General features: G+C 36.3%; 2 protein-coding genes and 2 pseudogenes across 2 annotated transcripts; 1 reads left to right on the top strand and 3 right to left on the bottom strand.

Moving 5' to 3' along the window:
• Window positions 1–26929: 26929 nt before the first annotated feature.
• On the bottom strand, window positions 26930–28209 carry LOC142636542 (VQ motif-containing protein 4). Its single transcript, XM_075810797.1, has one exon. The coding sequence runs from the start codon at window positions 27863–27865 to the stop codon at window positions 27083–27085; it is 783 nt and encodes a 260-aa protein (XP_075666912.1). The 5' UTR covers window positions 27866–28209; the 3' UTR covers window positions 26930–27082.
• Window positions 28210–36979: 8770 nt separating this feature from the next.
• LOC142635180 (DNA (cytosine-5)-methyltransferase DRM2-like) lies at window positions 36980–39329 on the bottom strand (annotated as a pseudogene).
• Window positions 39330–41777: 2448 nt separating this feature from the next.
• LOC142635179 (uncharacterized) lies at window positions 41778–43199 on the top strand. Its single transcript, XM_075809382.1, has 2 exons — window positions 41778–42147; window positions 42307–43199. Exons 1-2 carry the CDS (start codon window positions 41778–41780, stop codon window positions 43197–43199), a joined length of 1263 nt encoding a protein of 420 aa, XP_075665497.1.
• Window positions 43200–47746: 4547 nt separating this feature from the next.
• Window positions 47747–49502, bottom strand: LOC142635178 (DNA (cytosine-5)-methyltransferase DRM2-like; annotated as a pseudogene).
• Between the last annotated feature and the right edge of the window lie 22587 nt (window positions 49503–72089).

Below are 72089 nucleotides of genomic sequence, written 5' to 3'. Positions count from 1 at the left end.
CTTGTTTTATGTTACGTCCCTAATTTTTTATTTTATCAATTAAAGTCTCAACCTTATGAAACCATTTTAGATTGAAACCTCTATCCCTCTCCATAGTTCATTTATGTTATATTGGGCAGTCCTGGAATACCCAGGGAAAAGAAAAAAACCTTTGATATAAACTTCTGTTCACATAAGCAACCAGATTTTTGATTTTTTGGCAACTACTTCCTCAATCTATGTTAAACATTCCTCTATAAATGAAGATTTTTCTCTCTACCCTCTATGTTCAACTATGGTGTAAGCACGTGCATATACACTAATATATTTAAAAGCAATCACAATAAATATATATATATATATATATATATATATATATATATATATATATATATATATATGATTTAAAATCTACTTGGATCTGAATTCTTTGGTTTTTAAACTCAATAATTTACTTGCCATAAAAATTAAAAATTTAGATGGGTCATATGGTGCAAATTTGAATTCCAATTAAAATTCAATTTAGAATCTACTTGAATTTGGACTCTTTGATTTTGCACTTAATAATTCACATGACACACAAATTTAAAAATTACATGAGATACATGGTGCAAAATTAGATTCTAATTTAGAATTTAATTAGATTTTTATTTATTTTTTTAGTTTTGACTATATATATATATATATATATAGATGACTAGTAAATTGATTTATGAACAAACCTTAGGTTTAAAAAATAATTTTCTACTTCTTCTTTTTTCTCCATTATTGCTTAGAATAATGAAAATTGATAACATAAATGGGCAAAGCCTTCAAATTGGGCCAAAATGGGCAAATGCCCTTTTTCGCGAAAAAAAAAAAAAAAAAAAAAAGCATTATGCCCCATTTCCCAAACTAATTAGGGAAATACTCCTCTTTTGAAACTCGATTTTCTCAAAATCGGGTTAAGCCCTATAGCAATGTTTTAAAGAGCCTATAGCGACGTTTTAAAGAGCCTATAGCGACGTTTTAAAAAGCCTATAGCGGCATTTTGGAACTTGAGCTTCATAAAATCTAGTTATAGGTAAAAAAAGAAAAACTTGCATGGAACTCGAGTTACAAAATGCCGTTATAGGTCCTTAAAATGTCGCTATAGAGCTTCGAAATTTTTTTTTTTTTAAACTCGATTTTGAGAAAATCAAAATTTAAAAGAATGGCATTTTCTTAATTAGTTTGGAAAATGGGATATTTGCTCATTTTTTTTGCCCGAAATGGGCATTTGCCCATTTTCACCCTTCAAATTGTATTGATTTAATATATTTAGTACTTTAATTAACAAAATAAAAAACGCAGGACCTAATTTGAAATCGGGTACAAACCTTAGACCTTTTTATATAATTTCCGTTATAAAAAAAAGGGGGGCCTATGTGATTGCAATTAAACGATCTAGATAAGTAGTTCTTGCCAAGCAATAAACTTACAATTGAATTAATCGTAAAAAACGTTATGATATGTTGGCTGTTTATTTTCCCCCGCTCTCGAGTCTCGACGTACGTAATTAGCATCCTTTTGTAGCTAACATGCACTCAGCTCCTCTTCTGTGGTAGAATAGTTCGCTGCTGTTCGTGCTAACTTCTCCACCCTTGTATCATTTTTATCCTTCCTCTTCTCCTACTCTTTATCTTTTCAATTCCTCCCTTTCCCCTTGTGCTTTGTGACCTTGCTCTTTCCTCTCTTTACGTACCAATTATCCTTACCACTATTGACCATTACCTATTTGATGTTTTTGTCTAAGTGAAACCTAACATATATAACTGTAAAGCTTGTCTTTCTTTCTAGTCGAGTGTTATGGTTTTTTAACCTATGGCCGTGTCATGCGTGTCTCCTCATGATTATCCTGGCTTGGAAGCTTTAAGAGCTAGCATAGGCGAGGAATAGCAATCTTGAGGTGCTATGTTGTTAGAACTTAAAACTAATCAAGAGTTTATGTATCCTAATTAAACTCCAAGCTATTTAATTTCATAATATAGTCTACTGGGATAATTTAGACCTTAGGTTAAGTATAATAATTACTCCAACTATACTTATGATTGTGGTCAATACAATCACACAGAATATTGCGTAAAATAAAAAAATGTAGATACAAAAGAACATGCAATATGGTGACATAGGGAAAACCAATTAAACAACTATTCCAAAGTAAAAATCACCATGAGGGCTTGGCCACCAGCCCCAAGGAAAATATATCTACCTTATGGAATCAAAGTTTACAAATAGAATAACCATATTTTAATTTGTTCCCTCTTGTCAAACTTATTAACATGAATCCACACAATGCTAAGACCATGGACTCTTCTGTAAGTAAACTCCGTTGGACATGAACCCCCGCTCATGACTTTAAGTATCCATTTGAAGATTCACTCCAGAAACTTGTTCGTATTCTATAAGAGTTTTGATGAATGAATAATTGCATTAACCTTTTGATTGTACAAGCTAATCTATATATACAAAGGAATAAGCTACTAACTGCCTAACTAACTTTGCTATCTATCTGGAACTTCCTCCGAAATTGGTTATGAACAATACACCAACCAACAAACTACATGTGTCCATAATTAATATAAAGCTAACTACAACACATCCTAAACTACAAGGTGCACAACAAGCAATAAGTCTAAAAACTACAGCCATTTATGCAAATGCTAATAGCAGTCTTCCTTTCAATGCTTTGTTTCTGCAGCTTCAATCGAGGTTTGATCTTAGATTCCATACTAACTTGACTTCAATCGCTCAAACTTACTTTCATCAACCTGACCCTTCTAATACTCCCCCTCAAGAGGAAAAGGGGAATACAGGTGTGCGTAGTTCGGTCGATGCGGTTTTTTCATAACCAGAACTGATGCACATTGCCAAGGATCGGTTTTCGACCTACATTAGTGCAGTTTTTTGCGGTCGGTTTCATTAGTTTTATCAGTTTGAAAAAAAAATGTTAGTCATTACTCAGTTACAATCAGGTTTAACAATACAAATAACATACTAATTTTTTTGACCAAATAAATGCTTTACAATGAATGAATCTTATATTTTATATTATCAATATTTTAATTTAAATTAGTATCAATGCTTTAGCAGGAAAAAAAAAAATACCAATGCAAGCCAGCTGTAAATTGCAATCCATGTAAACCACACATGCTTAGATATTTTCGTCAACTTCAATGTAATATACTCAGTAAACAGAGTACTCTTTGCTAAAAAATAAAAGAGTAAACAGAGTACTCAAAATCACAAGATAGTATTATGTAGACAAAAAAAAAAAAAAAACGTGGAGATAACTATACAGTCATAGAGAGAGTGAGAGATCTAGGTACTACACCACTTGGAGCTACGCAAACATCAAGAGCAAGAGGCGGATTTGCACAAAATTAGGGCAGATTTGAGCAAACAACTAGAGGCTCAGGCAAAAAAATAGATATGGTTGCAGCATAGTTTCGATGGAATAAGGAGGATTTCTTTACTAAGAAAGTTTCTCTTTTTTTCCTTATTTTTATCTCTATATATATGAATCGGTCGGTAGAGTTTGTGGGTTGGTTTTAAAAATTAACTCCGACTATGTCACCACACCGGCTTCGTAAGTGTCACCAGGTTTCGTTTGCCAACATCAGCTCCTTTGGTCGACCCAAATTTCCTTGCGGTTTGGTCAGTAAGGCTCGGTTTTGTTGGTGAGGTTCGGTCACTGCTCACCCGTATAGGGGAATGTGTATCCACCATGTTCATCTCGCCCAGCAGAGAAGAAAATTGTTGTGACCCTAATGCCTTTGTTAAAAGATCTCCCACTTGAGACTTGGTTCTAACATGCAATAACCTTATCACTTTGGCTTGTACTTTATCCCTGACAATATGACAATCTACCTTAATGTGTTTTCTCCTCTCGTGGAAAACAGGATTGGCCCTAATATGAAATGCTGCTTGACTGTCACTGAAGAGCAAAGCTGCTTTAGGATGAGGCACTTCAATATCTCTGAGAAAACTTAACAACCATACAATCTCACACACTACCATAGCCATTGCCCTGTATTATGATTCTGTAGAAGACCTGGACACAGTCTGTTGGATCTTGGATTTCTAGGAAACTAAAAAATTCCCAAGAAAAACACAATATCTTGTGGTTGATCTTCGAGTATCAGGGCATGCAACCTAGTCTGCATTAGCAAAGACTTTAATGTGGAGCTCTGACTGACTTGAGAACAATAAACCTTGACCAAGAGCGCCTTTGATGTACTGCAAGATTCTATTTGTCCCTTCCTTAGACCTTGCCACTTCCAGGCCTAGAAAGAACTTCAAATCCCCTAAATCCTTAAGTTTGAATTGCCTATCTAGCAACATTTTGAGATCTGCCACAGCTTGCACATTGTCACTAGCTAGAAGGACATCATCCACATAAACAAGTAATGCCAAAAACGCTTTAGAATTATTCCTTACAAACAGTGAATAATTTGCCTTGGACTGATGAAAAACCAATTGAATCAAAGCTTGAGAAAACTTTGAAAACCACTGTCTTGAAGCTTATTTCAGACCATACAATGACTTGTTAAGTTTGCAAACAACCTGCCCCATGCTGTGAAAGCCTGGTGGCAGAACTATGTAAACCTCTTCCTTAAAATCCCCATACAAAAAAGCATTGTTCACATCAAGTTAAGATAAGTGCCACCCTTTCATAGTAGCCACTGCAAGCAGAGTTTTAACAGAAACCATCTTGGCAACTGGTGAAAAGGTTCTGTATAGTCCAACCCCTCTCTTTGGGTGAAACCCTTAGCAACCAACCTGACCTTATACCTTTCTATAGAGCCATCATCCCTACATTTAATTTTATAGACCCACTTGCAGCCTATTGGCTTCTTGTGAGCAGGTAAGGAAGTATGGGACTAGGTATTGTTTGCTTCCAAAGCAGCAACTTTAGCTGCCATATCATCTCTCCACTTAAGGTCTTTAACAACTTGGGCATAGGAAGTAGGTTCCATAACAGAAGAAACAAAATTGCAAAAGTGTTTATGATGTGGGAAAGGTGACAGTAAGACAGAAAATCATGGAGAAGATGAGCAATACCTTTCTTAGGAATTGATGGAATAACATGTACAGATGAACCAGTGACTTGATTGCAATGATAATACTACAGGTAAGAAGGTTTGTGTGAAACCCCAGTAGACCTTCTAAGGACCTAAGGGGGTGCATCAGGCTGAGCAACAGCCTATAGAACATAATGCACATCTGAGGGAACAACCCGAGTGACAGATTGAACATCAGGTGAAGCACTAGATGTATTGATAGAAGGAATGGCTTGGGAATCAACATGAGATGCAGGAATAAAAGCAGTCTCAGTTTTCCCATAAGTGGATTGGTCTAAGTCACTAGAGTGAATTTCTTGAGGTAAAGTAGATTCAGGTGAACTATCAGCATCATCATCAGAATCTGAGTCTACATCAGGAGCAAAATGTTGAACATGAAAGAAATTTTTGTGCTAACTGGAGAGTTAAGGAATGGAGAAATAAGAGTGGTAGTAAGATCAGGATTAGATTGAAAAGAATCTGAAGAGACAGATGGACATACATGATCAGAAAAAATGAAGGGAAAAATATGTTCATGGAAAACAACATCCCTAGAAATAATGACTTTTCTAGACGTGGGATTAAGGAGTTTGTACCCTTTAGTGGCAGGAGGGTAACCAAGTAGAACACAAGCTTGAGCTCTTGGTTGAAATTTATCTCTATGAATAGATATGGTTGATGTATAACACAAGCATCCAAACACTCTTAAATGACTATAGGAAGGCTTAGAATGGAAAAGTTCAAAAGCGGTTTTATTTTACAAATACTGGAGAAGGAAATCTATTGATGAATGAATAATTGCATTAACCTTTTGATTGTACAAGCTAATCTATATATACAAAGGAATAAGCTATTAACTGCCTAACTAACTTTCCTATCTATCTGGATCTTCCCTCCAAAATTGGTTATGAACAATACACCAATCACCAAACTACACGTGTCCATAATTAATATAAAGCTAACTACTACACATCCTAAACTACAAGTAGCATAGCAAGCAGTAAGTCTAAAAACTACATTCGTTTATGCAGAAGCTAATATCAGTCTTCCTTCCAATGCTCTGTTTCTGTAGCTTCAGTCCATGTTTGATCTCAGATTCCTTACTAACTTGACTTCAACTACTCAGACTTACTTTCATCAACCTGCCCCTTTTGATATATTCTTAGAAGTAGCAACTTCACTTTGATCACCTAGAACTTTAGAAGCCTTAAATTTGAACTCCTGTTGATGTGTGGAGAAAACTTGGAAATCTTTAATACTTATGTACAATGCACAGCTCTCCAAAAGTATTAAATGACTGCCCTAGATCTCCTTTTATATCTTAGCTTGAAAACCACAAAACCCTAGTTGTATTGATTGAATAGATTAAAGCTGGGCTTTTTCAACACGATTCTTGATACGTCGAGTTTAATAAATCTTGATTAGTTGAGATTGGTGTTAGGCATGTATTGAGATTCTAGAATCAGTAGTTCTTCTTGAGAAGCTTGGTCTTGGCTCTGGACTTGAAATGGACTTCAAATACACTCAAAATACTCGAAGACACTCAAGATATATTTGTTCACAATTTACCAACCTTGTACTACAGACTTAATATAGTCTTTTTAGGCCCCAATGGGAAAAGAGGTGGCATGTGTTTGGGGGTGTAAAAATGGTGTTACTATAGAGGTGACCTCCAAAATGAATGGATGATTAATGTGCTTGTGCTCTCAGATCCTCCCTATGAGCCTCGACAAATTAATCAGGTCTTTTGGGAAAAAATGAGTTGAGTAGGGGACTCTTTTTGCAGGAGGTTGGTTGTGCTTGGGTGAGTTTTAGACCTAAATTCACTGAAGCTGTTAGCTTAAGAAGAATAGAGGATTTTAAAATGCTTATAATGGAAAAAATTGGCATGGGAAATAATGATTGATGTTGAAAGCTTGGGTCCGTGTCTTTAAATCTAGGTTCTTTTGTGGTAAATCTTTCCTTTAAACAAATGTCCCTCACTAAGCACTCTGTAGGATTTACAAAAGTATCTTTATATTTTGAAACTTGGTGATGGTAAACGGATTGCAATATTGCTAGATCTGTGAATTCCAAAGGTTGTAGATTTCAAACCCCAAGTAAGGGGTAACCCAGTAGGCAATTATATAATGGTGGTTGAGCTCATCAATCTTGAAACGAGGCAATGAAATAGAAATACATTATGAGACGTGTTTGGTTCCCGTACAATCCAGCATGTCCTCAACATTTACTTATCAACTTAACCAAGTGTTGACCAAGAATGTTGGGCCTCTAGTTTCAATATTGAATTTTCAGGCAAAGCCTCCCATCACTTTTTTTTTTTTACCAAACACACTCACAAGGGAGAGAGAAAAGCTTCTAACACAAAAACACACTACAACTTCACTCAAAAGCTATGATAAGCCTCCCATCACTTAGGTAAAGTATATCATTTCTCCAATTATAAGGAGCTACTCATGAGGGGACTAATTGAGTTTATGGAAGTCCAAAGAGATCATTGGAATTTCTTTAATGGAAAATTTGCATTTCGGATTGCCTCGGTGGAGGACTGTTAATTGTGTTTTGTGTCGAAGTTTTGGCTTCTTTGGATTTCAGCTGCCTAACGGGTCAACTTGGAAGTGGGGCAAGCCAATGACTAACCCTTTTTGCTGCTATCGTGTTTTTCCATATTTGGTTCACTAGTGTTAGGGTATATGCCCTAAAATCTAATATTTTATCATATTTTAAGTAATTGAAGTATTTAATTATATGAGACTATTTGTACATGAACCAATTGGATATCATCATATAGTTGTTGAGATGCATTGTATGTAATTTAGTTGCAGAAAATATAAACCACAAGTTCCTTGTAAACTAAAAAATGTAGTTCATAGCAGGTGATGAAATTGAGCGTTTTATCTATGAAGATTATAACATGTCAACTAAGATGATTTGTCTTGATCATGGAAGTGGAGACTTTTAGTTGACGTGTTGGTGTGTCTTAAGTGTATAAGATGCATTGAACTTTACTATTGCGAGATTAATTATTCAATTAACAACTATCACCTGGATAATAATTCTCATGACTTCTATTTTCATAAACACTTAATCCTTAGAGGATTGTGAACCCAATCATGAATTGTAAGTTACTTTGATATATCAAGAGTGAGATCTAATCTGATGGTCAAAATCTCAATATGTTGGGTAATCACACTTAGTGTTAAGGGAACACATATTTTCAAGATGAAATCCATAATCTCTTTTAGAAACATGAAATATCCCATTGAGATAAGTTTAATGGTGCTAGACCTAACTTCTTTAGTATAGAGTTACTAAAAGTTATATTTAATGAAATTGGATTTCAAAAATATATGTGAATAACTGAAAGGTTAAGCTTGAGACTTAAGGAATAAAATAGTTATTTACAAAGTGATAGTTTTTTATAACTTTGTCCATTATAGATGTTTCATGGAGGGGTTAAATGATATTATATTAAAGTATTGAAATATAATTTATTAATAAGACCTAGAATGCAATTATATTTTCATAGTGGTACTTGCTATATATTTAATGGTAATTTTGGCTTTGTCAAGAGTTGATAGAAAACCTAAAGCCCATTGAAACTATAGCCTTATTTGTCCATTTGGTCCCATCTTATTTGTCACTAAAGCCCAATTGGGTTAGGCCGAAAGGTAAGCCCAATTTATTTATTAGAGTACTAGTATTAGCTGTGCTATACCAAATGATATTTTGACACACTAAATCCTACTTTATCTATTTTAAAACACCACTTTACAATATGAACTACATCACATCTTCTATTTTAACCTTCAACAAATTAAAATAATATATCCAACCAATTAAAAAATCATTTTACGGTGTCTCTCTTCTTTCTTCGTTTGAATCCACAACCCATAAACCCAATAAAAAATATTTCACAACCCAAATCCACCCATAACCTTTGGCCAAAATCTACCTATAACCACCAGCCACCAAGACTACAACCCAAATACACCAAAATCTAGATAAATGTTTTGCAACAAAATCATCTCAAAAACCATACGAAATCAAATTAACAAATAGTCAAAATTCACAAAGACCCACAACTAACACCACCACTACCACAACCAACAATCACCACTGCAAGACCCAATTCAAAAAACCAACCCCATCCAAGCAACCAAAAACCAAATTAGAAAAACCAGCCTCCCTCCTTTGTGCCATCACCATCCACACTAAGCTAAGTCAGACTCAAACCCAACTGACCTATGAAGTCAGCCCCCCAAAGCCACCACTTGAGAGAGAGAGAGAGAGAGAGAGAGAGAGAGAGAACTAATAAAATATACTTTCTATTTTTGGCATTTAGGCCTGTATCGTTTTACTAGTAGAATGGTACAATCATAAATACTAAAACATTTTAGCATTTCAGACATCTCGAGTGGTTTGGTGAGCTAAATGCTAAAAATTTAGCATTTAGCACATTTGATGCTAGTGCTCTAATTAATCAATTGATATATGTATGTATAAACAAAAAAAAAGGCAAATCCCATACATTTACAAGCACCCAAACACCCAAAGTGTTCATAAGGAGAAAAAAACTAAACCGGGCAATTTACTCTCTAGGGCCTATAACACCACCTAAACCGAACAATTCACTAGTAAGAAGCTAAGAATAATTGTAATACATCATACTTACAAACCCTCCAAGCTATGTAAATGAAAATATATATGAGCTCTTTGCCCTTGCTCACATTCGATTGCATCAATCTTTTCTCTTTACTAGCTACTGGTTTCGTAAGTTGAGCTGTCAATTGCAAGACCAAGTCTCGTTGGCCACTCCAAGGCCTATTGCAAATTTTGGGATTGCTTCAATGATTTCCAACACCAAACTACAAGAAATATAACTCAATGTATCTAAGTGTGTAAGGCTTAGATCTCCTCTCTAAGGATTTGGAAACTTGAGAGGATGGTGGTAGAGACTACAATGGATTTTTATCATAAGGAAAATGGATCACTCTTCAGTCTGAGAATTGGGTGTTTAATTTCATTGGTTTTGTGAGATATATGAGAGGATTAATTGGATATATACATCAAAGAAAGTGTGTAACTAAATTCTATTGGGTTATGATAAACTCGTTCAATCGCGGGTCAATTGAGTGTTGAGCAAGACTCTACCAACTGTTTTTCAAATAACACAACTCACTTGACATCTCCAACGAACTCGACCAAGAATGTTGATGCTACAACTCCACTTTCACAACTTGACTTCTCATCTTATTTGCAACAATGCCCACAAATTTACAATAACATGAAAATTTGATTAACGAAATTTGTTAATACAAAAAACCAAACACAGTGATTGAATGAGAGTATGAGTTGATTCAAGGACAAATGCTCAACCCAAAAAAAAAAGAGGGGGGAGGGGGTGGGGGGTGGGGGGATGGATTGAGCCACGTAAGTGAATTCCTACTCTTTTAAAATAATAATAATAATAATATCATGCAACATTTATCCAACGTTGTTGTCTAATAGTGTATTTCTCTAGTCGTATTGAGCTAGTTTTTTTTTTTTTTTTTTTAAAGAAAAAGAGGGTTGGAGGGGGAGTAGATTGAGTCACATAAGCCAATTCCTACTCTTTAAAATAATACTAATATATTAGGCTGCCTTTTTTTCAAAGTTGTTGTATAATAATATATTTCTCTAGTCATAATGAACTAGTTTGTTTTTTTGTTTGTTTGTTTGTTTGTTTTTTTTTTTTTTTTTTTTGAGGAAAATAATGAACTAGTTTAATGTTGATAACTTGATAGACATATATTAGAGCAGTAGTCACAGATTTTTTTTTTTTATTCCTCTAAATGCATATATTTAATATTGGATATTTCAATTTTTATTATTTTTGTTTTCTTTAGGGTGTTGTGATTGGGACACATGAAACGAAATTGCTGCCATATTAAAGGGCGTTCCAACTTTGCTCATAGGCAACTGATGATGCCGAAAAAATCACTAGTAAGCTACAAGCACTCCCCAAACCAAAGCAACACCTGCAAAAAGAAAATAGATGACCTAAAAGAGAGCACCGGTGTGGTGCCAGCCAAAAACCCTCCGAATGTCAAGTTAGTGTCTTTTTCTTAACCCTAGAGTGCCAGAGTCAAGTTAATTATGCGTACCTTGATGCGAGGGTTTCTGAGGTATTTATGGTGGTGTAGGGTTATCACTCCTGCCTTAGCCAAGAAACCCTTTCCCTTTCGGATAATACTTCTTTCGATCCTACATTCTTTATAGAGTTCTTTTTCATATAGGACTCTTTTATTATGGTCAAACATGTAACGCAAGAACTCCCTATGTTCACGATTGTGTGGAGATAAAGCAAAGCTAAGTCAAAGATATCAGTGCTTGACGGATACCTAATGTTGACACCATCCAATACGTATCCTTATGGTATCGATCCGTCAACCTACCTAATGTCGACACCACTCCGTCGTGCTTTATGAAGAAAGATCCGTCTCATATTTTTATCCTCCTCAGTTGCCCCCTCACTCCTTGAATTCGTTGCTACAAATTAGACGGATTCATGGAGTGCCAGTCATCATTACAGAAACCTATTGAGACTTGACGAGCCAAGCTTATTTATGACGAAGGACACGTGGCCTTCATTGATTAGCTGCTCCCCTGAAACGGGGAGTCCCTTTGTATTCTGTGCCCATCGTTCTATAAAAACCTGTCTTTTCTTCCTTCATTTTCATCTTCCTATATAAAAAATTTGCAATCAGAGCGCCACTGTCATTTATATTGCGCGTTCGTATCATCTTGCTAGTATATCCGTCATTTCGTATTGTTCGACTTGATCCGGTATGTGCTCTGAACCATCTTCTTTTTTTTTTTTTATGCACTTTCTGTAGATCCGTTAGTGTCTTAGGTTTTACCGTCATATATGTAGGTAATGTCTAGTGCGTCGAGTAACCAATCGTTTGTCCGCGACGGGGCGAGCTACGATGAGGGATTCCCGTCAGGTCAAAGAGATCCTAACACTTCAAGTGAAGAAAGGAATCCGTCCGCTACCTCTCCTTCCCTAGATGACGAAGGTTTGGAGACGGATAGTTCAGAGTCGTCAAGCGATAACTTAGATGGTGTCGATCCCCCCGTTCAATCTGTGGTCGGTCCGGACGGTCTTAGGGAATTCGTCATGCTACTCCTATGGACGGTCAATGATTTTAGGTCCACAATCACCGAATCCCATTTCAAAACACTTAGGGCCAAGTATCAAATTCCTGACAACATCCGTCTCCGTCTCCCCCACAAGTCTGATAAATGTTACTACAGGGGAGTCAACGGTGTTGGGATCTATGAGCAAGCACTGAAGGCAGGGCTCAGATTCCTTTTAAGTTCTCTTTACTGTCGACTGCTTCAATATCTTGGCCTATCCGTCACACAGATCTCCCCAAACGCCTGGAGGGTTTTCATAGGCGTGGAGGTCTTGTACGGGGCCATGTCCAACGGTGCACGAAGGTTGACGGTGGAAGAATTTTTCCACTGTTACCGTCCCTCAGAGATTATAAAGTCAAAAGGAATGTACAGCTTTGTAGCTAGAAGCCCGTTGTTGAGGCTTGTCTGTGATACACCCGACTCCAATAGGGACAGGAAGAGTAGGTATTTTTTCTTGGAAGGGGATGAATGGATGTGTCGTCCAGGGGATGACACGTATATGCCTGTTGACACCACATGGGGCATAATGCCTCCGTCGGGTATGCAATTGCTTTTAGCTCCCATCTACTTAAACATTTTATTTTGTTTGTAAGTTAGTCTAACCGTCTTTTTTATAGCTCGGGACCATCCACAAGTTACTTTAGAGAAGTGGAGCTTCCTTGAAAGGATTTTCAACAAGACGAAGCTTGAAGAGAGGACGTGGGCACAACTAGTCACCCTCGACACACTCCATTGGTATTGTGACGGCCCCGAACCCACTTCTGCCACCCGTCGTTATGACAGCAGAGTGCGCAAACGTAAGCCCGTCATAAACACTTTCCGTCTTTTTTTTTCTCATGCTTTTCTAACACTGCACATCCGTCTTTGATTTGCAGAAATGGACGCTGCGAAGAGAAGAGCCTTTATCAAGCAACAAGTAGCGAAGAAGAAACAAGAGGTCGGTCAAGCTAAGGGGACGATTCCATCCGTTCCATCAAAACGGAATTAACCAGAGAAGATAGACCGTCTGCTGAAGAAGCAGAAGACCACCCCAGAGCCCGTCGTAGCGCTAGAGGCTGAGACCGAGAAGACGGTCACTCCCGTCAGGCATGGAAAGGGTAAAGGTTTAATGAAGGGTCCAGTTCATACTGGTGAGAAACCACCCGTTCTCCTTCGAGAAGACTCAGGATATGCCCTAGAAAAACTCTCGTCCATCATGACAGCTGATGATTATGAGGACCTTGGCAACCACGCTACGGAGGCGATGGGAGAGACGGGCCTCTTCACTATTGCACAGGTACTTTTTAACCCGTCCTCAAGCTTGAAATCGTCATTTATCATCCGTCGTTCACATAGTTGTATTTTGCTTTCAGGCCATGCTAATGATGAAGGGGCTGATGGGCCGTTGTCTTAATCATGAGACAACTATAGACCGTCTTAGAAGGAAGAATAAGATGATGGAGGACGAGCTCCATGATCTAAAGACCTGGAAGATCAACATGGAGAGGAAGCTCAAATGCTCAGAGCAGGTTAGAGGTGAGCTGGAGAAGCATAATGAGCAGTTGACTTAAATTCTAAAAGACAAGGAAAAGGAGGTGATGGACGCCAAGACTCAACTCCGTGATGCAAAAGAAGTGGCGATCCAGGAGTATCGCGACTCTGACCTTCTTTTGGTAGAGCTCAAGAGCTCCTTTGCTGACGGATTCGACGACGCCCTCCGTCAGGTCAAGGCTTCATATCCCGATCTGGATGTGTCCCATGTCTCCATCGACGCTCAAGGGCAAACACTAGCTCAATCCGTCCATTTAGAGAATACAGACGATATGTTTGCCGTCACTGCTCCTACTGACGAAGGCCAGACTTTCCCTCCAGATCAACCAGATGACAACCAAAAAATTGAAAGTACTTCCCCCAAGCATCAGTAGCAATTTTTTTTTTTGGAAATATCATGGTCAAAACTTTAACCGTTGTAATTTCTTTTGTTGAACCGTCGTATTTTGATTGTAAACATTTCCTCTTATGAGATTTTACTAGCTTATTCGCTTGCTTTTTATCCGTCGTGTATTTTTAATTTATTGCTTCATATAATAGTCTAATCATGTCGCAGGGGTCCGTCCAATTGTGAGTTGTATGCGATGAAGACATCTTTCATTTATGATGTCATTCCGTCCCACAATTTGACTTGTATGTTTCTCCCTTTAGAGGTTGTTCCGTCCATTTTATGAATCGTATACTATGTGGAATAATATATTAATCCTTGTAGTATGATCCGTCCACTGTATGGACAATTCTCATCCATTTTTGGATGATCCGTCCACTATGTGGATTTTAGAAGAGATTCGTCCACTTTGTGGACTTAGTATGGATCTGTCCATTATGTGGACGATTTATTTTTATCCATTTTGGATGATCCGTCCACTATGTGGACTTAGTAGAGATCCGTCCACTTTGTGGACTTCGTATGGATCCGTCCATTATGTGGACTCAATTTTTATCCATTTTGGATAATCCGTCCACTATGTGGACTTAGTAGAGATCCGTCCACTTTGTGGACTTAGTATGGATCCGTCCATTATGTGGACGATTTATTTTTATCCATTTTGGATGATCCGTCCACTATGTGGACTTAGTAGAGATCCGTCCACTTTGTGGACTTAGTATGGATCCGTCCATTATGTGGACTCAATTTTTATCCATTTTGGATGATCCATCCAATATGTGGACTTAGTAAAGATCCGTCCACTTTGTGGACTTAGTATGGATCGTCCATTATGTGGACTCGATTTTTATCCATTTTGGATGATCCGTCCACTATGTGGACTTAGTAGATTTTGAGCACAGTACATTTCATACATTTTAAATAAAAACTCTTCTCATTATAACATACTGGTAGACTATATTGTTTATGGAAAATAAAAAACTTTGGCTTTAATAAGTAAAAACTATGACTGTTTAAAAATAAACTGGAAACAAGGAGGTATATGTTGTCTATGCCCTTCGACTACTGGTAGTATTTTTTCAGGTGCTCTGTGTTCCATGGATGACTCAGTTTTCTTCCGTCTAACGTCTCTAAGTAGTACGTTCCTTTCCTATGCCATGAAATGATTCTGTATAGTCCTTCCTAGTTAGGACCCAGTTTTCCTTGGGAGGCATCCTTTGTAGCGCCGAGTACTTTTCGTAGGACCAGATCTCCTACTTGGAAATCTCTGTGCCTAACCTTGGAGTTGTAATGTTTTGCCATCATGTCTTGGTATAGCGCTAGCCTTTGTGCAGCTGCTGCCATGACTTCGTCTATAAGGTCGAGTGTTAAACGCAAAGCTTCGTCATTATTGCTCTCATCATAGCTTTCCACATGGTAGCTTGTTAATCCTACCTCTGCCGATATGATGGCCTCAGTACCATACGCCAATTGAAACGAGGTCTCTCTTGTTGGTGTTCTCGCCGTTGTCCTGTATGCCCACAAAACACTTGGTAATTCGTCCAGCCATATGCCCTTTACCCCTTCGAACTGGGTCTTGATGATCTTCAACAAGGACTGGTTTGTGACTTCAACTTGTCCGTTGGCCTGCGGGTGCGCAGGCGATGAGTAGTGATTTTTGATTCCAAGTTGAGAACAAAAGTCTCTAAATGTGTCGTTGTCGAATTGTTTCCCGTTATCTGAAACGAGCACCCGCGGAATTCCATATCTGCAAATAATACTTCTCCACACAAAACTACAGATTTTTTTCTCCGTGATAGTAGCCAGAGCTTCTGCTTCCACCCATTTGGTGAAGTAGTCAATACTGACCACCAAGAACTTCAGCTGCCTCATCGCTGTTGGGAATGGACCCATGATATCTAACCCTCATTGTGCAAATGGTCATGGAGTCGTCATAGGGGTAAGTTCTTCCGTTGGCTGCCTAATGAAATTGCCAAATTGTTGACACTTGTCGCAGGCTCTAACATATGTATGGACATCCTTTTGCATTGTTGGCCAGTAGTATCTTGCTCGGAGTAGCTTGTGCACTAGTGACCTTGATCCAGAATGGTTTCTACAAACTCCTTCATGGACCTCCCTCATCACGTAGTCTGCTTCTTAGCGGTCGAGGCATCTTAGATATGGTCAGGAGAATCCTCTTTTGTATAGGACGTCTTTCATCAAGACGAACCAGGCAGCTTTAACTTTCAACTTCCTTGCATCTTCTTTGTTATCGGGCAGCTTGCCTTCCTTGAGATACGCCATAATTGGAGCCGTCCAACAATACTCATTGCTTACCTCCTGCATGCTAATATCATCTAATAATGATGAAAGCTGGATGAAGGACAATACCGTTTTGGGATGATCATTGGTTCGGCCGAAGCTGCCTTTGCGAGTCGGTCCGCTTCTTGATTCTCCTCCCTTGGGATTTGAATCATCGTGAATTGGAGGTTATTCATTCGACCCTTCACTTCACCAAGGTACCTTTTCATCCTCTCATTCTTGCAATCATAGCTCCCATTAATCTGACTGGCCATGATTTAAGAATCAGAGTAGACTACCGCCCTCTTAGCTCCTGCTGCTATCGCAAGCTCCAGTCCCGCAACCAAGGCCTCGTATTCCGCTTCGTTGTTAGTAGTGGTGAAGTCCAGACGGATCATGTATTCAATCTTGTCTCCTTCCGGGGTGTGGAGTACGACTCCAACACCCCCAGCGTGCTTATTGGAAGATCCGTCTGTATGAATCCTCCATATGGGCGTCTCTTCTGCCCCCTTCTCCTTGTCGGTAGTGAATTCGGCAACGAAGTCCGCCAATATCTGTCCTTTCATTGCCGTTCGCGGCTGATATTGGATATCGAATTCACTTAGCTCGATTGCCCATAGCGCCATCCGTCTAGCAGCTTCGGGATTGCTCATTGCTCTCCGCAAGGGTTTATTTGTCAGGACATTTTATGGTGTGTGCTTGGAAGTATGGCTTGAGCTTTCGAGCCGCAGTCACAAGAGCAAATGCGAGTTTTTCCATCTGCGGATATCTTTCTTCTGCTCCTCTTAGTGCCCGGCTTATAAAGTACACGGGCTTTTGTATCTTTCCTTCTTCTCTAATGAGAGCTGCATTGACCGCGGCTGAGGAGACGGCAAGGTACATGAACAATTCTTCACCCGGCATAGATGGGCTAAGCAACGACAGAGCGAAGAGATATATCTTTAACTCTTCAGATGCCTTTTGGCACTCGTCTGTCCATTCGAATGATCTTTTTAATGTTCGAAAAAATGGGGGGCATTTGTCTGTCGCTCTTGATACGAACCTGTTTAAGGCTGCTATCTTCCCGATCAAGTTTTGTACTTCCTTTACCGTCGTTGGAGGAGACAGTTCCATAATCGCCTTTACTTTCTCTGGGTTGACTTCAATGCCCCTCTGGGAAACCATAAATCCCAAGAATTTTCCTGCGGTCACTCCGAACGCGCATTTGTTCGGATTCAGCTTCATTTTGTACTTCCGAAGAGTATTGAAAGTCTCCTGGAGGTCCCTCAGATGATCAGACACCTTTACCCTTTTTACCAACATATCGTCCACGTAAACCTGCATGTTTTCACCAATTTGGTGCGCGAACATTTTGTTCATCAATCTCTGATACGTGGCTCCTACGTTTTTAAGCCCGAAAGGCATTACCTTGTAGCAAAAAAGCCCCTGACTTGTCACAAATGAGGTTTTCTTCTGATCCGCCTTATCCAATTTGATTTGGTTGTAGCTGGAGGAGGCATCCATGAAGCTCAAAAGTTCATGCCTTGCGGTGGAGTCTACTAGTGTGTCGATACGTGGGAGCGGGTAACTATCCTTAGGGCAGGCCCTATTCAAATCCGTGAAGTTGACACACATTCTCCACTTCCCGTTGGTCTTCTTGACCATCACTACATTTGCCAACCAATCAGGGTAATACACTTCGTGTATGAAGTTTGCTTCTTGTAGCTTTCGTACTTCCTCTGCTATGGCTCGGTCTCGTTCGGGGGCAAAAACTCGTTTCTTCTGTTGGACTAGGGGGAAAGAAGGTGATACGTTCAAACTGTGAACTATGACCGTTGGGTCTATCCCTGGCATATCCTCGTGGCTCCATGCAAAGACATCTTGGTTTTCTTTGAGGAATAATGCGAGCGCTTGTCGGACTCTGGGGTTGGTCAATGTGCCGATTCTCGTGGTTCGGTCAGGCCTAGAATCATCCAATTGTACTTCTTCTAATTCTTCCACCGGTTCTGCCACCGTTCTCTGTTCCTCGATGCTCATTACTTGTAGGTGGTCATCCATTTCCATCATGGTGATGTAACATTCCCGTGCAGCCATTTGATTTCCACGCAGCTCTCCAACTCCGTATTCGGTTGGGAATTTGACCATTAGGTGATACGTGGAGGTAACGGCCCTCCATGCGTTGAGAATTGGCCTTCCTAGAATGGCGTTATAAGCAGAAGAGCAATCGACCACAAGAAAAGCTACCTCCTTGGTTATTTGCTGTGGGTAATCCCCCACCGTCACAAACAGCGTGACTACACCCAAAGGGTAGACCCTTGTCCCTCCGAAGCCAACAAAGGGTGCATTTTTTGGGACCGGTCGTTCTCTACCAATCCCCATTTGCTGGAACGCGGGGTAGTAAAGGATGTCCGCTGAGCTTCCGTTATCCACCAAGACTCGATGCATGTTGAAGTCCCCTGCCCGTATATTGACGACGAGCGCGTCGTCATGGGGGTGGTGAAGGCGTTGCGCATCTTCTTCTGAAAACCCGATTCTGGGGCTATCTCGTCGTGTTACTTTTAGTGAGGAACCTGCCGACTGGACGCTTTGAACTGTCCGCAAGTAGGTCTTTCTGGCCTTTTTGGATGACCCTACAGAAGTAGTGCCCCCTACAATCATCCGTATGTCTCCTACAGGTGGTCTGGGACGCTCGTTCTCCCGTCGGGGATTTTGTTCCTGGTGTTGATCCGTTCTCTCCTTCCTTACGAACCTCTGCAACCTTCCTTGCCTAATGAGGGCTTCAATTTGTTGCTTTAAGTCATAACAGTTCGTCGTATCGTGGCCATGATCGCCATGAAAATGACAGTATCTGTCTCTTGGCCTCTTGTTCGGATCTCCCTTCAGCTTGCCAGGAAACGTCAAGGTCCCTTCATCTTTGATCTGCATTAACACTTGGTCAATTGGGGCTGTGAGGGGGTGAAGTTCGTAAACCTTCCGGTAGGCAGTTTGGGTCGTCGATCTTCCCGTCGTTCTCTGGTTCTTGCCATGTTTCGTCCCTTGTCCAGTTGTGTATCTTCCTGCCTTTCCCTCTTTCTAGGTTTGTCCTCTCGGGCCAGCAAGGCATCCTCTGCGTTCATATACTTCGTTTCCCTGTAAAACACGTTGGACATAGTCTTCGGGTCATTCTTGTACAGAGAAAATAGGAACTTACCCATTCGTAGCCCGTTTGTGAATGCTGCCACAAGTATCTTGTTATCAGCCTCGTCTATCGAGAGGGCTTCCTTGTTAAAGCGGGCTATGTATGATCTTAAGGTCTCGTCTTCTCGTTGCCTGATGTTCAACAGACACGCAGTAGACTTCTTATGCTGGTGACTCCCGATAAAGTGTGATACAAACTGTGCACCTAATTCCTTAAAAGTGCTGATGGAATTAGGTGTCAGCCTACTGTACCAGTCCCTTGCAGGCCCTTTCAACGTGGTGAGAAAAGCCCTACACATGATTTCATTCGGTATGCCTTGAAGATGCATTAGGGTCTTGAAAGATTCCAAGTGATCCAATGGGTCCTTGAATCCGTCATAATTCTCCACGTGAGGCATGCAGAACTTTGGAGGAAGAGGGCATGAATTCACGAGCTCTGTGAAAGGCAAATCTGTTTTATGGACTAGGTCATCCAGGTCGTTGGAGATTCGCCCTCTAAGGGCGTTCATCACGTCCATACGTTCCCTCATCTCCTACATCTCAGCTGCGATGTGAGTTGGCAAGGTGTCCGAGACGGATGACGGGTTGGTCTCCTGCCGCTCTGGTCTAGTCAGGGCGTTGCTACCCTCAGGCCCTTCCGCGTTCCTCCCCTCCGGACTAGCACCTTCCTGGTCTTCCTCTGGCGCACTTTGGTGTGCATTCCTTTGTTGCAGTTGCTCTTCTAAATCATGATTCTGCTTGGTGAGGCGCTCAACCGCCTCCGCAAGCGTTTGGACTTGCCTCTCCAGAGCTGTGGCATGCAGTTCGTCGCCTTGATTGTTGGTTGTTGCCATCGATCGAATGAGTACCATGCAACTTTTGTCTCAGGAATAGAGCAAAGGCTAAACGATCTTCTCTCTTTCCCACAAACGGCGCCAACTGATGATGCTGAAAAAATCACCAGTAAGCTGCAAGCACTCCCCAAACCAAAGCAACACCTGCAAAAAGAAAATAGAGGACCTAAAAAAGAGCACCAGTGTGGTGCCGGCCAAAAACCCTCCGAATGTCAAGTTAGTGTCTTTTTCTTAACCCTAGAGTGCCAGAGTCGAGTTAATTATGCGTACCTTGATGCGAGGGTTTCTGGGGTAATTATGGTGGTGTAGGGTTATCACTCCTGCCTTAGCCAGGAAACCCTTTCCCTTTCGGATAATACTTTTTTTGATCCTACATTCCTTATAGAGTTCTTTTCCATATAAGACTCTTTTATTATGGTCAGACGTGTAACGCAAGAACTCCCTGTGTTCACGATTGTGTGGAGATAAAGCAAAGCTAAGTCAAACATATTAGTACCCGACGGATACCTAATGTTGACACCGTCCAATACGTATCCTTGTGGTATCAATCCGTCGACCTACCTAATGGCGACACCACTCCGTCGTGCTTTATGAAGAAAGATCCGTCTCATATTTTTATCCTCTTCAGCAACTATAGTGTTTGAAATTCGAAATCTTGTTGCAACTTTGTTGTCTTATGGACTAGGAATCACACATCTCTGATATCTTTTTGTTTTAATTTTTGGTTTTGTTTTGTATTGTTTTGTTTTTTTTTGTTTGTTTTTTGTTTTTTTTTTTTGGTTGTTGTTTTGGGTTATGCCCCTTTTGGCAGACAAGAGAAAGAACGAACACAAGATGATCCTGATCATGAATACTCATTATGTTCCGTGTTCATTTGTTTTGTATCATCCAATTTTTTCTCCCTTGAAATTTGGATCCTCTGCATTTAACTTAAAATGAAGACTGTCCATTTTAAGGCTATGATTTAATTTTGAATAAATCTAGGATCTAGATTTTGCCAACTCATTCACTTTGGTTTTCTTTAGCCACAGTTACATTTTCACCACAATTAAATTTTAAATAAGATGACAAAATATAAACCCTATTTTATGCAACTTTAAATCATACGCTTTGAAATTGTCATTCTCAATTTCACTTTGAAATGGGCAGGATCCAAATCCCCATTTTTTATTATGGGAGATCTTAGGGACACATGTTTAAATAGAATATGTACCTTAAAGATCTCAAATAAGTAACTTTGAATTACTTTTAAATTGATAAATACTTTCCTTTCAATAGAAAATAAATAAAAAATAATGACTGATTTTTTGTTCTTTTAACTGGAATCACACCTACTAAGATAAGAATAATAACTTGAGTTTATAGTTCAATTTGAGACTTAAACATAGGTAATGCTTTTGATAGGTAGATAGTGAAGGAAGAAGATGTGGAGTTTGAATCATAAACAAATAAACACTATATTACAAAGGATATCATTACTATTGAGCCATCCATCAACCCTATCATATATACTTTGTAAAATGAATTAAAATATACTTGTGCGTTACAATACCCCCAAAAACATGCAACTTGGGCTAAGTGCTAACCCAATATGCAATAACAAGGTACATTCAATATTCTGAGAGTGAAGCTCGTAGCTGAAAGTGAAAGTCTTCTCCAAAATGATGGCAGTTAATTCGGAACATACAAATTTCAAGAAACACCAACAAGAAAACTATATTATGCTTGCATGAAAAACATAAAACTCATCTAGGAATCATGGAAAAACAAAATTGGATATGGATCCGGTTAATGCAATTTGAAACAAGAGTAATGCATGCACTAGAAGCTAGAACCATGACAAGATGTGCTTGACGCGCATCTCAAACACGTGACGCCACTAGTAGTAGTAGTCTTAGTCCATATTTATTTCAAACATTGCGGCACAAGCACAACCAGCTAGTGCAGGACACACCAGATTCACATTGGGTATTATTCAATATTTTAGATTGTCCAAGCACTCAAAACTTAATTTATAGGTGTCGTACCAGAAAAATAATCATCTTTAGGTCCATTTTATTAATAGTGGCCACGATCAAGTTAAATCCTTGTCTTTACATCCAGCTAATTAAAGGTATTATGCGCATTCCAATTTTCTGAACTAGTAAAAAAATCGGGTGGAAACGGAGACCAAATTCTACTTATATCAAAATATCTTGTTTGATGTTTTAACATGATGGTAATAGAAATTCACTGTGAAATGAATAATATTAGGGGTGGCAATTTGTGTTCGCGTGTCGGGTTCGTGTCGTGTCAAGTCATGAGTATTCGACTACATAAGTCAACACTAACCCGACATGTTTATTAAACGGGTCAAGATTTCTCAACCCTAACACGACCCATTTATTAAACGGGTCAGTCGTGTCGACCTGTTTATCAGATTTTATCAAAATGAAAAATAAAAATTAATGAAAAAACAAACAAATAAATATTTTTAATATAAAATTCAGAACTAACAAGTAATTGCATCACAAATAATCATTCAAAATTAAAGCATATCCCAATATCACAAATAATCAATCACAATATATCAAAGAAAATAAATCACAACAACTAATAAGTTTATATACCTAGAGTTTGAAGGGTATATTGGTAAAATATCATTTAATTAAACGGGTTAGACGGGTTCTATGTGTTCAACACTAACCCAACCCATTTATTAAATGGGTTAGTCGTGTCGACCCGAATATGACACGAACCCGTTAAGCCTCAACCCATAACCTGCTAATTTCGTGTCGTGTCGTGTCGAGTTCGCGGGTCGTGTCAAATTTTGCCACCCCTAAATAATATATATATATATATTTATTTATTTATTTTTTTCTTTTTCTTTTAACAGTTTGGGGTAAAGAAATTTGAATTCTTGATGTCTTTGTTGGAAACACTAGAAGATGTCTCCCAGTTAAATGACATTTAGGCTGGATAATAATAAATTCAATCCCTATAGAATTGAATTTTTTTTTAAAAAAAAAAAACAGCCTAGAGTTATCTATTTTCATCAATTTGTTCAATATGTCACGTTTGACGTCCATAGTGATTAATAAAAATCGTCAAACTCTCTAATATGCCAACAGTAGTTATAGTAGCACCAAACGAAGTACTAATAAGGGACGCAGAGGGGACACTAATCCTTAAAGAAAGATTAAAACTTCGCAAGCTTTCATTACAAAGAGTTTTTCTTTTTGATCTTTTGGTAGTGCGAATCATCAGTAATCATACAGTGGAAATTTTGCACATCATTTGTTTGTTATCTAGGGGCAAAATCTTTTGGCCAACGCATTGCATGTGAATGCTTTACACATCAATGTAGGACTTAGTGCATTTAACTTTTCTTTTTCATGGAACATCCTTCACCAACACTTAATATAGTGGATCCTTTTCCTTTTTTTTTTTTTTTTTTTTGGAGAGAAATTTATAGAAGACTTTATTGAATAAAATTAATGATACAATTGGAAAGAGAAAACATAAGCATTCGTTTAAAACAAATGCCTCTTTCTCTTTGGCAAGACTTGTAAGTGTTTAAACAAACATGAATACAAGAATTGCTAATATAGTTAAAAGAATTTTTTATTTATTTTTTGGTGTGGTTTTGAGAGACTTAGCAACTAAGAGCATCTCTAATTAGGGGTGGTCAACTATGCATAAATCATTTTTTTTTATAGGTTATGCATAAATCATGTTGGAAGATGTTTTCAACCGAACTATACCTTTTTGGTCAACCCAACACACATAGATCAAGTTAGGTTAGGTTAAGTTCGGTTGAATTAGTAGATTGTATTTATATGTTTCATGCCTTGTAAACAACTAGAGAAAAAGTTTAGTTCCAAATTATTTTGGAACTATCTTCCTCCAATTTATTATGTGGCGATTGAAGAAACTTTCCACGTGTAGTTTTAGTCACATGAATTTTTTTAAGAATCATGCAACTTTTTTAAATAATACATATAAATAGTCTAATAAATTTCCATGTAGAGGGTTAGAAGAGATAACTCCAAACTAGTTTAAAGCGAAACTTTGTCCAAAACTTGGACTTTTTCAACAACTTTTTTAACACTTTATTTTTAATAAATTATTACAATTCCCATAATATACTAAATTATATCCTAATTTCATTTAAACTAATTCCTAAAATACCAAAATAAATCAAACTAAAAATTAAAATAAGATTAATAAAATAAACTTATATATTTTGGACATCCTCTCTCTCTCTCTCTCTCTACTTGGAGGAGAATGGCAAGGATGGCGACATAGCGGTGGAGGGACAAGGATGATAAAGAGATGGTGGAGATAGGACAACTGCAATGACCAGTGGCAAGGACAAAAGCAACACGTATAAGAGTGATGGGGGGGAGTGGCAAGGACGAGAGCAGCAAGGAAGAGGTGAGGGCACAATAGAGGAGCGCCACCTCTCTCTCTCTCTCTATGTGGGTGGAGTTTGGATAGAAAGTAACACAAAAAAAAAATTGAGAGAAAAAATAACTATAAAAAATTTATTCTTTTAATAAGATAGAGATAGGATAAAGAAATGGTTGAAAGGTGTGGCTAGAAGATGTTTTAATTTGGGTGAAATGTTGAAGAGATGGCAGAAAATTCTCTAACAATCTGTACATATACGTAGTCTAAATTATCATGCTTCTAGTTTATAGAAGTCTGACAAGTAATGTCCATCTACAACCATGGAAATTGTAAATATTGGATCTCTCTCTCGCTCATTTTCATTGGCTCATGGGGATAAAAAAAAAAAAAAAAAGTAGACACAAATAAAGCTTTAAAAAATTAGACATAATAAACTGAATAAACTCGGACAGACTAGCTGTTCTGCACCTTTAATTTAGAGAAGAAGATGAGCGTGATGGGGGTAGCAAAGGCCAAAAGAGTGTCCAAAGAGTGCACATGGAAGAATCAAAATTCCAAATTAATGAACCAACAACCAGAGGGTGCAAATTCTACAAAATCATACTCACGAAAACAGACAAACAAAGAAACAAACAGACAAAAACACAAGTGGCCACACCACGCCATGTTTTCTGGCTTTCCCATTCTCATCAGTGCTTTCTCTCTCTTTTCTTTCCTTTCATCATCACAAGTCCCACTTTCCCCTCCTACGCATTCTTTTCTTTTCCTAATGTCCCCATTTACCACAGTTTCTGGTCTCCTTTCGAGTCAAAAAGCAAACTTAAAACAGTATTAAGATTCAAAGAAGGAACCACCTTTGCATGATTGCTTTTTACAGGTAATTCAATTTCAAAGCTTAGTATCAAAGGACCTTGACTCATGAAACTCACCTTGTGGGTTTCTAAATTTGATGGGTCCCCTTATAATATCAAAATTCTCATGTGGCTCAAACTGTACTACTATGGTCATCAACACCAATGGATTTATAGCTTTATTCTAGACCCCACCCCATTTTGACCTCGCACTCTATGCAAAAGAAAAAGTGACCAATTGTCAATTTAAAGTTACAAATAGATCACACATTGCTTAAGCTAGCTTGACTGATATAAGTATAACAATAAACTCTGCAGCAGGAGAACAATTTTGGTTCAGACCCATCACATATCCAATGCTGAGTTCCCTTCCTATGCTTGTAGATCTACATCAGGCCTATAAACTGTAGGCATAGTGCCTTATAAAACAGTGGAATACACTATAAAATGACATAGAAAAGACCAGAGTTTAGTTTTGTAAACCAAACCACATAATATAGAAAGCCTGCCTGCTTCTCTTGGCATCTTTCCCACACTCACTCTCAGAAAAACAACAAAAGGGTCAAGATTCCTTGCCCATTCTTCTACTCTTTCTTTTGACAGCTAGCTCAAAGCTGCTTTTGCCATTGATATGAACAAACTTTCCACAATACCTCTCTCTCTCTCTTACTCATCTGCACTTCTTACAATGTTTGTTAATTCTTAGTGATGCCACTGAGTTAGATCTCGGTATTCATTTCAGCATTTATTGAAATAATTGAAAGTAGAGCCAGATGACTTAAGATTCTCCCATGCAATTTATGGTGATCCTAACAAACTTTTTTTTTTTTTTTAAGAAAAAAATTATTATTATTTTTAAAATTCTTTTGAATCCTCCATTCCGTGAATCTTAGAAAGTTAGAACAATAATTAAGGTACATCGATAAATGTGTCATTTTATTAAAAAATAGTTTTAATTATTGAATTTTTACTCAAGTTAATCACAAATTTAATTCCCAGTCAACTAAAGCTTCATACAACACAATTGGCTACAATTCTTTCATTGCTAATTATCAACAAAAAAGAGGGCCACAATTCTCATGGGAATTCTTTACTTCCTAGAAGCTCAAACAACACAATTCAATAGAATCACTCAATAGTAGAATAAAAAAAAAAGAAAAATTGATTTTCCTTTCTTTTCTTCTCTCTTTAACTCTGTCAGCAACCAAGCAGTCCCCAAAAAAAAAAAAAAACACATGACACATTCACACATAAAAATTCTACAATTGAAGCAAGATTGCTCTCATTCTCTGCAAATATCCCATTACAAATTATACCATTTTTGCATCCATGCCATCAATGCCAATAGTAATACATAAAATCTTACACAAAATTAAAAATAATTTTTTTTTTTTTCGTTTTTTTGAAATTTCAAGGAGGCGAAGAACCTGAAACTCTAGGCGAAGTAGTTGGGAACAGAGGCAAAAGCCGTGGTGGCTCCGATTCTCTGGGTGTAGTGCTTGGCGATGGATGCAAAAAAAAGCCCTTCTCTTTAATGGCTTTTTCCTCAGCTTCGGTGTCCAAACACGGCTTAGCATTGGCGGATCGGTCAAACGGGTCGGGTATGAGAGGAGTAACTGGGCTGAGAGCGAGTGCAGGGAAGTCAAGAATGCTCGGAGAGAGGATCTCAGGCTTACGTGGCGAAAACCCAGATAGGGAATTGTGTGAAGAACCAGAAGCAGCGAAGATTGGGATCAAGGGGTTGATCCTGAGGTTCTTGATGGAGTTTCTACGCTCATACAGTTTGAACCCAGATTGGTTTTGCTTCTTGGGCATCATGGATTTGATGGGTGGGATATGGGTCTTGGATGGCGGGTCGGGTACCGAGTTGCTGTTGTTGTTGTTGTTGTTAGATAGAGATGCTTGCTTTGCAGTCTCGGAGGATCCGGTGAGCATTTGGACTACTTGTTTGAAGGAGGAAGTGTCTGCTTGGACAAAGGTAGTCGGGTAAGGGTTGGCGGATTCGGATCTGGTGATGGGTTTTGGTGCTTGGTGTGGAAATGATGGTGGAGTTGGAGGTGGTGTGGGTTGCTGTTGCTGTTGTTGTTGGAGTCCATTGCCACTGCTACTGGTGCTACTGTTTGAGCTGTGGCTGTTTGGTGATGGCAGAAAAGTTGGGTTTTCATGGTTTCTATGAAAGATTGTTGATTCCATTTCTATGTTTCTCTCTCTGTCTCTCTCTTTGTCCCTGAGTTTTTGAGAAAAAAAAAATAAAAGAGAAAAGCTTTGAAGAGAAGGGAGGAAGAGAGAGAGTGTATGCTTGTGACTTTTGTGTGTTTTTGATGGGATTTAAGAGATGAGATGAGGAGGACTTTGTTACTTTCTTTGGTTTGGTAAGAAATGTTTTGGTGGGCACTTTAGGTCTCTTGGTTGTGGCTGCCTTAGCCTTACTTCTCCACGCGTTACTGTTGGGAGTGTGTGAAACACGTTCCAACAGGAGTCTGAGAAAGAGAAAGTGAGAGAAAAAGTGCGTTCAAGTGTTACAACTCAACATGCCCAACAAAGTACGTACTACTACTACTTTTATATTGGTTTATTTGCTTTATAGAGTGTTTGATCTTTGGGTTGTGACTTGTGGTGAGGTCCATCCCAGCTTAAAAACTGTGACATCTCAACTCATTCAGGATAATTGTTTATCCTTCAATCTCAGTTTTTAGTTAGGAGAATGCTATCAAAGTATCATAGATGCTTCTTTATGCAGATAATTGTTTCCATTCGTGTAGATCAATTATGTAAATGAGAATGGGTTATTTTCTAAGATGTGTACTCTACCCTTTCAAAGAGTATTTTAAGTGTCACTTCAAATATATAATTATACTTAAACAAAGTTTGCCTTTATTCTTTTTCTTCAAACATAGTTTAATCAATTTTTTGAGTGATTCCCATAAAAAAATAAAAATAAAAATTTTGAGTGAACTCTAATGGTCGTGGATGGGCTCGACTTGCTTTGTACTCCACATAACAATTAACATCTTTGTTTTATCAAATCATCATCCCATGGTTGCAAATATAATGATGTGGAATGAGTTAACATTGATGTTTTAAAATCATTGAAAAATTAGAGAATCCATGACCCGCTCCCTAAAAAAAGAAAAAGAAAAAAAAAAGAGATATGAAAAGCAAACTTGGTCCAACTTGTTTAGATATTTCAAATGAGGTTAGGCAATTTGTTAAGACAATTAAGATATTGTAATCAAAATATATTTCTTATTGGTGGTTTATAATTTATTAGCTATTTAATTATATTTTTTGATAAGTTTCTTGTAACAATTTATTCATGATCTAATCAAGTACAATTAAAAAATATAAGATTTAAGTTCTATACTTTAGTATACTGGATCAAATATGATGCCGACACATGACCACTTCTAAACCATTAGATACGATGCCAACATGTGACCACTTTTAAACAACTCATATTAGATTTGACCCTAATTAAGAAGATATGGTCCAAGCCAAACCCAAATTAAGAAGACATGGCTGCATGTTAGAATTGACCAATTGGCATATCCAATCTAGAATGAGTTAAGAGCAGAACCCTAAGAAACTGAGAACACGCGCTTTAAAAGGAGAGTGGGTTTAAGTTGAGAGAAACTACAACTGGTAACATGTCATTGGTTGTATTTGGAATTAAAAGACAGCATAGGTGGGGGCGATTTTGTGTGAGAAAAAGAAGAAATCGTCAAAAAAGGTTCAAATTTTTCCATTGACTTGTAGAGCCCTTGAGGCTGACTACGGTAATAAATTTTTTGGTCTGTTTGGGAGATAATAATAATTAATACATATGCATTTAATCTGAACAACTCAAATCATAAAATAAACAATTTCAAATTAATAAAAATTTTAAATTATCTTGGATTTTAGTATATGCTTCCTAGGTACTACGACTGTGCAAGCAAATCTCTATCTCTCTCATTCTTACTATATTGCCCTTATTTTTTACTCTTAATACCAAATTAGCCTCTGCCATGTGGCAGTTTGATGGCCCATAAATGGCCACGACCCACTAATTAATATATAATATATATAACTAATATTACATACATAAATTTTTTTTATAACACTTAGGTTGACAAATTTTTATTTTTTTATTTACTAATAATTTATCACCTCAAAATATATGAAATCTTTCGTCAAATTTTTAGTGTCTTACTTTCTCATATACATAATATATCCTGTGTACAAATTTTTAAGTACATGGCTTCAATGATATTTGTAGTGCTTATGTCCACCGCCCAATAATTACTCATCTTAGAATTTGGCCAATGAGAATGAATTACAAGTACTGGGTATTTGGTCATATTCAAAAAGAAATTCCTAGACATTTTTTTTTTTGGGGGGGAGGGGTAAATTGTGTTATGAGAATAGAGAGTTTGAAGATTTAGTAAGGAGTAAAAGGAATCCTTTTAGAGCATTTTCAAGGATTTTTTTGTCTCTACATTAATGTTTTTTATATTCAAATTTCCTTAATTTAGAGGACTGAAACAATGACAGTATACTATATAACGCTATCAAGCTTGCAAGTTGCAACACTGAGGAAATAAGAGAGAGATATAACTGAAATGATTAGAAGAATTTGGCCCATATCATATAGGTACCTGTTCTTATCAGTATATCATGTCCATACACTAAAGTGGCCGTCATGCTTCAAGAGTTAACTTTGCAACCAAATATGGTAGAGATAGGATTGGTTGCCTTGGCAATTCTGAGAAACACAGTTCCTTTCACATTTCTGATGCCCCAACTTATACCCATATCCCAAGTACATCTTTTTTTTTCTTTTTTCTTTTTTCTTTTTTTTGGCTTTTTTTCCCCCTTATTTTTCAACATCTTTATGTCTTTCATGTCCTATCCTATATATGCGTGCCTAATATATAGATTAGGGGGGTTTTATTTTTCTTTTTAAAAAATTGTTTATTTATTTGCTAAAAAATTATGAGGTTTTTAAAAAGTTAAAAGGGAAAAAAAAATGAAATACCTAGTCTAAAACGCACTATGGCTTTACACACAATGGATCTTATCCCAAGGATTTATTCATTACTAGAGTCAAATCACAAGAAGTTCACAACCCTATTGGACCAAATTTCTTTTATTATTGAGCAGCACAAACTGTCCATATAAATCGGTAAACATACTAATCAACTTTATAAATCCAAAATTCCATACTTATCTTTTACCAAAAATATTCCAAACCCTGTACATATATATTTCCAGAAATGATAGTTCTAATGTTAATTGCCAAGTGCATCCTAGCTTTTTACACACAAGTCAGAGAGACCAATGTCCACATTAATATGATACTTATTGGAAGGAGCTTAAGCTACACTAAAACATGAAAATAAAAAAGTGAAAATGAGAGGTGAATCCAATTCTGATTTTATATATAATATCTGAAAGCAAATGCTGGGGTTATAAAGGTGCCAAAAGGGACCACATATTCTCTAAGTGCAACACTTCCCACAAGGGTTGAAGTGATGTTGTCATGGAATGGAAGAGACTCCACTTATTATAAGTTGGACAGTGCTAGATGCATCCATTGTCTATCACGTTTACAACAATTGTGATTCCACCCAATTGTCACAATGACACGTCCACATGTACATTATTATCACTGAAACGCAAAATTAAATGTACGTATGAGGGTAGAATCTCACAATTTATTAGGGAAAACGAAACTTCTGGTGCAAAATGGCAAAGCCTTTTTATTACTTTCTTTTCTTTCATTGGACCTCAGTTTTTTGTTTCTAGGTCTCTGGGCAAAAAGAGGTTACAACTTACTGTAATGGCTATCTCTCTCATACTGGACATGTATTAAAATTATTTTGGCGTTTATGGAACAATTAGGTTTGGTAGGTCAGCTTGACCAAATTTAATAAGGAACATGGCTGCGATTACGTTGCAAGAGAATACAGCATTTTTATTGGGGAGTATTTAAAGACATGGGGGTTGGTTTGACCAATTTAAGATAGATCGGGGCTAGATTACTTACCCCATTTACATGAAAGTGACAATGGGATTCTTCAACAGCATAGAAGAAGATCATGAACAATAAGACAAGTAATCACCCTCTTAAAATTTTGATGATATCTATAGTAACTCTATTTGAAGTTTTTTTTTTTAGTAAGAAACCTTACGGAGGGTAATTTAATGTGTGAGACCACCTGTAGCTGGTAAGGGATAGAAATAGAATAGAGAGACTCATACAAAAAAATTATATATATATATATATATATATATATATATATATATATATATATATATATATATATGGAATCTAAATGCATTATCAATTATGTCTTCTTCGTACATTAATATGTTGAATTTATAGTTGTTTACCCTTATATGAGTTGAGAGGAAAATGTAAAATGAAAATCTAAATAATTTCACATAAAATAAAATGAGTAGTGTCTAATGGACAGACTCTAATGTACACATAATACACATAGCTGCATTTTACAAAGGAACTCGTGACTTTTAAATGTATCATGTGTACACTAATCATTTCCCAATTAAAAATAAATCCAAAGATAGTGATGAGATAAGTGCATGTTCCTTTTTCGGCTATATATATGGAGCAACAAATTGGTAGATTCGATATAGTAGGCTCAATGTTTTAATGAAAAGTCTCTCTATTAAGAAAAGATAGCAGGCTCAAAGTTTAACCCAAAGAGTAAGGCTGATCGTAATTGGGCTGGAAAGAGTAAGATGTATTCGTCAAATGAAGCATCGAATTAGTATGTACCGTCATAGGCCCAAAGCCTCAAAGTTTAACCCACATAATAAGGCTAATAGTAATTGGGCTGGGAAGACGAATGGAGGGGCTTATTCTATAGCATCAAAGAGAGAAAATGCTTTTTTCTTTCAATAATTAAATTAGAGATGTGAAATTTAAACTCTGAATGTTATGAATACACTAAAGTTTCGAGCTGTAGTTTTAACAACATATTATTGTATTGTATATATATCTAACTATATATCTCAAAAGAAAATTGCTCAAATATATAAATAACTATGAGAATCTAGTTTAATTATGATTATTATTATATATTTTTTTTTGAGAAGCCTATGAGAATCTAGTTTAAAGGCAAAGACTTTTTATTTTTGGGGGGGAATGGGTTTGAAAATAAAAAAACGATCATATCATTTTATGTTAGGGATTTTAGTCTAGATTCAATGTACTTATACAACCTTTTTTTAAAAATTTAAATTTGAGGGAAGTAGAATTTGGCCCCTAAATATCTACATTGGAAATGTAAAAAAATGTTAACAAGTTGAATTACATCCTCTTGGCCTACTTATACAACTATTACTATTGTAGTTCTTTTTTTTTTTTTTTAGAGAGTTTCAATTATGACGTCCGCTCCTGATGATAAAAGATTTATCATCAGACCAAGACACCAATTAGTTTTTGGTGTAGGCAGGGATTGAACCTCAGATCTCTTATACAACCATCAGAGACTTTACCAATTGAGCTAACTAGAACCCACACTATTGTAGTTCTTATACAATACAATTAAACTACACATAATTACCTATATTATATTCTAGGAAAGTCTTTGGTTGGATTAAGGTTACTCTCTTGTAAGTCATAACACAATAATTTTATATATTAAGATTTTTTGTAGTGGGTATAGGAATCGTATCAAACTACATTAATCTTTGTTTTTACTTCTCACTCACTTTCTCAATAGCATGAACAATTCTAATCATTCACATGGCTATGAAGTATGAACAAATTAGTTTCCTGAAGGAACTAGGCTGCATCATATCATTCTTTCTTTAAGTACTATTCAAGGAGAATACCACTATAGTAAGTCAGCTTCATAATTATAGGGTTTGTTTGGTTGGAGGAATGGAAAAGTGGGAGGATATAAAATAGTGAAGGGATAGAAAAGTGGGGGGGATAGAAAAGATTTTGTTTTCTCTCGTATGTATTTGGTTGGGTAAATAGAAAAGTAGAGAGATGAAAAACTCATTTGTTTGGTTGTGAAGAAAAATGAGAGGATGTAAAATATAGTTGGTATGAATTTACAATTGTATCCTTATTTGTTTTTAAAAAGTAATAAAAAAATTTTGTATATGGACACTTATTTCAAAAAAAAAAATTGAACACAACCAAGGATTCAAAAAAATGAAAAAAAAAAAACCCGAAAATAGAAGAAACGAAAAAAAGAAAGAAGAAATAGACAACGAAAGGCAAAGAAGAAAAAGGAAAAAAAGTGAAAAAAAAAATTGAAAGTTACTGGAAAGAACAAAGGACAATTTCGTCCAAAAAACCACCAAAAGCCTTTCACATTTTATCTTTTGTGTTTTCTCCTCAATCTGGAGACATCATTTTTTGGTGGGCCCAGAGAGAAAATAGTGAGGCCCCACCATTTTCTCTCCTCCTTCTCCCTCCCAAACAAACACCCGTCTCACCCATTTTTATCTCCTATTTTCCCCTCAACTTTTTCCATCATTTCCAAAATCCATCCAACTAAATATATCATTAAGGCACAACTTGCTTTAGTACACTAGCAACAACCAACATGATTTTTCTTGGGCTAAAGCTCACCGCCACTGGAAATCTATTTTAAATTCCTTTACTAAGCTAAGCTGCTAGAGGTTCTATGGTTTATAAGTTTTATATATTTCAATTGTTACAATAAGCAAGGGAAGGAGGGTCTAAATCTTAGACAATACCACTAAATTACAAGACTCTTGACATTAATTTATGCATTAGATATTACATATATATATATATATATGAGATTTATTAATAATCTTTAAGTGTGGGATGAAAGTTAAATCAATTAACACTTAAACTCATATCAAACAAAAAAGCATGTTGATCTTATCTAGCAAAGTGAGAAACCACATAAAGAAGACTCACCTTGCTAACAGATCAATGCTTTGAAGGTTTTAACCAACCCCTCAATACCTATAACACATATTTGGATTAAAATAACAAAGGAGATTAAAGAACGCAATTAACTATGACAATTACAACTCAAGAAATAAAATGTTTTGAAAAGGTTTAGAGAAATCAAATTAGAACAATGTTGAGGTCCAAAAAATCCCAATGAAGAAAGCCCAGATCCGAGGAATTGAACTATAGGCCCTGTAGGAATCAAAGGATACATGGCCCAATTGGTGTTCTTGCAAAAAGAAGAACTTAAGAAGAGAAGTATCGGATGGAGTGAAAAAGAAGGCCTAATGTCAAAAGAAAGAAAATAAGTGATGAAAAAGCCCTATATAAGGAGTAGATGACCTAGGAGATGGGATCCCTGAAAGCGGTCCTCAGGAAAAGCACATCAAGAAAAAGGAGGGAATCTTGGAATAGTTCATAAGAATCAAGTTCCTTGGAGAAAAGAAAAATATGAATGGACTTATGATGTCCCAATAGGTTTTGAAGTTCAAAATTCAACGTGAAGAGTTCAAGGAAACTTGGCTAGAGAAAAGTATGGAAAAAAGGAAAAGGAAATTGAAGACTTTCCGAATTCATCCATCTCGAAGAAGAATCTATACCATTTTCAAGAAAAGGCCCAACAAGGAAAAGTCACTATTAAGGCCATAAAACCTTTGACATGTCCTTTTTAAAGTCCTGAACATGAGTTCTACCTCATCGACCTCAAAAGGGGATTCGACCTACCCAAGAAGATGTCTTTTATGAAGGGAAAGACAACCATTGCACTTTCAAACATGGGTTCCCAGAAGAACAAAGTAAGAGAGAATAAGGAAAGAACAGTCACCTAGGTTTCAGAACAAAAGAGACCAACTCCAACACTAAGAAAAAAAAGGGGGGAGAAGATGGTAATTTCAATCCTTCCAAAGACCTACATAAAAGGGGTAAGAAGATAGTTGTGAGGGAAGCAAGTTAAGAAACAAGAAAATGAGAGAAAACACACAATAAAGAGAAAAAAAGAAAAAAGTACAAAATGAGCTTTAGAACTTAGGTTGACTTCAGTGAGTGAAAGAAACATTATAAAAAGTATTTTAGTGATATCCAAGGAGCCACTTTGATCCAAGGACTTAAATCTCACAAGTCTTGTGGACCAAAAAGGAGCTAGCCATGTCTATGATCTTTGAGGCTTATAGGCTTTGTGGAGTACCTTTCAATAGGGATTTAATGTACTTAAATACTTGATTTAAATAAATAAAGTTTCTTGAAGTATTTCATACCTTATACTACTATTCTCTCTTGATTCTCACCAAATATTATGTACTTGTTATTATATTTGTCTTCTATTTGCCTTATGGAGTTCTTTGTGACTTGTGCGTAGATCTATTTGGCATAACAACCTAAGCAGGTCGCGATGAACTGAACCCAGTTTGCCCATTCAACACTATTATTCCACTCCAGGCCCTTCTCAGTAGCCCAGGACTTCATATCAAGTTTAGGCCAGTCTAAAAAAGGGTCCCACATTTATTGGCAACTCCATTGAGGAACTGGAAAAAGAAAAGGGAAGAAGTGGTCCCTTTGCAAGTATGGGTCCAAGGCTAAGGAATAGCAAAAACACCAATGTCCCACTAGCAGCATTAGAACCTATGGGAGAAAATGAAGCCGTGTCATGATGGAGGAACGAGAAGGTGGTAGAACTTGACCTAATGACTCAAATGATAGAAATGATGCTGCAGAAGGTTTGCCTCCTAAAAGAAGTAAGGACCTAAGAGGCTAGGGACAATGCTCCCCCAGAGGTTAACGTAGAAATACCTCATCCAGAAAGAGAATTAGCAGTAGGTGGGGGACCTAACCCACAATATCTTACTTTAGCAGATGTGAATGCTCTTCTTGAGCAAAAAAGAGAAAGGCACCCAAAGGTTCCCAAACAACTTTCTAGGAATCCTCTTTTCCCTGCTAAACTCCTTAACAAACCTTATCCCAATAATTATGAATTCTCAAAGTTCATTCCTTATGATGGATGAAAAGGGAGTGCAGTAGAGTATATCAAAAAGTTCCTTAACACCATGGGTTCCCTTGTAGGGAACAAGGAACTGTGCTTGTGGGAATTCACCAAGTCTTTGGTGGATCATGCATATACCTGGTACGCCACCTTAAGACCAGGGTCCATCCAAAGCTGGGATGATATGACAGATAGATTTTGTGCCAAGTATTACCTAGGAAAAGACGAAGTGACATTTTCCAATCTTCAAGAAATGAAGCAAAAGGCCAACAAGAATCCTGTGCTGTTCATCAAAAAATTTGAGAATGTATCCTTGGATTGTTATGGTGATCACGAGGATCCAAGAAATTCAAATTAAATACATGTACCAAGAAGAAAGACCCTTTTATAAGAAATTCATTGATTTTTTTGTTATGATACATTTAACCAAGTCTAGAATATGAAAGTAATCATAGAAGAGTGTAGATTCTTTACCCTCAAATCCATCTTGATGATGCCTATTGCTACCTGCAAGATTATTACATGGGCTCCCACCAACTACAGATCAAATCCACCAAATGAGTTGATAAACTGCTCCAACTAGTCACCATTTAGATGCTGCACATCTGCAAGGTCAATCAAATTCCTTTTATGGTTTATTTGCTCCAACCAAATCCTGACAATATTTCTATATACTTCTAAAATCTTAACCAACACAACATTCTTCAAAGGGACACCAAGTCAATGTAGGGAAACTTATGCACCACTTATCCCAGAGAAAAGAGAGAGAAGAATGATGCCTCATAGGAACATGTCTTTCAAGATTGAGAGATGGTATGCTACTATGTCCTCTTGGAATGAATTACCAAACAATTTATATCTTTCATTTTGAATTTTTCCACCTCCCCTTATGTGGTTCCTTGGAAACCCCAAAGGCATTTTTACTTCACTAGGTTCAAATGGGGTAACATTATTCCTCCCAACTTAGACCATATTCCATTTTCAATATTCATTAGATACATACTTTTGAACTCTTAGAGTGTGTTTGTTTGGAGGTAAAATAGGGTAGATGGAAAATTTTGAAGAGAAAATAGGAAGGAAAGCTTTTTTAGAATGTGTTTGGTTGGGTAAGGAGGAAGAAAAATAAATAGTGGGGCCCGAGTGTTTTCTTCCTGAGCCCACTAAAAAGTTTTATCCCAAAAATGGAGAGAAAACTTAAGAGAGAAAATGGGGCTGCTTAATGGACAAAAATATCTATGTGCTTGTACATGGGCAATTCGTTTACTTTCCTTATTTATTTATTTCTTAGGCTGTGGTGTGATAGTTGTTTTGTTTTGTTTTGTTTTTTTTCTTAACTGGACATGATTTTTTTTTACATGATTTTTATTTTTTAATAAATTGGGTGATTGCTTTTTCTTTTTTTGGTTGTTTGTCACTTTCTTGTTTTAATTGGCCATCATTTTTTAACAAGGCTGTTTGAGTAAATTTATATAAACTCACTTTTCCATCCCTCAGCTTTTCCACTCCCAACCAAACGAAAAGGAGAGAGATTAAAATCTTTTCTATCCTCCCACCATTTTCTATCCTCCTACTTTTCCATCCCTCCAACCAAACGAACCCTTAAAGGTGGTTCACCATCATGGTCTTCAAGTGTCTTTCAAATCATTTCTGTCAATTTTGCACTACCAATACATGTTTGTAAACAATTCAAATTTGTTCTCTCATCCCATGAAGGCCTCCATTCCTTGTTAGGGGTAATGCTTATGAAAGGTGTGTGGTGAAAATGGAAGGAGAGGAATCTAGTTTTGGATTGGAAAATTGTGAACATAGCCCCTTTTCTTAATAGCAACACAAAAATATTTTGAATCAATGAATTCAGGCTCCACATCATATAGGAACTGTGAAATATTGGTCCAAACGCCTTTAGGAGCAAGCGCCACATTCTCATAATATAAATAGGGAGGTCTAATAGCAACCTCTAGGAGTATTCTATGAATTATAGGGTGAGGTTCATTAGGGACAACAAATCCAATCATTGGATTTTGAGAGACGAATTTTTTCATCATCATCAAGGAGCACTTGTTTTTTTCTTTTTCACCTCTCATAATCATACTGTTTTCTTTTCTTGTGCTTAGCAGAATCATTGCATGGAAGCTTAAGCCTCTCGGCCTTTCTTCAACAGGCATATGAGCATCCATTACCTTAGACATTTCAGCAACACAAATAAAATTTGTTAACTCCGCAAGTGATGCATCTAGACCACATCTCTCCAATGCTATTGAAGCCTCATCTTTTGTGTACCCATTACTCAGGATGACAATTTATTACCCTCATCAAACACTGTATTTGTGATTTCCTCATTGTCAGACCAAATGTCAACATCAGAGAAATCATCTAGAAAGCTCCCATCACAATCCAAAGAGTAATTATCAATATGTTGCTGTTCTTGAGAAGATTCTTCAAGAGTCAAGTATGTAAAGAATGTATTTAGAATTTAATCTATATTTTCGTCTCCATTTTCTTGAATTGCTTTTGCAACCATCTTTTCAATAAAGCCTATCCCTATGAACTTATCAACCAAATTGGAGTTGGAGGAACCAGTAGATGAGCTTGCCTCCCTAGAGCCAATAATAGTTTCTTCATTTGGAGCTGTCAAACTTGGAGAAGAAGATGATAAAGAGAAGTTAGCAATTTCCCACTCTTCTTCATTGCCAGTCATAGTTGTCACCCTCAACACCTAAAGCATCCCCATCCATTTCTCTGTAATATAGCTTTGTGCAAAGTTGAAGTTTCCAAGCTCTTCGAGATGAGAAAGCAAGAAATGCTCTTTAATTTCGAAACTACCTTTGATAAAACAATAATGTACTACAACTACTACTGCAAACTCTCTGTCAAAACCTCCATCATTCATTTAAATTTGAACCAAAATTGCTTTGTGGTGAAAACCAAAAAAGAAAAATTTGGTCAGAGAAAGAAAAGCAAGGTACATGCAGAAAAAAAAAAAAAAAAAAAAACCTCTAGAACAAGAAAATTTAGGAGAGAAGTTATCAATTTTCTGCTCGTCTTCACTGCTAATCACAGTTATCACCCTCAACACCAAAAGCATCCCCATCCATTTCTCTGTAATCTCTAGCTTTGTGCAAAGTTTAGGTTTCCAAGCTATTCGAGATGAGAATGCAAGAAATGTTCTCTGATTCTAAAGTTACATTCGGTAAAAACAGTAATGTAACACTATTACAAAGTCTCTATAAAACCTCCATCGTTCATTTAAAATTTGAACCAAAATTTTTTTGTGGTAAATACCACAAAAAGAAATTTGGTCAGAGAAAGAAAACCAAACTACATGTAGAAAAAAAACTCTAGAGCAAGAAAATCTAGGAGAGAAGTTAAAGAGAAGTTATCAATTTCCCACTTGTCTTCACTGCAAGTCACAATTTTCATCCTTAACACTAAAAGCATCTCCATCCATTTCTCTATAATCTCTAGCTTTGTGCAAAGTTGAGGTTTCCAAGCTCTCCAAGAAGAGAAAGTAAGAAATGCTCTCCGATTCTAAAGCTACATTCGGTAGAAACAATAATGTACTAATACTACTACTACTACTACTAAAAAGTCTATAAAAACCTATATCATTCAATTAAAATTTGAACCAAAATTGTTTTCTAGTTTTGTGGTATAAACCACAAAAGGAAAATTTGGTTAGAGTAAGAAAACCAAGCTACATGTAGAAAAAAACTCTAGAACGAGAAAATTTGGGAGAGAAGTTAAAGAGAAGTTATCAATTTTTCACTTGTCTTCACTACCAATCATAGTTGTCACCTTCAACACCAAAAACATACCCATCAATTTCTCTGTAATTTATAGTTTTGTGCAAAGTTGAGGTTTCCAAGCTCTCCGAGAAGAGAAAGCAAGAAATGCTCTCTGATTCTGAAGCTACCTTCGGTAAAAACAATAGTGTACTACTACTACTACTACAAAGTCTCCGTAAAGACCTCCATTGTTCAGTTAAAATTTGAACCAAAATTGTTTTGTGGTAAAAACCACAAGGAAAATTTGGTTAGAGAAAGAAAACCAAGCTACATGCCAAAAAAAAAAAAAAAAAACTCTAGAGCGAGAAAATCTAGGAGAGAAGTTAAAGAGAAGTTATTAATTTCCCACTTATCTTCACTGCCAGTCACAGTTGTCACCCTCAACAAAAAAAACAAAAAAAAAATCCCCATCCATTTCTCTGTAATCTCTAACTTTGTGCAAAGTTGAGGTTTCTAAACTCTCCTAGATGAGAAAGCAAGAAATGCTCTTTAATTTTGAAGCTAATTTTAGTAAAAATAATAATGTACTACTAGTACTACTACAAATTCTCTCTAAAAACCTCCATTGTTCAGTTAAAATTTGAAGCAGAATTTTTTTGTGGTAAAAAACACAAAAGGAAAATATTTTCAGAAAAAGAAGACCAAGCTACATGCAAAAAAAAAAAAAAAAAAAATAGAGTGAGAAAATTTAAGAGAAAGAGTGTGTTGTAACTGTAGAGGAAGCCCCTGCCTAACCATAAGGGGAAATAAGTGGTAGCTGTTCTGATTCATGGAAATGCAAGAGACGTGGAAGGAGAAGAAGTAGGGGAATCCTTCCCCCGAAATATTGTGAGGACCTTATAGAGGAACCCGAAGTTCAGATCTTTGTTCAACCAACTGTGATTTGGGATAGAGGCATGAATGTTGGCTGCGGAATCTCTCATGAGTATAGCAGTAGATGCAAGAGCGGAATGCTTTGCAGTAGAAACTCATGCAAGTTGATCTTTCTTTGAGACAACCAATGTAGTGTTAGAAGTTAAACTTGTTTGTAATTAATCCTTCATAAATAAGTGAGTTTCATAAGTTAATGTAGTGGGAAGTTTATTGAAGTTATGTGTGAGATTTATGAATGTGAGAGTTAGAAAATAAATGTAGTGAGAGTTAAAGGTTGGATGGTGTACTATATAAACCCATTCATCCGTCAAGTTCTAAGCAAGAGTTGAAGAGAAATACAAAACCTTAAAGAGTTCTAACTCTTCCCTCTCCACTCTCTCTCTCTTTATTTAATTTGTGAGTGTGAGTCTTTTCTACACACTAAGTAGTGTGTGGATATTTGTGAGAGTAACTGAGGAAATGCCCATCAATATTTTGTTTTATTTCCAACAAAGTGGTATCAGAGCCAATCGGTTCGTGGTGAGAATGGCTATTGCTAATGGGATGGTGTCATTCCAATATCCTCGACTTACCAAACAAAACTTTGAAAATTGGAGTATCCGAATGAAGGCGTTGCTCGGATCCCAAGATGCGTGGGAGATTGTGGAGAAAGGTTATGTGCAGTCACAAGATGAAGAATCTTTAACCCCAAACCAAAAGGAAGCCTTGCAAAAAGCTCGAAAGAAATATCAACAAGCACTTACGTTGATTTATCAAGGCTTGGATGAAACTATGTTCGAGAAAGTTGCAAATGCAACTTCATCCAAGCAAGCATGGGAGATTCTTAAAAACTCTCTAACGGGAGTTGATAAAGTGAAGAAAGTTCGCCTTCAAACATTGAGAGGCGAGTTTGAAGGTTTGCACATGAAAGAATCTGAATCTATTTCGCATTATTTTTCATGGGTGTTGGCAATTGCAAATAAATTGAAGAGATATGGTGAGAACTTGGATGATTTCCGTGTTTTAGTAAAAATTCTTGGGTTATTATCTTCATAGTTTGACTATATTGTTGTAGCAATTGAGGAATCAAAAGACTTAGAGTCAGTGACCATTGACCAACTCATGGGATCATTACAAGCCCATGAAGAAAGGCTCAATAAGAAGAAGCAAGAGCCTTTGGAGCAAGTCCTACAAGCAAAGCTCACCTTGAATGAGAAAGGTTGGCGTGAAAGTAGCCAAAGAGGCCGAGGACATGGACGTGGTAGAGGGAGAGGATCTGGAGGAAGAAATGGTCAAAACTCTCCCAATTATGAAGAGAGGGGTCAAAGTTCAAAATCCACAAGAGATCATGGAAGAGGAAGTTTCTCAAGACCATATAAAAGAAGGTATGATAAGTCTAATATCAAAAGTTATAATTTTCAAAAGTATGGGCATTATGCTTCTGAATGTAAAAATGCCACTAACACTATTGAGGAGAAAGCTAACTATGTTGAAGATAAGAATGAAGAAGTGGAGCCGACTTTGTTGTTGGCATACAAAGGAGAAGGCAAAGAAGAAAATGGTGCGTGGTATCTTGACTCTGGTGCTAGCAATCATATGTGTGGGAATAAAAGGATGTTTATGGAGATTGATGAATCGGTAGTCGGGAGTGTTACCTTTGGTGACTCATCCAAAGTTTCAGTGAAGGGGATAGGTAAAATTCTTATTCGTTTAAAGAATGGAGATCATCAATTTATTTCTGATGTATATTATGTGCCAAGCATGAAAACTAATATTTTGAGCTTAGGACAACTTCTTGAGAAAGACTATGATATCCAGTTGAAAGATCGTAGTTGCTTAATAAGGGATCATCGAAATAATGTGATAGCTAATGTGCCTATGACAAGAAATAGAACGTTCTTGTTAAATATTCAAACTGATGCTATTAGATGTCTGAAGGCTTGTTTTAAAGATTCTTCTTGGCTTTAGCATCTAAGATTTGGGCATTTAAACTTTGGAGGACTACAGTTGTTGACAAAGATGAAGATGGTGAGAGGATTGCCTTCCATTGAGCATCCTAACCAGCTTTGTGAAGGATGTCTCCTTGGCAAGCAATCAAGGAAAAGCTTTCCAAAAGAAGCTAGTACAAGATCAACCAAGCTATTGCAACTTGTTCATACTGATGTGTGTGGACCTATCAAGCCATCATCACTTGGTAAAAGTAACTACTTTCTTCTCTTTATTGATGATTTTAGTAGAAAAACATGGGTTTATTTTTTGAAGCAGAAATCTGAAGCATTTGGTGTATTTAAGAAATTTAAGGCATTTGTAGAAAAGCAGAGTGGTCATGAAATTAAGGCCTTAAGATCTGATAGAGGAGGCGAATTCATATCAAATGAATTCAAAGAATTTTGTAAAGCAAATGGGATTTTCCGCCCTCTAGCAGTTCCAAGGTCACCACAACAGAATGGTGTAGCAGAAAGAAAGAATCGCTCAATTCTTAATATGGCCAGAAGCATGTTGAAGAGCAAGAAAATGCCTAAAGAATTTTGGGCTGAAGCTATAGATTGTGCAATCTATTTGTCCAATCGTTGCCCCACAAGAAGTGTACAAGGAAAAACCCCACAACAAGCTTGGAGTAGGAAGAAGCCTACAGTTTCCCATCTTCGTGTGTTTGGGAGCATTGCATATGCACATGTACCAGATCAAGAGAGATCCAAGCTAGATGATAAAAGCAAGAAGTATGTGTTCATTGGCTATGATCCAAGCTCTAAGGGCTATAAGCTCTATAATCCGAGTACTGGAAAAGTCATTGTTAGTCGAGATGTGGAATTCGACGAAGAAGGCACATGGGATTGGAGTACCCAAGAAGAGGAGAAGTATGATTTCTTTCCCTCATTGAAGAGGAAGATCAAGGGAATGAAGTTCAAGAAGAGCCTACCACTCCACCTCCATCACCAGCAGCATCATCTCCCATTCATGAAAGTCCATCATCATCATCTTTACTAGAAGGAAGTTCTAGTGAAAGACCAAGAAAAATGAGAAGTATCCAGGATCTTTATGATTCAACAGAGATTACTGATGATGTAACACTTTTTTGTCTGTTTGCTGATTGTGAACCTACAGGATTTGAAGAAGCAGTGCGAGACACAAAATGGAGAAATGCTATGGATGAAGAAATCAAGGCAATAAAGAAGAATGATACATGGGAGCTTGCAACTCTTCCAACTGGAAAGAAGACAATTGGTGTAAAATGGTTGTACAAGTTGAAAAAGAATGCAAAAGGAGAGGTAGAGAGATACAAAGCAAGATTGGTGGTGAAAGGGTATAGTCAACAGCAAGGTGTTGATTATGATGAGATATTTGCCCCAGTTGCTCGTTTGGAAACTATACGATTGCTAATTTCTTTAGCAGCTCAGAATCAATGGAGAATTTTCCAAATGGATGTAAAATCCGCATTTTTGAATGGCTACCTTGAGGAAGAACTTTATGTTGAGCAGCCTATAGGCTATGTTGTAGAGGGGCAGGAAGATAAAGTTTTGAAGTTAAAGAAAGCTTTATATGGCCTAAAACAGGCACCAAGAGCTTGGAATAGTAGAATTGACAAATACTTCCAGGTTAATGGGTTTTTTAAATGCCCACATGAACATGCGCTTTATTATAAGGTGCATACAAATGGAGATATCTTAATTGTTTGTCTGTATGTAGATGATTTGATTTTTACAGGCAACAATCCAAGTATGTTTGAAGACTTCAAGAAAGCAATGACTAAGCAGTTTGAAATGACAGATATTGGACTTATGGCCTATTATCTTGGCATTGAAGTGAAGCAGATGGAGGATGGGATTTTTATTTCCCAAGAAGGTTATGCGAAGGATATTCTCGAGAAGTTTGAGATGTTAAATTCCAATCCAGTTAGCACCCCTGTAGAATGTGGAGTGAAGTTGTCAAAGCATGTTGATGAAGAGAAGGTTAATCCAACATTCTTCAAAAGTTTGATCGGAAGTCTGAGATATCTAACATGCACAAGACCAGACATTCTTTTTGGCGTTGGACTAGTTAGTCGTTACATGGAAGCACCGAAGATGACTCATTTGAAGACTGCCAAGAGAATTCTTCGCTATTTAAAAGGTACACTGGATTATGGACTGTTGTATTCACCCTCTAAAGATTTTAAACTTGTTGGCTACAGTGATAGTGATTGGGCCGGAGATACGGATGATAGAAAGAGTACTACTGGTTTTGTATTCTATATGGGTAATACTGCATTTACATGGACGTCCAAAAAGCAGCCAATCGTGACGCTTTCCACTTGTGAAGCTGAGTACGTTGCTGCTGCCTCCAGTGTTTGTCATGCAAAGTGGCTTAGAAGTTTATTGAAAGAGTTGCAAATGTTTCAAGAAGAAGCTACGAAGATATTTGTAGACAATAAGTCAGCACTAGCTCTTGCAAAGAATCCAGTCTTTCATGACCGAAGTAAGCACATCGATACAAGGTATCATTTTATTCGAGAATGTATTGCAAGAAAAGAAGTTCATCTTGAGTTCGTGAAGTCACATGATCAGGTTGCAGATATACTCACTAAACCACTCAAGTATGACACATTCAACAAGCTGCGAGCCTTACTTGGAGTAATCAAGAAAACAAGTTTAAGGGGGGATGTTAGAAGTTAAACTTGTTTGTAATTAATCCTTCATAAATAAGTGAGTTTCATAAGTTAATGTAGTGGGAAGTTTATTGAAGTTATGTGTGAGATTTATGAATGTGAGAGTTAGAAAATAAGTGTAGTGAGAGTTAAAGGTTGGATGGTGTACTATATAAACCCATTCATCCGTCAAGTTCTAAGCAAGAGTTGAAGAGAAATACAAAACCTTAAAGAGTTCTAACTCTTCCCTCTCCACTCTCTCTCTCTTTATTTAATTTGTGAGTGTGAGTCTTTTCTACACACTAAGTAGTGTGTGGATATTTGTGAGAGTAACTGAGGAAAGGCCCATCAATATTTTGTTTTATTTCCAACATGTAGTGACCTTCGCAGATGAAGATATGGAGGTTGAATATCTAGATCATAGAGACCACTTTACTCAACAGCCACTATAAATGGTATCCAAAATTAAAAGAGCGTTTAATCTTATTGCCTTAGGCTCTTTTTGAGGCCGTGGGCATGGCTGACAAGAGGATTTTGTGGCCACCCATGGAAATAACAAGTTTTTGTGGAGCTGCAGAGTCTGCTGAAGGATACGTATAGCTGGCCTTTGGAGTAGGCCCTATAGTTACCTTGACTCGATTCCACATAATCAATTCATAAGTTTCCTATCGTATTCTATTGGGGCGGCCATGGATTCATAAGTATCATTTGGTTCCCTTAAATTATCATTAGTTCATGAAAGGGAGGCTAAATGGGAAACCTATAAAGATTGCTGTGAACCCAATTCCCTTCAACCAAAATGAATGGAAACTATGTTTTATGATGAGCTAGCACCAATTGAAGGATGTTCTATATCTAGGTTCCTGTGAAAACCCATCCTAGAAGAAGAGGAGGAAAGAAATGAACACAACGTAAGGAACCATCTTAATAGAAAAAGGCAAAAAAGAGAGGAGGTAAGTTCATCCAAATTGTGATGGTGTGTGATCGTTCACAAACTTGGTGGAAGAGTGGTGTACCATTTATAAAGGTGCGTAGGACCTAAATGCAATTAGCAAGGGGGCTCTTGAATGGTTGTACAAGGAGAGGCCATCTAAGGAGCCTAAGGATGTAGAAGTAGAGCCACAAATTTCATCAAAGGAAGAGTTGGTAGAAGTGAACCAGGGGGTTGACCTAGGGAACCCGAGGTCTGTCCTCATCAATAGCCAGTTGTCATTACAAGAAAATGAGCAGTTGGAGGAACTGCTAAAGAAGTATGAAGACGTGTTTGCGTGGACTTATGATGAGATACCTGGTCTTAACCCCAGACTAGTAGTTCATCCTTTCAATATAGAGCCTAGAAGCAAGCCTGTAATACAACTAGCCAAGGTCTTCCACACCGAGGCAGAGGCTTAAATCATCTAAGGGGTTAAGAAGTTTTTGGCAGTAGGGTTTGAAGGAGTAAAGAGATTAGGAGTATACCAAGGATCTCAGAGTGGCAAGGCATGCCGCTCAGGGACCTATTCTTGTCCTTTAGAGTTTGAGCAAGTAGAGGTAGCTTTGTCATCAAAGGATGAAGGTGCTTGTTCTTCCCTTTTGCATGAGGAAGAGGAAGCCATGGATGAGAGCAAAAAAAGGAGGAGACATTGACTAATATGCACTTGGCTTGAGGAGACCTAGGTCCATCTGAAGTAAGGATAACATGACAGAAAGATTTTGTGCCAACTATTACCTAGGAGAAGACAAAGTGACATTTTTCCATTCTTCAAGTAGTGAAGCAAAAGGCCAGCAAGGATCTTGTGCAGTTCATCAAAAGATTCAAGGATGTATCCTTGGACTGCTATGGTGACCACAAGGATCCAATAAATTCAAATTAAATACAAGTACCAAGAAGAAAGGCCCCTTTACAAGAAATTCATTGATTTTTTGTCATGATACATTTAACCAAATCTAGAATGTGAAAGTAATCATAGAAGAGTGCAGATTCTTTACCTGCAAGTCCATCTCAATGATGCATGTTGTTACCAGCGAGATTTTTACATGGGTTCCCACCAACTACAAGATCAAATCCACCAAATGAGTTCAATAACTACTCCAACCGTTCACTATTTAGCTATTGCACATCTATAGAGTCAATTAAATTCCCTTTCTGGTTTGTTTTCTCCCACCAACTCCTGACAATATTTTTATTTACTTTTGAAATCTCAACCAACACAACATTAATCAAAGGGATAACAAGTCAATGTAGGGAAACTTTTGCACCACCAATCCCAGGGAAAAGAGAGAGAAGATTAATGCCTCTTGGGAACATGTATTTCAAGACTGAGAGATGGTATTCTATTGCGTCAACCTGAAATGAATTACCAAGCGATTTATATATATATATATATATATATATATATATATGAGTTCAACTTATTTTTCCTCCCCTTATGTGGTTCCTTGGAAACCCCAAAAATATTTCTACTTCATCAGGTTCAATTGGGGCAACATTATTCTTCCCAATCCAGACCAGATTCCATTTTCAACATTCATCAAGTATATACTTTTGAACTCTTAGAGGTGGTTCACCATCATTGTCTTCAAGTGCCTTTCAGATTCTTTTTGTCATTTTTGCACTACCAATATAAGTTTGTAAGCAATTCAACTTTGTTCTCTCGTCCCATGAAGGCCACCATTTCCTTGTTAAGGGTAATTCTTTACGAATGGTGCGTGGTGGAAGTGGAAGGAGAGGAAACCTATTTTGGATTAGCCCCTTTTCTTAATAGCAACACAAAAATATTTTGAATCAACAAATTCCGGCTCCACATCATATAGGAATTGTAAAATAGTGGTGCAAATGCCTTTAGGAGCAAGCGCCACATTCTCATAATAGAAATAGGGAGGTCCAATAGTTGCCTTTGGGAGTGTTCTATGAATTGTAGGGACACCAAATCAAATAATTGGATTTTGGGAGATGAATTGTTTCATCATCATCAATGAGCGCCTGTTTTTTTCTTTTCCACATCTCATAATCATACTGTGTTTCTATTCTTGTGCTTAGCAGAATCATTGTATGGAAGCTTAGGCCTCAGCTTTTCTTCAACAGGCAGATGAGTATCTGCTACCTTAGACATTTGAACAGCACAGATATGATCTGTCAACTTTGCAAGTGATGCATCGAGACCACATCTCTCCAATGCTATTGAAGCCTCATCTCTTGTGTACCCCATACTCATTAAGGATGAACATTTATTATCCTCATCAAACATGGTATTTGTGATTTCCAAATTGTCAAAACAACTGTCAATATCAGAGAAATTATCCAGAAAAGCTCCCATCACAATCCAAAGAGTAATTACCAGAATCGATATGTTGCTATTCTTGAGGAGAGATGTTTCAAAGTTGAGTATGTAAGGAATGTATTTAGAATTGAATATGTATTTTCCTCTCCATTTTCCTGAATTAATTTTGCTTCCTTCTTTTCAATAAAGCCCATCCCTATGAACTTATCAACCAATTTGGAGTTGAAGGAACTAGCAGATGAGCTTGCTTCCCCTGAGCCAGTAACAGTTTCTTCATTTGGAGGTGTCAAACTTGAAGAAGAAGATAAAGAAAAGTTACCAATTTCCTACTCATCTTCATTGCCAGTCATAGTTGTCACCCTTAACAGCAAAATCATCCCCATCCATTTCTCAGTAATCTATAACTTTATGCAAAGTTGAGGTTTCCAAGCTCTTTAAGACGAGAAAGCAAGAAATGCTCTCTAATTTTGAAGCTACCTTCGGTAAAAACAATAATGTTCTCCATCGTTTAGTTAAAATTTGAATATTTTTTTTTAATGGTAAAAACTATGAAAGGAAAATTTGGTCAAAGAAAGAAAACCAAGCTACATGTAGAAAAAAAACTCTAGAGCGAGAAAATTTAGGAGATAACGAGTGTGTTGTAACTATAGTGGAACCCCTTGCTCAGCCATAAGGGGGAGGAAGTAGTAGCTGTAGCCATGTATCAACGATGTAGGATGTACAAGCTACTAATGAAACCCTTAAAATGTGCCTTTGGGGTGTCTACAGGGAAGTTCCTCGATTGTTTGGTACATCAATTTGAGAGACTTCACTTTGAGGGAACCTAGTTTGGCATCTTATAGCACGTGGGCAACCAAGATGAGAGGGAAGTTTCAAACCTTCAATGTGGAATACGCTCAATGAATAAAATCAGTTTGCTGATGCTCTAGGCACTATAGGGTCCCAAATCCCCTTTGAAGTGGGGGGAGGCACTGGTGAAGCTCAATAAGCAAGAGAAATCTATTATAAAACTCTAAAGGATATGTTCTCAGAGGAACTCGATGAAGAAGACTGGAGGAACCCAGTAAACAATCAAATGGTAAGGCCTGAACGAAATGGGAGCATAAGAGATCCAAAAGATTATGCTCTAATAGAAAGGGGGCTATACCGTAGGCTACAGGGGGGATTTCTGTCCATGTGTGTCAGTGAAAGAGAAGGAAAGAAGAAGCTAAAGGAGCTCCATGAGCAGACCTGCGGGATCATAGAGAAGGTCAGCTTCTACTGAAGGATCCAACAAATAGGATATTATTGGCCTAGCATGAGCAAAGACGCTGCAGCCTTACAAGAGAAGTATCAGAACTGTCAACTCTCAATGGACCGAGAAGAAAGTTATGTTGTGTTTATAGTAGAAAGTGTAAAAGTTTTGCAATTCCTATATTTAAAAAAAAAAAAAAAAAAAAAAACAGGTTTTGCAATAACTTTTGTTAACCATTACTAAAACATCTCATTTCTTTATCCAAACTAAAATAAATTTGAAACTTGCCATTTATTAATAACATGGGGTCATAGATTCATTCTTATTAAAAAAAATCAGACCCTAGAGACGTCCCAAGCTTACTATAAAATCTCTCTCATCAGATCTTACACAAGGGAACTCTAATTACTCCTTCAACTTCCACACATACTAGTTACTACGCTCAAACCTTCTCAGCAACTTAAAAGCAATAGAATACTAAATTTTTTGTGCGAGTGTGGCAGCAAAATAGAGTTGAAGATCAAATTGATACTAGTAGCAAAATATTATAGATTGCCCACTTGAGATTAAGCCGCAATTCACTTTGCCAACCTATGGGTTGAAAATTGTCGCGTTATCCACCCGAAGTAGGTTTCGTTACACAACCATTATTCATCTTAATCTTCTTTGTTAGAAAAACTCTTTTGAGACTAAAACAAAACTAAAATGAATCAAAGAACTAGGCATTATAAATTTTGCAGAAATTGATGAGCACTAAAGATAAAATTACAAACAAATACAAATCAAATATCAAAATGGTCAGTATCGGTCTTTTTTTTTTTTTTCCTCGAAAAAATTTCTAATAAGTAGAACACAAAGAAGTAAATAAAAAAAGAAAAAAAATCTTGTGGTGTAGCCTACCATGCCCTCATTCCTTCCACGTACAGTTGATAAACTCCCATGAAAAATAACTAGTATCACAGCGTGCAGAGAAATTGACAACAACCCAGTGTTCAATACGAGTAGGGTTGAAAAGTTTCTGTCCAGCCACAAGAAAAAGAGTAGCCAATCAAACTTAAAATTATGTAGAGAGAGAATTAACAAATTAGGATAAAATAGTCTCTTTCTCTTAGTGAAAGAAATTTGATATATATATATATATATATATATATATATATATATATAAAATTTCAAATGCCTTGGACATTCAAGCAATACCTTGTTATTCAAATTCCCTCACCGATTACGAGGGGTGCAGTCATCGCTGTTACCGACCTTCAACTGTGAATCACAAAAGACATTTCCATCAGAGAGCATGCCGGTACTCAAGTGAAGATACTCCTTGACTCTCTCTCTCTCACACACACTCACACAAGTGAATTTACACCTTTGGAGTCTAAATCTGAGTCATTTGTTTCTCTAAAGAAATACCACACTGCTCAGCAAGCACGGGGTCATCATCATATTTGGAGTTTCTCACAGCCTGCCAGACTAAGTGAGTCTATGCATTGTATCATGATCCAAAACAGAAAGCTCTGTTAGTGTGCAAACACTAATGCTTGTTTTGATCCCCAATTTTAAATTACAGTTTAATTTATTTTACTTTAACTTATCTAAAAGTGCAGAATAAGAGTAAAACACGCCGATAAACCGGAACACTCTCTAAGACATAAGTATGTACAATAAACAATAAAAGAAGAGCCTAAAAAGTAAGGGAAGAGAGATGTAAATACAAGATAACACCAAGACGTGTTATTGAAGAGGAAATCGAATAACTCGGCGAAAAAACCTCTTCGTGACCCTCTGAGTTGAAATCGATCCATTAGTGAATAAGTTGGGGTGCACGAATATCAAAAAAACTCTCGAAGCCTAATTTACCCAATGTACTTAAGCCCTCCAAGCTCTAATTATCAATGAACTTCTCGGAGTCTTGTCTTCACTAGTTATCCGGATCCCGCAATACTACCCAATTGCATTTGCCAAGCCTCACCAGCTTCTTTTGGCAAATCTCAAATGCTTCTTAAGCTCCAAAACACTTTCTATACTCTGAATTGGTGTGGGTTGTGTTTTGGTAAAAATTTCCTCTCAAGCATAACAATGGGAGAGGGAAAGGAGAAGAAACTACTAAGGAATTCTCACTTAAAGATGAGTAGCTCTCTCTAAGATGGTGGGTGTGTGGAGAAACCTTTTTAGGGTTTTCTTCTGAATAGCTTCCATATACTTTTGTGGGTAATGAGGATATATATAGTATGAGTGAAGGGTATAAGAATCACACTTAAAATCCTCCAAGCAGAGAGTTTCGCGAGTCACTCGCGACTTGGCCTGAGTTGCGAAGTGACTCACGAAATACAGTCTGACACTTGACTCTTCAGTTTTTAGTATGTGCTTCTCATGTGACTTTCGGAGGTTGCACCACTTGCAAGACAAGTCATGAGATCAACTTCTAGAGCAGTCTTCACCAATTTAATACTAAACCCATAATAAATAAATCCCACAAAATACAAGAAAATAAATTAATGCAACTACAATACTTTTTGTTATAGAATAAAACCAACAAAAATGTTATGTGAAAAACCATAACTTAACAATCTCCCCATTTGGCTATTCCGTGACAAAAACACCCTATAACAGACTCTAGACTTAAACGTAAGTTTGTAAATAATGGCAAAACTCACTCATGCCTAAATCTAAAACTTGTGATGAACTTGGTACAAAATACCTGTATCTTGAAATACTTGCACAAAACACATTAGACCCTCAAGGTAAAGCAAGTAATAAAGGACAAGTATAAAGTAATAAGTAAATTACAATCAAGTAAACATGATATGAAATATATAAGCACAACTTGATCAAACACATGACAGTCATATGAAAATGACTACAATGATCATATAGCAAAGCAAATGATCATCTAAACATGCAATCAATAAAGCACAATAGCATAAGGATGTATGCATGTCAAACACATAAACACGATGCGATGAGAATAATAAAACATAGATACTAAACATAACTCAAAGTATCATAAAGATACAAGAAAACAAGCATAAAGTAAAACAAAGAAAAACAACGTTTTCTCATAAAAGATGTCTTCTATCTTGGTATATGTATCTCCCTTATGAAATTCTCCCCCTGTGCATAAGAAATAGAATATCTACCCCTGAGAATGTGCACAAGAGTCATATAGAAATGACAAAACTCTCTGGTATACTCTGTAGGGTACTCTTCCCTTTTTTGTCACGAATAGACAAATGAATTAAGAGGAAGGAGGGAAAGAAAAGAAGATATGAACAAGGGTAAAGATGCATGAGGAGTGCAAGATGAATGAGAAACTGAAGTTCAAACAAAAGACAAAACACCTTAAAGACAAAAGGCTACAAAGCATAAAATAAACATGACATTCTAAGGATGAGGAAAGAAGATATAGACCAGGGCATGACAAGGGTAGTAAAGGTGTATGCATGAGGTGACTATGTGCAATGCATGACTAAAGCACGAAAAATCACTCATGGGGTAAAGTGTGTAAAACACACAATCAATTATCAAAACATGTTAAACATGAGTAAATATGATAAACCCCGAAAATTGGTACTCATCGAAGTTTAAAAGAATGAAAAAAAATACCATAGAGGCATTTTATCAAACACTTAGAATGAACACACTATACACATATGATGAACAATGCATGAACATATTAAAATCTTGCCTAAATACATGATTAGAATGCCACATGGTGCCAACATCCAAAGCAAATAGACATTTTAGAGCAAAACCCAATCAAAACGATTGACAAAAATTAAACTTTCCAACCCCATTTGAGAAAATCCCAACTATGAACATAAAACCCCCCAAAAACATAATCTAACGATTAAAATCAATTAAAAGTGTTAAAGATTACCTTGGAGATGTTTAAGGAATGTAAAACAATTTAATTTAGTTGGGTTTTGATGTAGAAATATTATAATAAAGGTTTAGGAGGAGATGAGAGAAGTTTAAAACAAATGTCCTATGAATTGCCCTTTAACAAGTTGATTCTTGGCATTTTGTAGGTCATTGACTCGCGAGCTAGTCGCGAAAAATTTGAGGACTCAGTAACCTGCGAAATGAGTAGCGAAATTTTCGCGGGTTAGATTTCAAGTCACGATCTAGTCGTGAAACTCTCTGTCCAAAGTTGAAAAACTTGAAAAATGGACCATTTAAACTTGCAATTGGGCTGGGACTGATACCACTTGCGAAATGAGGCCCGAAACCACCCAAAAAACATGTTTTTCACACAAAATAAACTTAAAAGAATTTGAAAAACATGGGTGATACAAAATACTTCCAAAAGCAAATAATATGAATTAAAATCTTTTTGATTTGATCATTATAAGCTTAATCACATACATCACATTTGAACATGTATAATCACACAAATGAAATAGGCATTCATTGAACATTAGATTTGTGTGTTGTGTATGGGAATCAAGCATGAATTAGTTCATAGTTTAGTATGAAGCTTCAATGATCAATTCAATTAAGTCATACGCACATAGCACGAAGTGAAGCGACCTATCTCACTAGTAGAAATGAACATATATGACCCCTCACCAAGGTGTTTACATTGATTGAAAACTTTTCATTTGGCTTCCATTTTTCATACTTTTTTTTATCAATACAGCTCAATTTTTGAGCAACGATGCCATGAAAATTTTGATATTTCTTTGAAGAATAAGCATTTGGCTTTGGTATCATACATTGTGAATACATTTTGCTCCACCTTTTCCTAGTCAAACTAGTTCTCAAAGTAAGGATTTTTTAGCTCTTTCTCTTTTTAGAGATTGATGTTTGAAGAGCTTTATGACATAAAAATAAATGTGACTAGATATATAGGATCAAGTCTATGCATGTATCAAGATCAAACAAGACTATTGGCTAGACATTCATGATAAGCTAGAAGATCTATTTACAAAAATTAAACATAGATTTCTAGATTTCACTCACACTTAAAAAATGAGCATACATAACAAGCTAAGCTCGTAAATGCGCTACACCATTAGTACGAAGTTACTAGGCCAAACTTACATGTGATATGTGCTTAAATATTTACGATTAAACTTTTTGAATTTTTCACTTTTTATGTGTTTTTGGATTTTTACACACACAAAATAAAAGAATAAAAGTAAGATCAAATAACAAAAATAATGCATATAAAGAAATGCAAGATGTACAAATTCATGAGGATATAACATCTAATGCATGAACAGTGCTGTTGGGTTAAAATGAATTGACCCCTTGCAAATTAATTAATTACCCAAGTTAATTAATTAGTCAAATTACATGTAATAGAGTGGTAGCACAAACAAATCACCAAATAACTAAATGCAGTGGAAAATAAATTTGACACAGGTGATTTGTTTACGAATGAGGAAAACCACCGAGGCAAAACCCCATTGGGTGAATTTAAGGTCACTACTCCCGAGAATCCACAATTATCAATTACAAGCGGTTACAAGTATAAGGAATCTTACCAAAACCCTTTGGCCTATCCCAAAATACCAACCTACAGTTGAACCCTTACCCAAATACCCAATTGGACTTGTACTGTAGCGGCAATCTCTCCATTCAATGCATGAATCCAGTATGTGATTAACTAATGATGCATGGATCCCAGTACGTGACTAACTCACCAACTTGAAGAAGATTGTTGGCTGCAAAGTTCTTCAGTTCATCAATAAAGAAGATTAGGAAGCTCATTGGTCACAAAACCCTTGGCGTAAAAACGCAGTAGTTTCTATAGAGAGAATGATGAATTAGGTCATTTTTTGCATTTGGTCACACAATGCTTGTATTATATTCGCATCACCTTGTGACAGCCTTTAAAATAATCCTTATATATGTCTAGGGTTGTGAGAAAAGAAACCCTACACAAATACATAAGCATATGTGTGTAATCAAATCTGAAAAATCTGATTTCGTAATTCTCGATATATACAGCTTGTGTTGAGCTTCAACATTAAATCTCGATAGAAAGGATTCTGTCGAGACTTTTGTCAAGCTTTAATGAACAACACTTCTCCATTTGTTTCTAGGTCAGACTTGCATGGCTTTAATACTTAACTTGAACGGCTTTAATACTTAACTTGAATACTTGTTTCTTGAAGTACTAAACCTATCCTAGATCTACCAAATTACAAGTAAAATGCATTTTGTCAAAGGATTAACCAATTACATATATATGTCCCTAACAGGTCCTAAAAAAATCAAAAGAATTAGATCAAGCACCTAAAGAGCAAAAGCTCAATCATAGGAACCATTTCTCACCCAAACAAAGCAAGTTCTTGGAGTGAGTGTCTCATGAGATGTGAGATGAGGGATGGGAGAGTGAGAACTTGAGATGCACATAGACAAGGAGATAAGAGCATTAACCACATGCTTCAACAACTTACCATTTTCAATCCAATCCGGTGTAGCTTTCTTAGCAAAACTTCCAAGAAGCACATGTTTCTCTTTTCTTTTCTTTTTTATTCTTTTAAGAGCTTGAAACTTAGAGCAATGAGGTCTTAGATGATCAAAAGGACCACAATGGTGACAAACAATTTGTTTAGGTCCACTAGGCTTTTTAGGGAGGGAACTAGTAACATGGTTTTATTCTCTTTTCAACATGGAACATTGAGGTCTAATATGACTGATCACATTGCAATGGTGGCAAGTAGTAACAAACTTAGATCCATTAAATCCCTAGGATGAGATCTAAATGAAGGCTTTGGCTTAAGAGTCTTTCTCTCCACTTTTTGATTTCTTTTGTGTGGAGGAATGTACACCGATTTGTCTATAGAGGTAGAACTCACAATAGGCACAAAATTGGACTACACAACATGATTATAACAAAAAGTTTAGTCTTTTTTAGCAATAGCTTCAACAATCAATCACTTGGCATGCATCTTAAAATATTCATTTTCACGTTTAAGATCATCAACAAGTTTGTTAAACAAAACAAGTTAGCATCCAAGTCCACATTCAAACTTTCAAACTCTTTCATCTTTTCAAAAGAATTTTCAGAAAGCTTCTTATATTTGTCAACCAATTTATTGAATTCATTGAGCTTAGCAATCAAATCATCCTTTTCACCAATGAACTTGCTCAAAACCTCATGAAATTTCTTTGACTTTTTCGTCAAGAGTTTGACATTTGGAATTTTAACAACACCCAATGATTCATGTAACATGTCAATACAAGCAAGAGTATAAACACTCATATAGGCATTTTCACAAACATGTGGCATGTTACAATCAACAACATTCAAAATATGCAATGAAGCACACAAAGCACTATCCATGACAATAAACACAAAGGGTCAGGAATCACACTTAAGTATTTAAACCAAAACAAGTGTACCCGCTTTGATACCAATTGAAAGCTCAATTAGTGTGAAAACACTAATGCTTGTTTAGACCCCCAATTTTAAATTACAGCATAATTGCTTTTACTCTAACTTATCTTAGTGTAGAGCAAGAGTAAAACACTCGCAATAAACTGAAACACTCTATGAGGTATAAGCATGTACAATAAACAATATTATAAAAGCTTAAAAAGTAAGAGAAGAGAGATGCAAACACAAGATAACACCAAGACGTTTTATCGAAGATAAAATCAAAGAATTCGGTGAAAAAACCTTCTGCAACCCTCCAAGTCGAAATCGATTTTCTTAGAGTCTTGTCTTCACTAGTTATCCGGATCCCGCAATACCGCCCGATTGCATCCGCTAAGCCTTACCAGCTTCTTTTGGCAAATCCCAAATGCTTCCTAAGCTCCAAAACACTCTCTACATTCTGAATAGGTGTCGGTTGTGTTTAGGTACAAATCTTCTCTTAAGGTATAACAATGGAGAGGGAAATGAGAAGAAACTACTAAGAAATTCTCACTCAAGGATGAGTAGCTCTCTCTAAGATGGTGGGTGTAATGTAGAAACCTTTCTAGGGTTTTCTTTTGAATAGTCTCCTTACACTTTTGTGGGTAATGACAGTATATATAGTTTGGGTGAAGGGTATAAGAGTCACATTTAAAATCCTCCAAACAGAGAATTTCGCAGGTTAATCGCGACTTGGCCTGGGTCGCGAAGTGACTCACGAAATACTGTCTAGCACTTAACTCTTCAGCTTTCAGCATGTACTTTTCACGTGCTTCTCATGGATACCTTGAGGTCATTGGTTTATGAAGTATTTTAGAAGCATTTTATTGGAAAAGAAAAAAATAATTAATTGTGTTTAACAACTTTTTATATTTCCTATAATAGTGATATTAAATATTTTTAAAAATGGTCCATTAACAAATTCCCTATGGGTCCGTTTAGTTGGAGGGGTGGAAAAGTGGGAGGATAGAAAATGGTGAGAGGATGGAAAAGTGGGAGGATAGAAAAAATTTTAATTTCCCTTCTTTTTGTTTGGTTGTGAGTGAAAAGCGAATTTGTATAAATTTACTCATATACCTTTGTTAAAAAATGATGCTCAATTAAAACCAAAAAATGTGATAAACAATAAAAAAAATCAATCACCTAAATTTATTAAAAAATAAAAATTATGTCCATAAAAAACATTACATCTAAACAAAAAAATAAAAAACATAAAAAAAGAAAGCAAAAGAAAAAAAAAATACTGGACAAGCCTACCTAGTAAATCAAAAGAAAGAAGAAATAAAAAAGAAATAAGAAGAAGAGGCAGGCAACGCCTGCCTAGTCAATCAAAAGAAAAAAGGAAAAAAAAAAAAGCGATAGGCAATGTCTAGAAAAAAAAAAAAAAAAAGGTAGGCAACATCCAAAAGAAAAATGATGCCTATGTGCAATTGCACATGGGCATCTCGTCCAAAAATGATGCCCAATTTCTCCCTTTAGTTTTCTCTTCATTTTGGGGAGAAAAGTTTTTGGTGGGCTCGGGGAGAAAACACTTGAGCCCTACCATTTCTTTTTCTTCCTTCTCACCCAACCAAACACACTCTAAAAAAGTTTTTTATTTTTTTTCCCATTTTCTCTCCAAAGTTTTCCATCTACCCTATTTCATCTCCAAACAAACACACCCTAAGAGCATCTGCTTATATCCTTTTTGTACTAGTCACTAATGTGGATGAGTGGAAATTTGTTGTGCTGGCATTGATTAGCTTTGCTGGTGGTGTTAAATTCCTAGGAATAATGATCGGTATGTGTACATTAATGGGTTTGCTGGCTCGAGGACCCATCTTAGTTGGCTTTTGAATCCCTGTGTCCTTTAGAGCATTGTTAAGCCTTTAAGAGATAAAATTTGATAATTTTAGGGTATGGACAAAATGGCTTGAGAGAGAGAGAGAGAGAGAGAGAGAGAGAGAGAGAGAGAGGAGGGGATTTTTTTTCCATTTAACACGGTTTTCTGAACAATTTTATTAGTTGGTAGGTTTCTAAACTATTTTGTAGACTAGTATCTCGAGACTTTGAAACTTGAGTTCAATGAAGGAACTCGAGTCTCTAAAGACTCAAGTTCTAAGCTGATGTGGATAAAATATCCAAATGGAACTCAAGTTCCACAAAGGAAAAAAATTCTCAAAAGTTTGAGAAAAGTTAAGAAGCCCATACATCCCATTCACTTGCCTTACAATTAAATTTGATGTACCATCAAAACAAATTCACCAAAGAAATAAAAAATCAATAGCTAGATGTTTGTCTTGCATCCTATTTTAGCTTTCTTGGTACTCCAGCCAAATGAAATGATTCACTTTTATCTTTTTCTAGATGACAAGTGATAACACATGCTTCCTGCTTCAGCTTTCTTGGTCCCTCATCTCAACCATTGGATCTAAAACAGCATCCCAACCACATGAATCATACTTTCTTGTATTATTTCTTGGGATGCTTTGTCGGAACTCGAGTCTTTGAGATACAAGTTCCTCATGGATTTATAGTCCACATAAGTTTTGGCACCACTTTGAACTCAAGTATTTGAGACTTGAGTCCCTGCATTGAACTCGAGTCTCAAAGACTCAAGATGCTAATTAACAAAATAGTTTGCAAAACTTGTCAACTAATGAAATTGTTAGCAAAATCATGCCAACTACCAAAAATGTAAGAAGAAGGCTCTAGAATATGAAGTTATAAATAGAGAGACAGAGATTAATAGCCATTACATTTGGGTTAACGTATGTGCAAATAGAGTATAGAGTTTAAGAACAGAAGCATCTAAAGTTTGAGGTGGAGGACAAATCTAGAGAAATTATGTGTTGGGTCCAAATCTGGGTTGCCATTAAAATGAAAGAAAAGTTGAAAATGTTATTAAATTTATCTTTAGAATTGAGATTTTTTTTTGTTTTTATTTTTTTAATTTAAATTCTAATGTGGTATTTTTTTTAATATTTATTAAACTATTTTTTATTATTTTATTTGCCACGTAACCATCAAGTGTGCCAACTATCTGTTAAGCATATAGGGATTTTCTGTCTGTGTCTTAGTGATTGGTAGGAACCAAATTGATTGCAAGATGAAAATAAAAGAGATTAAATTGGCTGTTATCAAAATATAATAACTAAATTGACTGTAACTTCAAAATAGTATTTTCGCTTTTTGAGGTTTTTTGCAGTACAATAAAATTAAACTAATATGATGGCTCTCTTAATTGCATTACTGATTGCTTAATCATAAGAGAATCCAGTGCTTGGAAACTATACAGATGTTGCACTTGTTGGATTAATTTACAAGTTCATAGTATTATACTGGTGAACCAATAAAATAGTTCTTGCAAAGGCTATGTAGCATCAAAATATGCATTATTAAAATTTTTAACGTAAAAGGCCTTTTTTTTTAAAATTTATAGTTTTGGACTTATGTTAGAAATTATTACTAGGTTGAAATGCATTAAAACTAAATGAGTTAGTTACAAAAGGCCCCTTCTTTATCCAGGGTGCAAAGCCGATCCATCACAGGCGGTGGAAGAGCAAACAAAATGAAGGGAACGTCGCTAGTACTATCAATACGTGCTATGGCATCCGCGCACTGATTAGCTTCCCTGTACGCATGTACTACTCGCAGGTTTGGGAACTTCTTCAAGAGGAGCCTGCAATCAGTAAGCAGGTGTTCAAATGAGAGGTTGGATTTAGAGTTTGGCATCAGGTGTACAACATTAAGAGCATTAAGTTCAATAATAAGGGTCCGTTTGGATAAAACTTATTGCTGAAAACTGAAAACACTGTAGCAAAATAATTTTTAAATGTGTAAATAGTACTGTGGGACCCATTTTTAATAAAAAAAATGCTGAAAAGTGAAGTTTGTGGATCCCGTGAACAGTGCACGGGACCCACTTATACACAGAAAAGAGTAAAAAAAGTCTACTTTTGCGGCTACTGTTCATGCACAGTACATGAACAGTAGCCTTTGTCTCCTTTAAAAGTTGCGCAGAAAAAAAAAAAAAAAAAAAACTAAAACGTGAACGTGGACGTAGACGCTGGATCCAAACCCACTCTAAGATTATGTATTTTTTCCATTGCTGCCAGCTGTAGTCTGTCTCGAAGAGCCTATAGTTCAGCTAGTACACTATTCAGCTTCCCACAATTTCTAGTGAAGCCTTTGATCCAAGTACCGTGTTCATTCCTCAATAAACCTCCCCCTTCCCCTACTTATCCTGCACTGCCAAGGGAGGATCCATTGGTGTTTAATTTCACCCAACCTACTAGTGGTTTTTGCCATGAAATTTCCTGAAGATGCTTCTCTGGCTACACCTTTCCCTCTATTGCTATAAGGATACAAGATCCAACAAGGGCACAAGTGTGTTCCAACACAAAAACACGAAGCAATGAGAGCAACAAAGCATAGATACAAAAAGTTACTCAAAGCACCATAAAGTAACGAGAAAACAAACATAAAATAAAACAAAGTAAAACAAGGTTTTCTCAAAAAAGTTGTCTTCTCCCCCTTAGTATATGCATCTCCCCTATGGCTTTCTCCCCCTACGAATGTGCATGAGGTAGAATTTCACCTCCTGAGAATGTGCACATGAGTCATATAGAAATGACGAAACACATTGGTATACTCTCCGATATACTCTTTCCCTTTTTGTCATGAATAGACAAGTGAAGCAAGAGGAAGGAGGGAAAAAGAAAAAGAAAATATGAACCAGGGTATGATGCATGAGGGGTGCAAGATGAATGAGAAAATGAAGCTCAAACAAAAGGAAAAACATCTTAGGAAGACAATGCTACAAAGCATAAAGTAAACATGACATGCTAAGGATGTAGAGCAAGATATAAACCTAGGCATGACATAGGCACACATGTTATATGAGCTAAAAGGTCTAAAAAGACTTAACTAGCATGAGTGAATGCAAAACATGTCAAGTGTTATAGTGTGTGCAGCAAAGGTGCATCTAGTGTGCATTTAGTGTGTGCATGTGAGATGCATGACCAATGCATGAATAAGCACTCACGGGGCAAAGTGTATAAAACACACCACCAATGATCAAAACATGATAAATATGAATAATTATGGTGATCCCCAAAATTTGGTACTCATTGGAGTCTAAAACAGCGAGAAAATTTCATTTAGGCATTTTATCAAACACTTAGAGTGCATACACTACACATGTATGTTAAACAATGCAAGAACATATGAAAATCTTGCCTAAATAAATGTTATTTTTGCCACAATGGGTCAACATCTAAAGCAAATCATCAGTTAAAACAAAGTCCAATAAAAAAGATTGACAAAACTTAAGTTTTTCAACTCCCATTTAAAAAAATCCCAACTATGAACATAAAACCCCCAAAAACATAATCTAAGGATCAAAATCAATGAAAAGAGTTAAATATTACCTTAGAGATGTTAATGGAATGAAAAACACTTGAATTTAGTTGAGTTTTGATGTAGAAACATTAAAACAGGGGTTTGGGAGAGGATGTGAGAAGTTTAAAACAAATGACCCACAAAATGCCCTTTAAAAGTTTATCTGGAAATTTTCGTGGGAAGTTTTGCTGGTTACATACCCGTGAAATTTCGCTGGTTACATGCCCGCGAAATTTCTCTAGTGTCTAGCTGGTATTTCGCTGGTAAGCTTTACTCGCGAAACAGTCATGAAACTTTCTGTCCAAGGTTGAAAAAACTTGAGAATTGAACCATTTAACCCCCAGTTGACCTTACACATGAAAAAGGTTACAAAAACACCTAGAAAACATGTTTTTCACACAAAAACAACTTGAAAATTTTTGAAAAACATGAGTGATACAAATCACTTCCAAAAGCAAACAAAAAGAACAAAAACCTTTTTGGTTTGATTCACATAAGGTTGAGCACATATACATCACATTTGAACATGTACAATCACACAAATGAAATGAGCATTCATTGAACAAAGTCTTGTGTGTTGTGTGTGAGTATCAAGTGTGGAATAGTCCTTAGTCTAGAGTGAAGCTTCAATGATCAATTCAATCAAGTCATACACAACTAGTACTAAGTCAAGTGGACTATCTCAATTATAGAAATGAAAATATATGATCTCCCACAAAAAAATGATTACATCTCTTTGAAGCTTTTCATTTGGCTTCTTTACAAATCATAACATTTGATCATTTTTTAACAAAACATCCCATTTTGAGATTGATGCCTAAAATTTTTGATATATCAACTTTGTGAATAAGCCTTTGGCTTTTTGAGGCATTATACATTTCAATACAAGTCATTTTTCCTTTTTCCTAGTCAAATACTACTATGTGCGACGACTTTTGCAGCTCAATATCTCTTTTCATGATTTGACATTTGTTGAGTTCTTTAAGCAAAAACATAAAAACGTGGGAAAGATATAGGTACAAGTCTATAGACCAACAAGACTATTGACTAATCATTCATGACAAGCTTAAAGATCTATTTACAACCATCATACATAGATTTCAAGATTTGTCCCACAAAGATAGATATGCATACAAAAACAAGCTAAGCTTGTAAATGCACTACGCCATTAGCACGAAAATACTAGGCCAAACTCACATGTGACATGTGCTCAAACATATACGATCAAACTTTTTGAATTTTCCACTTTTTATGTGTTTTTTGGATTTTTACACACACAAAAACAAAAGCATAAAAGTAAGATCAAAACAAAAGCAATGCATACAAAAAAATGCAAGATGTACAAAATGCATGAAGTGTTGGAAAAATAGATGGAAAATATGTGTTTGTATCACATACAAAAGATGCGCAGCGAAAAATTAACGGATCTACTTCACTCGCAATTGATAATATGTACTATGTAAGTTTCAAAATTAAAGAACAAGAAAGTGTACCTTGATACTGTGAAATTCAAAACCGAAGATCAGAAGCACTTATGAATATTTTTAATCTTCACTCCAATTCCACTTAATGCCCAAGATGTGTGGTCTCTCAATCAGTTTCCAATGAGAGAATAGGAGAGTGTCTAACACTCACATACAAACCATTTCATTCCTTGCATGAAAACACTTATGAAAAGTTCTCATGAAAACCTACTTGTTAAAATTCTGTATGTTTCTCTCCTTATATATAACTGATTATTTAATTGGGTTAGCTTTTTAGGCCAATCCAATTGGACTCTTGTGTGTGGCTTGGAGTGGGACCAAAAGGGATCAATAAGACACTAGCTCCAATGGGCTTTGGGCTTTTCTGTCAACTCTTGACAAGTCCAAAGTTACCATTAACTATATTTAATACCACTTTATAAATATAGTTGCACTCTAGGCCTTATTTATAAATTATATCACAAGACTTTATTATATATGCAACTCCTTCATAAAATATTCGTAGTAATACAAAGTCATGAATATAGACTGCCACTTTGAAAATTACTACATCTTAATCCTTGAGTACCCAGTTTAATCCTTTATGTTAGTCATTATATATTTATGAAATCCAATTTCATAAATATATACTTTAGTAACTCCTTACTAAAGTAGTTAGGCCTAACTCTCTGAATAACCAAACCCATTAAACTTATCTCAAGGGAATATTTTGTATCTCCGTTAAGAGACTATGAATTCCATCTTGAGAATATATGTTCCATTAACACTAAATGTGGTTGCCCAACATACTGAGGTTTTGACAGTTACTTTAGGTCTCACTTTTGATATATCAAAGCAACCTACATCTTATGATTAGGTTCATTATTCTCTCAGGATTAAGAGTTCATGTAAATAGAAGTCATGAGATTTATTATTTATTTGACAGTCGTTAGGAGAATAATAAATCTCACAGTGGTCCAGTTCAATATGTCTTAAATCTTAAAACATATCAACATACCAACTAGAAATCTCCATTTCCATGATCAAGACAAATCATCTTAGTTGATATGTTATAGTATTCGCAGATGAAACGCCTAATTTCATTATCGATTACGAACTACATTTTGAGTTTACAAGGAACTTGTGATTTACATCTTCTGTGACTAAATCACAGAAATTATATACAATGCATCTCATGAACTAAGATAATGTCCTATTAGTTCATTTATCGATAGTCTCATATAATTAAACAATTTAATTATTTATGACATGCCAATAAATTGAATTTTAGGGCATAAAATCCTAACATGAAGATATGACAATCAATGCATGAAGGGTACTACAATGATTGAAAGAATTAGATCAAGGACCAAAAGAGCAAAAGCTCAACCATAGAAACTCTTCCTCATCCAAACGGAACGATTGTTTGGAATGAGTGTCTCATGAGAAGTGAGACGAGGGTTGGAAGAATGAGAACCGGAGATGCTCATAGACAAGGAGGTAAGAACATCGAAAAATTTCTTCAACAACTTACCATTTTCCCCCGAAACCGGTTTAGCTTTCATAGCACAACTTCCAAGAAGCTCAAGTTTCTCTTTTCTTTTGATTCTTTTAAGAACTTGAAACTTAGAGCAAAGAGGTCTAAGATGACCAAAAGCACCACAATGGTGACAAACAATAGGTTTCTAGGCTTTTTGGGGAGGGATCTAGTAACATGGTTTTGTTCTCTCTTCAACTTGGGACATTGAGGTCTTACATGACCGATCACATCGCAATGGTAGCAAGTTGGAACAAACTTAGATCCATCCAAAACCTTAGGTTGTGACCTAAATGGAGGCTTTGGGTTAAGAGCCTTTCTCTCCACTTTTTGATTTCTTTTGTGTGGAGGAATGTACACCGATTTGTCCTTTGAGGTAGAATACAAAATAGGCACAAAATCGAGTACCACAACATGATTGCAACAAATTTTTTCATCATTTTTAACACTCGGTTCAGCAATCAAACACTTTGCATGCATCTTAAGAGATTTATTTTCACATTTAAGATCATCAACTAGTTTGTTAGACAAAACAAGTTTAGCATCCAACTCCATATTCAAACATTCAAACTCTTTTAGTTTTTCAAGAGAATGTTCAGCAAGTTTTTTTATACTTTTCAACCAATTTGTTGGATTCATTAAGCTTAGTAATCAAATCATCCTTTTCACAAATGAACTTGCTCAAATTCTCATGAAAATTTTTAGTCTTTTTCTTCAAGAGTTTTATGTTAGGAATATCAACAACACCTAAAGATTCATGTAACATGGTATCACAATCATAAGGATAAACACTCATAGAGGAATTTTCACAAACACTTGGCATGCTACAATCATCAACAACCAAAGAATCATACAAAACACTATCCATGGCAAAACACACAAGGGGTCAAGGATCACACTTAGGTAATGAAACCACAACAAGTGTACCCGTTCTGATACCAATTGAAAGTTTGGATTTGTGTTAAAACACAAGAGCTTGTTTAGACCCCAAATAAAAAATACGGCTCGGTTGATTTTACTCTAACTTAAACTAAGTGCGGAATAGAGTAAATGCGAGCGAACAAACAATACAACTATTCTAAGCCATATTCAATAAAACACAGTACTAAAATGAAAGCTAAAAGAGTAGGGAAGAGAGATGCAAACACAAGATAACACGCCGATGTGTTATCGAAGAGAAAACCGAAGAACTCAGCAAAAAACCTCTCTGCCGCCTTTCAAGCGGTAATCGATCTATTAGAGAATAAAGTTGGAGTACACGAATAACAAAAGACCTTCCGAGCCTAGTCTACCCAATATATTTGAGCCCTCCAAGATCCTGCTACCAACGGACTTTAACGAGTCATGTCTTCTCTAGCTTTCCGGATCCCGCAATACGCCCAATTGCATCCACCAAGCCTCACTGGCTTCTTTTGGAAAATCCCCAAAGCTTCCCAAGTTCCGAAACACTCTCTACACTCTGAAAATATGTGGGTTGTATTTGGGTACAAATCTCCTCTCAAGGTATGACAATGGGAGAGGAAAGGAGAAGAGGCTAGGATGATTTCTCACTAAGAATTATTAGCTCTCTCTCTAAAAGATGGGTGCGTGTGTGTTGTTGAAAACCTATCTAGGGTTTTTCTCTTTGAATGACTTCCTTACATTTGTGTGGATAATGAGGATATATATAGTATGGGTGAAGGGTAAGAAAGTCACACTTAAAAAACCTCCAGGCAGAGAGTTTCGTGGGTATCTCGCGGGAAGGCCTTACCCAAGAGACAGTCGCGAAATCCTCAAGGCTGGCACGACTCTTCAGCTTCCACCATGTGCTTCTCATGTGCCCTTTTCGCGGGATACTCTTCTTGCGGGCTACTCGCGAGCCAATCGCGAAAATGCACTGATTCTTCATTTCAAGCTTAATTCTTCACCAACTTAATACTAAACCCATTACAATAAAACCCCACAAAATACAAGGAACAAAATTAAAACAATTACAACACTTTTTGTCATGGAATAAAGCTAATATAAAATATAGTTGTAAATCACAACTTTACAAATAGTATTGGTGCTGAATTGATTGGTACTTTCCTCGTATAAGATACTTATCAATTGGAAATTTATTTATCAATCAAGCACTTTGAAAAAAAAAAAAAAGTTTTGGTTTTCGTCCTTCTAGTAATTTAATTTAAAGTTTTGGTCTTTATGTTTTGTACGTGTTACAGCATTTTTGGGTGCCATGAAGCTTTTTGGAAACAGCTTGATTATGTCAAGCAACTGTGGAGTTTGTTGGTTTAAATCTCAATGCTAAATCCACATCCACTTCCTCAGGTTATGAGGAGACAAGTAAGGGATGTTCCCCCTGTCCAGGCTATTCTTACCGTTGAGGCCGTTGATTATAGACTTACAGTTGAGGCCGTTGCCTTTACTTTGTGTAGAGAAACCGGTTAATATTGCACATCTAAACGTACGCCTGTGTTCATATAGTAAGTTACCAGAACTGTGTCTAGGATGGTCCTTGTTTAGGTCGTCAACCTTACACAAATAGATTGTGTTTTTAAAGAAGAGGAGCTAGTAAAAACAGAAAATTCAAAATATTATGCAGAATTCAATGCGAGGCTAGTCATCTTTATAATGCACTTATGCTATGCTACAATATCTTTTTGGTAGTCTTAATTGGCCCCTTTTTTCCGGCTATATAGTGGACGGAATCTTTGAAGGTCATATACTAAAAATAAACATGATTATCATACAATTTATTAAATTCCCGCTATGGATCATATTAAAATTTATGATTAAAAAAAAAAAAGCAAAAGAATTAGAGTAAGCAGGTCTTATATACCAAAGCAGTTTCAACAACAAAACCAGTGAAGTTCACTACAGTCAGACAAACTACACACTCTTAATCAATAAATGAAATACTAATAATTGAATATGGGAGTGCCCGTTGGCTACCAATGCTTGGGCACTGGTTAAAGGAAAACTGCAGAAATTTGCAGCGTATCACAGAATTTTCACTTCCTCGCCAGATAGTGGTAGGCAAGCTCAAAGGGAAGGAAATGGAGGTGTGGGCGATGGTCGCTTGGTCCATTTGGAACGCCAGAAACAGGTTTTATTTTGAAAACAAGCAGTCCCAACCAAGTGATATACTCCGGGGAGCCACGACCCTGCTACAAGACTACCAACGCCTGACTCGGCACCTTGCGAGACCATAATCACCCAGCTCGAATGGAGCTCGTTAGCTATGTTGTGCAGTTTTACTTGCTTAGCTTTGTAATAAGCAGATTGGGACAATTTGTAAGCTACTTTGAGCTTTTCCCGGATTCAATATAATTTATATCTTCACAGTAAAAAAAAAATGAATATGAAATTTTGGAAATTGTGGAATGAATATGAAATTTTGGAAATTGTGGACATTTTAGGAGTATTTTGTTAATTTTAGTATTTAAGAGTAGTTATGTATGATAACCTTATATATGACAAATCTCTAATCTCTGTTATAAACATGAGTTTAGGTTTTTTTGTTTTTGTTTTTAGCTATGTGGACACCCTTCTTAGTTGGGAATGCATAGGGACTCTCTCAAGTCCTGTTCACTTCTCCGGAAGTTTTTCCACATTGGATGTTTTGGCGACGTGTTTATCTGTGCATGTGTTTCTAAGGTGGGGTTTTTTTTTTTATTTTTTATTTCTAGGGAGTCGTCACAAATTATTGGTTTTGTATTGTGTGTAATTGGTTACTTATTTGTTTAATTCATTTTAGTTGCCTATTTAACTAAAAACCAATTCAGGATTCTTTAAAATAATTAAGGTGAATTAACATCTCGAACCAAAGATTTTGGACTCAAAAGTTCAGTTACATGTGAGAAATGTGTTAGGCACCCCACATTACTTATCCAAACGATAGTATCTCATTTTAATTTAACTACAACACTCACATTTTAGAAAAAAAAAAAACAACAAATTAAATACTTGGCGTTTTGATTTTGAAAACTTGTTTTTAGGAAAAATGATTCTCATGCCTTTTAGGAAGAGCATACCCAAGATTGAAATAATATAATCTAGACTATTTAGGAAAAGGGGGGCTGCCTTTAAAAAGGGTTTCCAAGGTATTCTTAAAAAAAAAAAAAAACAAGGAAAGATTTGAGAGATAAAAGTCCATGGTTTATATTTGTTCGTTCTTTAGGATAATTCCAAATTTTTTGTTTTGAAATAATAACAAAAATTAAGGGTTTTCATAAAAACAAGGAATAAGATTAAAAAGTATTTGTAAAGGGGATTTAAAACAAAGGAAGAACAAACTCATTCTAGGTAAAGAATTTTTAGAACCCCATATTAGGATCAAAATCATTTAAGAAAATGGTTTCCATGTTTTTCTTATGAAGAAAAAGAGGATTTTAAGTTAAAAATCCATGGTTTTTTATTTTGAAGTTCAACTTAGTACAGGAAGGGTTTAGAAAAAGGGATTCGAAGATGAGGAGTTTGAAAAATGCCCCTGTAGAAGCCTTTTATGAATTTTAAAAGAAGCTATTTTGTTAATAAAAATAAAACCTGTTTTAAGAATAAAGGATAGCTATTTGGGCCATTTTTTATCTCTTGAAAGCACATCTTTTAGAGGTTTGTCTCATCTTGGTCCATTATTAACATCATTTGTCTTAGCTATACTTGACACTTAGCTTTTGTTATGAAATTATTGTAAAAATATTGTGTTTTTAGCAATTTTTTTATTATAATAATCAAATCTGGGAATTGGGAGGGGGGCTACTTAACGTGGCTCCGCCACTCTGTAATGGAAACATTGGGATTAAAGCAATAAAGTTCAATCTAAACTTTTTTTTTTTTTTTGGGAAAGATAATCTAAACATGAGTATCTTAATAATTATTAAAAATTTAGGAGTTTATTCCGAATAGGAAATAGCCGCTTGATATAACCACTACTTCTAAGACCCAATATAATTTTAGTCAAAGTAAAATTTTAAATGATATGGTATTTTTTTTATTTGGGTAAACTATATGTTTATTTGACTAGGTTATTTTTTGTCAACTTATTTTACTATTCAGCTTATTTTTACTACTATTCATAAGCCTCACTGTACTTTTTTGTACTATTTATAGGTCTCATGTACTTTTTCAACTAACATTTGTCTTTATCTACCGTACTTTCAACAAAAAGTTTTCAATTTCAGCAAAATAAGCGGATCTTAAACAGACCCTACATATTTAGTCTCTATTCTTTATACTATATTTCAATTGTATCAATTTGGTTTCTAATCTTTTCATTGTCATGTCAATTCAATCTTTGTTCCTAACATTGATGTGAACGTAACATTTCAATTGACACCTTTGTTACAAATGTGAACGTAACAAGAATTAAATTGACAAAATTGAAAAGTTAGAGATAAAAAAAATATAAGGTAAATGATAGAAACTAAATATGTAATTTACCATTTTTATTTTTCTTGTAATCCTTAGTCTACTAATTAAAAATAAATAAAAGAAAAGTTGAAAGGTCAAGTAAAAGAAAAGGAGCAAAAGAAGAAGAATCCCAGTATACCATAAAAAATAAAATAAAATAAAATAAAATAAAAACCAAAAAATTGATAAAACAATAGAAAAAAAAATGTTCTCACAATGAATCAGAACTCTTTTCTATATAGTTTTAGTGGAAGGAAATGCTGTTGGAGCAAAAACTTTCAGTGAATGGGAAAAAGATAATTCCCTGTGCCTCAGTACCCAAACTTTCACCAAAAACATTTTATCCTTAGCTAAATCTTTTCAGCAAAGGGCGTCAATACTGAATGGACAATCCACGATTGTCATGATTTTGTCCGTTGATGGATCTTTTGAAAGTTGAGACTCTTTCTTATCACAATCGAAAACCCCGCCACAAAATTACTTGTAATAATTTTATCAGTATCACAATGTGGCTTGGGCTTGTCATAGTGTATCCAGAACTATCATTGGTCAACAGATTTCAATGCAATAATTATTGGTCCATTTAAGTAAGGCCCACAGC

The sequence above is a fragment of the Castanea sativa genome, chromosome 5, assembly GCF_040712315.1.
Source record: "Castanea sativa cultivar Marrone di Chiusa Pesio chromosome 5, ASM4071231v1".
Classification (NCBI taxonomy): Eukaryota; Viridiplantae; Streptophyta; class Magnoliopsida; order Fagales; family Fagaceae; genus Castanea; species Castanea sativa.
Note: the sequence above shows the minus strand (reverse complement) of the source record. Positions and strands in the feature narration are given on the sequence as shown.

Excerpts from the sequence above, each read along its gene's own strand:
- LOC142635179 (XM_075809382.1), top strand. The coding sequence starts at position 41,778 with ATGGCTATTGCTAATGGGATGGTGTCATTCCAATATCCTCGACTTACC. Across the intron at positions 42,148-42,306 it reads ATTGAGAGGCGAGTTTGAAG|CAATTGAGGAATCAAAAGAC; the intron begins GTTTGCACATGA and ends ATATTGTTGTAG.
- LOC142636542 (XM_075810797.1), bottom strand. The coding sequence starts at position 27,865 with ATGGAATCAACAATCTTTCATAGAAACCATGAAAACCCAACTTTTCTG.